The sequence below is a fragment of the Carassius auratus genome, chromosome 1, assembly GCF_003368295.1.
Source record: "Carassius auratus strain Wakin chromosome 1, ASM336829v1, whole genome shotgun sequence".
In the NCBI taxonomy this organism is placed as follows: Eukaryota; Metazoa; Chordata; class Actinopteri; order Cypriniformes; family Cyprinidae; genus Carassius; species Carassius auratus.
In genome coordinates, this window is record NC_039243.1 from 22,630,155 (window position 1) to 22,682,657 (window position 52,503).

Here is a 52,503-nt window from a genome sequence, read left to right on the forward strand (position 1 = left end):
AGGAAGTGCAGTTTTTTTCTGTCTTTCTCTCAGGCCATGCATAATTCAAGATAGCCTTTCCATTCCACTTCCTCCTGCCATGCCTGCAAAAATAGACCCGTGGAGGTCCATGCCATTCCTGCTTTGTTATTATATCATGCATACTCCTGTACTCCACAATGTAGCCAATCGCATCAGAGCTATATGTCAACTTCAGAACAGATGTGTTTTTTTGTAAATGTGTGATGATAAGGTGTCTGGTGAGCTGTGGCTGCTAAATTGTTACACGGAGAAACTGATGTCCGTCTGTTTCCATGGTTCACGTTTAGTCTGTATTTTGCAGAAAGACATTAATCCATCTCAAGATAAAGCTTGATTGAATAGATACAGTATGTAGCCTAAGCAATACAACATCTATTTGGGAAGGAGCTTTCAAGGCTTTTATTTTCACCGTTATGAAAAGTGATTTTGGCAAGCTGAATGTTTCGGGATCTTTTCTGTTCTAGAGCAACACATTAAATAAACATATACTCAATCCCAGTCACAAGCAGGAACTACTCTTAAAACTGAAAGGAACTAAGAAATTAGGAATATTATTAAAGATAAACCATATCTATGAACGTAACCCTAAAATCTGATTAGTTAAAAAAATATATGTTATTCTTGGACTAAAAAACTGTTGATACAAAACCATGTTCTACTTGGCAAAAGTGTCCAAAAACACAGTAGGCAACTCTCTGAAAAAAAAAAAAATACTGTGATTTTATCATGGTACAGTGATACATTATTTTGCATTTCAAATACTATGGTACTGGAATGATACAATGGTATATGTCCAAATCACCATGATAATATCTGATTAACATATTTAATGTATAGCCTTTACCATGGTATTTACTTGGTGTTTTACTTAGCAACTCTAGTGGTTAATTGAAAAAGCTGCATGCATCTTACGAAAGAACGTTACAAAACTACTTATCTCTGTGTACGTTTATGGCGTGACACGCACGAGCGAATGATGTGTGTATCGCAAAATTAGTCCCGACAGTTACAAATGTAAATTATTTTAAATGATTTATCAAAGTATATTGGGTAAAGAAATGGCTTTGAAGATTTGATATTTTGCATTTCCTCGATAACATTTAATTATTTTTATATAGGCTAAATAAAAATATGGCATTTCCACAGTCCTCATCTGTAAAACCATAGTAGCTGCATGGTACAATGTCACTTAAATAAAAGCTAATATTTAGTTTTTTTGAACATGTAACATGTAACATGAACATGATATATTCTTGTAAGTACTTTAGTATTTAGTACATAGTATCCTAGGCTATATACCATAGTACTACAGTGTATTAGCCTATTATGATATTGCCACAGTATTTATTGCTTTTTCCTGTCTGTCATTGACTGTACTTTTTTTTTAAATATAAGTACAGTATACAAACATGTATGTACACAATAAGAGCACTGTATCAAATTATTATTTTAAATGTAAGTAGGTAAAGACACAACATAAAGTGGGTCCAAATTAAAAAAAAAAATAAAAAAAAAATTAAATACTCCTAAATATTGAATATCAGTCTTGATTTTGTTGACTACAAAGGTTTCTATTTAGGTTTCTTGTTTGCTCCGCCCAGGGGAGGGAAGGTACATAATTTCTCCTGAGCAAAATGATTCGCAGTGAATCTTTCAGAGGCACTATCATGGTCTAAAAACACCCTGATCTGGTAACTCCCATTACTTTCCTGCAGAGACCTATACTTGTGAGCTTTTGTTGTCCCTCAAGGTCAATAACTCAATATGTCTGTGTGTGTGTGTGTGTGTGTGTGTGTGTGTGTGTGTGTGTGTGTGTGTGTGTGTGTGTGTGTGTGTGTGTGTGTGTGTGCGCGCATCTGCATGTGCACATTTGTGAGATATTAGAGTGCATGGAATGGCAAGTCAAAATTGTCAATCACTGAATCTGGGAACGCTCGTTTAATGCTTCAATGCGAGAGATTGCATTTACTGTATTTTGTGGAAAAACAAGTAACCTTGATTTATTATTATATATTGGATGAGTTTATCACGTCTCATGGGATCCTACACACCAGCTGTTACAGCTCAGGGTCACCCCCACTCACACACACACACACAAATAGAGCATGGTCCATGTCACACTAAAAGCACAAGGGTTTATGGTTAGTGTCAGCAAAGCGCTACTGAACAGATAAAACAGCTGAAATAGGTTTCTAAGGGACCCTGAAAATACTGCCTCATTGAACAGAGGAGGTGGGCCTGGCGTTCACACAGCCAGCAATCAAGGCCTGTGTGATTGTACAGCGAGAGCGCTTCTAGCACCCACATCAGCACACTCTTTCATGCAGCAAACACAAGCTTCTCTCCCAGTGGTGGATGTGCACTCTTTACAGTGGAAAGTGCTAATTAGCATCTATTTTCATTCATCTTGTTGACTGGCATATTGTTAGACTGACTGAAATCTTACATCATTGTGCATTTCTGTGTAGTGGCTAATAAAGTGGCTTTGAGGTCTCTCTCAGTGAGATTCAGAGGTTAATAAACATTTCAGATGGACATTTGAAAGTCTGTGAAAATCTTTTGGCAGGAGACCCACTCAGGAAACCAAGTGGGTGGTCTGCCATCTGCTGTTCACAAATGGCCATGCATGCATCACATTGAGAGATATAGTATGAATTTATTTATTTTAATTATTTATTTATATTTAAATAATTTTAGACTGAAACAATAAGGTTCATTATGCACGGTTTCGATTTCTTTTTAGCATGGCTACTGTAAATAGTATGTAATTCTAGTTCATTGTGCAAGATGATTCCAAAGATTCATAAAAAGGAAACAAGTTACAATTATATCTCATAAATCATAATGCAGATACAAGTACCATTTTGGATGCATTTTATATTCAAATAGTGAACTATTGATTTATTAAGAATATTGTTTGAACTCACAGAAAACATAAACATGTCACTGGTCACTGTGAACAGTGGAAACTTAAAAAGAGCCATGTGATTAAACAAGATTCACTGAAGAAAAAAAAAAAAAAAAAAAAAAAAAGATTTATTTTTAAAAGTTTTCTTTTCTTTTAAATCTAATTTTGCATTTGCCATGACTGGGTTAAGACCGTTTGTTAATAACAATAAAATAAATACATAAAATAAAATAAAAAAACTTACATGGGGGAAAAATAAAAGGAATGGAATTTTTATATGGTTTGACAACTTGGTTTGACTAATCTGAATACACAGTCATTTCATCAAAACAAGACCAAAATCAGCAATAACCCATCTGATTATGGAATCAAGACTCTGAGGCATTTTCCGTGAGATAAACAGCTTTATAACATCAGCTGAGCTGAATCAATAAAAAATAAAATAATAATAAAAAAAGAGAAAAACCAAAATATGGAGCTCTGAAAGCTGTTATCCAATCAACAATCACCTGTTTCAGAGCACGTGAATGGTGCAAAATTAAAGTGGTACAGAAAGTCAAAAGCAGCAGCTTTCTAGTAATGAACATCAGCAGAAAGCCAGAACTTAAGTGGGATCTCTGTCTGAAGCCTCTGGTCTTTAGAAAGGCAGAGTACATTTTAAAGGAACAGTTGACTTAGAGATGGAAAATTAATTTACTCCCCCTCAAATCCACACGTCTATGGCAGCCTTCAACCTTTGGTACATTCAGCACAAATACGGTGTCAGCATGGCACTGCAAATACCTTAATAAAAAAAAAGAACGAAGATCTATCTGGTATGTATTAATGATCTAGCCAGCTATAATCAAATTCTTCTGTTGCTATTCCAAAATTTGATGGTCCTTATAAAGCCCCATGGCAGTTTTAACGACACCAGTTTTCACTGGAAGCAATATTCATTTCTTACACAAAATTTAAGTTACAAAACATTCAGAACTAGAGTACAATCCAGCATCCCGCAGCCACGGCAGTGTTTTATAAAAGGCTGGGTTGAGTTAACGCAAATGGAAAAGTCTGGAATGTCTTGATATGCTTTTGTGGGTTTGATATTCAAGTTTCACATTATACAAGAAAACACTGTCAGACTCAAGAGAAGAGAGTAAAAAATGAGAAGGTAAGGGGATTGGAGGAGAAAAAAATATAAGCAAACATTAATGTCACAATAAAGCTATATAAGGATATGGAAGACAACATGAAATGGCAACAAAAGCCATCTTACTTCATGTTATTAAATGTGATCATATCATAATGAGGCATATTCATAACACAAATCAGATCAGTTTTAATTTCATGTTGACTTTGTTTCTATCAATAGCTTTATTTACTAGGTACAGTATGTGACCATTCTCTTTCAAAATGTCATCAGAAATAAAATTAGGTTATACGAGGACAAAAGAAAGGCCAAGGTTGGGCTACAAAGTAAAAAAAAAATCATCTGTTTTTCTTTTCTTTTTTTTATCATTTGCACATAGTGGTCACATTCATGATGTTGTAGTAGGTCTGCGAGTGCACTTCAGTGTAACAAGCCCTTTGAAAACACTGCGTGTGGGAGTATATAAACAACCAAATTCATTCAAAAGTGTCCCAAATCTGACATGACGGCTCCTTGGATAGCATATGGTGTCAAAACAAACATGACATGGACTAATATATGAATATGATGAAAAGAAGAGAGAACATATACGGTACATTTCATTTCAATACAGAGGGCAGCGCTGTCATGTGATGTGTGTGATAGTGTTCGAGGGGATCTGAGACATCTGAAAAAGATTTCACAACACAACATTTGTTCTTTCACGTTGCATTTCGATGCTATGTAGAAAAGTTGTTTTTAAAGATAAAAGAGTATGAGAATATCAAAGTCCTTTGGTTTTGTTTGGTTCTTCAGTGAAAGTAACTCATCCTTTCATTTGGCTGGTCACATCCTCCTCGATTCAATCAGAGCCGATCAAGGCGGCGTCATCAATGTTTACGCCTGACAAACATTCAGTGAACATCCACACAGTTCAACTCACACGTGTGTGACTGACTGTTTCTGTTTGATTCTTTCCAAGAGAGTATATTTAAGTGATCCGGTGTACAAAATATACAACTAAGTGCTTCTGGTGTCTGTTTAGATGGATACTTTCTTTGCTCTTCTAGACAGGTGGTGGAAATGTATATATATATATATATATATATATATATGCTCAGCTCAAAGTGCAAAGGTCAGCATTCACTCCAAACCGAAAGTGCTGGTCTCCTCCACTGCTGTCAGCATCTTCTCATACAGCATGGAGAACGAGGGGTACGGGGGGAGGTCCAGACGATTGAAACACGTGTGAGCTCTACAACGGCAAAGAAACACAAGTTAAGTATGACTCTCATTTTCTGATCGCATACATTTCCCGCCATACAATTTTTCAAGGACTGTTTTATGAATTGCCAGATTGTGCCATCTTGTGGATCACATAAGCAATGAGATCTGTGGGGGGGGGGAAGGTTTATTTGAGACAAATGTGCCATTATTGGACTTCATACATTAAACATGAACTGTGATTTTTCTTTTTTAGATTGTTTGTACAATCTTAACACAAACGTTCTCATGTAAGATGGATTTAACAAGTGATTTACATCAGAAATCATTTTCATCAATGAGACTTAATAGATAAATGTGTGCCATTTTTATGTAACACTGGATACATCAGGCATTAAATTGTTTAAAAGTGACATTAAAGACATTCATAATGTGATTTTTATTTCACGTGAAAATGCATTTTGAACTTTTCTATGCATCAGTTTTCACAAAAATATCAAGCTGCACAACTGTTTTCAACATTGATAATAATTAGAAATAATAAGAAGAAATGTTTCTTGAGCAGCAAATCAGCATAATATAATGATTTTTTAAAGATGATGCAACAACGGAAGACTGGAGCTGAAAACTCACTTATAACGTCACATTTTATAATATTTGAAAATAGAAAATCACTTTCAATTGTAATAATATTTCACAACATTACTGTTTTTACTGTATTTTTGATCAAATAAACGCAGCCTTGGTGAGCAGAAGTGACATTTTTCAAAGGCATTAAAAAAAAACTTACAGACCCCATTATGTTTATAGTCATTTATATGTATATAAATGTATATTTTATATATTTTTAGATTCCTATAAATACGTTTTAGTCAAATGCTATTAGATTTTTTTGTAGCTGGCATGATACATGATGAAATGCATTACACGATGATTGAAATAAAACGTGGACGTTAAATATAAATGAATGCTTGCAGACTTCATGGGATCATAAAGGGCTCTGACATCTATTTAAAACTTTTATAAAACGGATCTTGAATTGAGAAGTAGATTACCTGGGCAGAGATGTAATTTTTCCCCATTTCTCTACACAGAAGCGTCGTGGACCATTGCTGCCCCTTAGGGAGGCGAAGCCCTCGTACGGGATACTGGACGTCCCCGTCACAAACTGAGACAACACAGACATTTCAGCCACAGGTCAAGTGTACAGACTATACTCTAGCTAATAAAAAGAGCTTGCGTTTCTCTTTCATCACTCACTTGGAGCAATCTGAGTCTCTGCTCATTGTTGAACCGCTCCACTGCTGCCCAGAACCAGCGAATCACGATGTGGTTGTCATGGTAACCTGGAGGGAAAACCAATAAACTTGTTCCAATAAACTCCAAATGTGACCTGTACGGCTAGCAGAGGCTGTAAAATCCCACGGTCTATCTGCTGGATAATATTTCGGCCATAAATCATTTGCTTCACATCGTGAGACCATGGTTGTACCACAGTTTTGGACACCATGATGGTAATATCATAAATACGGTAATCATTTGGTCCATTATTAGTGCTGTAGTGAAGCTGTCAGCCTGTACCTCCTCTGTACTCGGTGTTGTTCCTCCAGTCTGCCAGATCGATCTCCGCTGTTCCAGCGATCACCAGCTCCAGCTCCCGTGCATCAAACACAGACACCAGCCGCGCATCTACAACCTGCAGCCATAAACACAGCCATAAAACATCAGCTTCCACAAATATGATGAAATATGATGTGAAATTCTTGGTTTTATTAGATAATTAGTAACTTGTATTCCTGATGGGCAAGACTATAGTAAACGTATCATTGCATAGTTATACCCTAAAGACAATTAAAACAAATCAGAAATAAAACTCATCAAACATACATTAAACCGTCCATGTTGTATTAATTATTGAATCTTTCTCATTTCATTCAAGGTTACTCTAAATCATTTAGGATTTAAAAAATGCACTTCATTCCTCATTGGCTGACGTGATCTTTTGTCAGAGATGCTAATTAAAGGTAATGTGAAACAGCGACAGAAGCACTGCTGAAATTTAAAGACAGACATTTTTCAGAATTACGTCATGTTCCACACACACACAGAAAAAGAAAGTGCATAAGAGTGAAAAATGTTTTTCATGTTTTTGAAGGACGTCTTTTACCCTTACCAAAGCTGCATTTATTTGGTAAAAATATGCTAAAAACATCAATATCCCAACAGACTAAAGGCTGTCGTGTTGTCAAAAGACCCGGTACTTCGGTACTAAGTTGTTACAAAAAAATTTAAATGTACCGGTACCAGGTTTCTTTAAGTACCGGTGGTACGATTTCCGCGAAGCAGAAAACACAGACTCAAAATCCAGTCATGAAAATGAAACTTACATTTCAATAAGGAACAGTCACAGGTTAGCATAAATTAATCAAATCTCCATATGGACCAGTATCTGTAAATATTCAGCCGCAAAAGTTGGTTGAAATCTGAATCGTGCGCGTCTCTGTGTGAATGAATGAATGGCAGAGACATGCGGGTTTTTTCTACTACATAGACTGAAGCGCGTGAAGCTTGCAGTAATTTCAGCATCTGCCGTCTCAATGAGGACAAATACATAAACAACATCACCAGAACTGTTCTGAGTTTCTATTTCATTTGAGGAAAACCAGTGTCAATTTAAAGGTTTTCACATCAACCCTTCAAAATAAAAAGTTCATTTTTACATAAAGGCATTGTGCTAGAAATATTACTTTTATTTAGTAGAATGTATGTGATACTGCTATTACTGTTGAACAAAAAAATATATAAAACTTCTTAAATCAATCACACAATATTTACTTTTTTATGTTATGCTGGTGTTGTATCTTTTTGGATGTTATAGTCAATACAGCTGGATAAAACAAAAACAATATATTCTATACCCACTGTATTTGTGTAGTTATGTCTTTACTGTCACTTTAAATTGCTGAATAAAAATAATAATTTCTTTAAAATTAATTCTTACTTATCCCAAGTTTTTAAATGACTTAAAGTCTTAAAGTATTAAAGCAAACAAAACATCTGAAACCAAAATTGTACATTGACCCAAATCTATCAAACAGAACTCCAATAATAATAATAAAAATAAGAGATGTCTCATGGCAACTCTACATGGCAGAAGTGGCATGTTTTTATGTGACTGAAAGCTTCCGGAGTGTTGATTTGATTTCAGTACCTCGTAAAAGCCTCGCACCAGACTCTCCGTCTGTTGGACGACACCGCGCTCTATACGCCACTTCACCATGCACTCGATGTACTCTTTCTTATTCGTCTCTGACACTGGGATATTTGCACCGTCAGGCTTTAGCTCGCGCTCTGTGATCTTACATACACACACACATACACACACAATTCTGTGAGCCAATGGAGAGAGGTTGTGCAAGCTTAAACACTGTTTGTGTACACACTGACCTGTCCAAACACTTCCTCATTGACCGTGAAGGTCAGGTCCAGCATGTCCTCTATGTCATTGTCCTTCATCCACTGAAGACTCTGATGAAACTCCTCATCAAGATACTCCAGATCACTCAGATCACACGGACTACACACACAGGTTACACACATACAAACATGAAATAATGCTCGTGATCTAGGTAATCACACAGAAAGTGTAAAGTCTATTTCAAGCACCCGCACATGTCAAGTTCACATTAGTATCGTTTAAATACACACACAAAAAGCTGGGGTTGCCAGAATTTTACTGTGAAAAATACGGTAGCAACATTTGAGGTTTTAAAGTTTTAACTTACATTTAGAGTTAAATACCATAATTTCCTTAACTGATATAATGTTAATACATCAGCCTACTGAAGTACTGAAATCTGTTTTGTACCTTTGTAATACACTGAAAACCACCAAAAGCAGGTGGTGATGAGAAAGTCACATGATGAACCAAAGCCCATCACAAGCAGCTTTTAAAATAATAACATACATAGAAGGTGCACAGTGTTATTCACACAAACACTAAAAACCATCATGGTAACACACGAAACCGAAATAAACTGCAATAAAAATTATTTTTAACAACATTATGAAGTGAAGTGAAGTGAAGTGACCCATACTCAGAATTTGTGCTCTGCATTTAACCCATCCGAAATGCACACACACAGAGCAGTGAACACACACACACTGTGAGCACACACCCGGAGCAGTGGGCAGCCATTTATGCTGCGGCACCCGGGGAGCAGTTGGGGGTTCGATGCCTTGCTCAAGGGCACCTAAGTCATGGTATTGAAGGTGTACTATGTTAATATACAACCCTAATGTACAAAACTGATAAGAAAAAACTAAGAAGAAACATAGTTATTTCGACAACAACAACAAAAAAACATCAAATTTGAAAAGTAATGAAGGAATTCTGGGAATGTCAATTTACAGTTATTCACTGTCAATTATACATTATTTTTCACTTCCAAAAATGGTACACTACCGTAAAATTACATATAATATCCAATACAGTTTTTTTACCGTATATATTAGGGGAATTTACAGTTAACCATTTAACAGGTTTGTACTGTAGCATTTTTACAGTCTTTTACCGTTAAATTCACGGTCATTTTTTACTTTTTTGAATATTCTTAATATTAATATAGTTAGAGATTCATTCTTTTAATATTTTCTATGTTATTTCACACAGTATTTTATCTTAAGCACTGCAAGCCATGCTCATTTTATTTTGTCATAATTGTATATTTGTTTACAAAAAATACAATATATACTTATAAAAATAGTTTTAAGGCACAAATCTTGACACCTGAACAGAACACTTGATACTAAATAGAGTTGTGCTACCAAATGGCTACCAAATGTCTACCAAATTGGCATCAGACAATGTCTACAAGTGAAACATCGCAACGGACAATGACATCATGGGAATGGGGGAAATTAGTTAGCTAGATGGCCAAGTGGCAAAAAACTGAAAACAATTACATCATTAAAATGTAATTCTCATTTATTTTCATTGATGATGGATAATGGCATCATCTGTCGGTCCAACCCTAATGCTAAAGGTTTAATGCTAATGCTTTCAACTTTATGTAACTCTATATAACTTTTTTTTTTTGCTCAAATTATAAGAAAAAAAAAATTCATAACTGTCTATTTAAAAAAAAAATAGACAAAAAAGGGACATAAATGCTTAACTTACATTCGAAGTAGGCCTTTGTAAAAAGGTTGTGTGAAGAAGGCATCCAGTAGGTATTGATGGATAAGAGCGAGACCCAGAATACGGCCACTAAACCGAAACCTGACAACAGAACATGTTGAAAAAAAACATTGGATACATTTCGGCTAGTTTGGTCTATTAAAAGATTTTGTAGGCACAGATCGAGCCAAGCCCCTTTTAAACCTTACCTTCAAAATATCGGATGTGCATTGATCAAATCAAATCAAGCTTCACATGCGGCAAAAAACTGTAAAAACTGTACTTAAAAGCAACTGTGCACTCACCACTCATGATGGTTGTCAACGAAGGCAGACATGGGGCTGATCTGGACGGTGTAAGTGTCATTTGCTGAATACTCAAACAGACCATAGTATGGGTTAAAAAGCTCCCGAGACACCAGAAAGAAAAACTCTCTTGAGGGGCCACTGTAGTCCAGTCTGAACGAGAGCAAAATTGCATATGTTTAGAATCAAAAATAAATAAATCAACTCAGTAAATATTTTATTTTTAATTATTTAATTAATAATAATTTTAAATGAAGATAATTACACAATTAGTTTAATTTATTTCTGACAATTTATCTTTCTTTATTTAACTGTTATAGAGTGCAAAGTCTGATTATGTTTTAACATTGTGGAAACACTGACCCTTCTTCTCCAACAAAGCTGACATAGAGTTTACTCCTCTGTAGATCTTTGCGAGAGTAGCACATGATCTGATTGAACGCATCCTCCAGGAGATGATCTCTGCGGATCATCAACCTAAAACAAGCACAACAAGTCAGCGGGAGTTTGACAATGTGTTATAAAACAAGACCTCAGGCTACCTGTACAGATGCTTACTTCACTTTGCCTGGACCCTGTCCGTAGCCTTTAGTCTCCAGTTTGCGACAGAAATTCCGAAGTTTGGCTTCAAAGTCCCGTTTGTATGGTGCAGGGGCCCGTGCGTTGGCTCGCTGTGTACCTAAAAGGAAGAGATAAAAGTTACAATACAGTACAGCTAAAAAAAATGAAAATCTTGTAATCAAACATAAATAAATGTGCAGAAAATGTATAGATAATGCAGAACAATTACGGCTTTATTTGTCAAATTTGATGACAAATGAGTTCTCTTTTATATATCAGTCATTTTTCTTAGACTCAGACTATTTCAATTAAACATAAAAAAAAACTGAAATTTCCATTATATCTCCTCATATATATATATATATATATATATATATACATATATATATATATATATATATATATATATATATATATATATATATATATATATACACACACACATATATATATTTCGTTTTTTTTTTTTTTTTATGTTTTTTTTGCAGGGATAAGTAAAACAAACAAAAATAAAGAAAGCTTTAAAAATGTAGACAATATGTAAACAACAACAATAATTTATTATTATTATTATTACTATTAGTAGTAGTAGTCGTATTGTTGTTGTTTAAACTGGATATGGTCCAAAATTATGCTATTCCTAAGTATAAAGTCCAGCAGAATTGTATAAGAATGCTTTCTATTCAACCAAAAAAGGAGTGTAGAATTCACAAAACCCGCTATAACCAGCGGACCCTGTAATCCCAGAGTGTCAGCGGTGACTAAAGTCAGATCATGGTGAATTAGACCATGATTCCCTCTGGCAACGTGATGTCTGCCACTCTCCAAACAGACTTGTGAAAATCTGAGTGTCAGTGTAACGGTTAAAAACCAGCGTGTAGAGATTAGCCAAAAACCCTGGACTCCAACAACACATCAAATCCCACTCAGCGGATTTGATGCTTTGGCAGCTAACTCAAAAAATACCCAGGAAATCTGGTGGGCTGCATGTCAAGCTCTACGACCAAACTAAAGCAATGCTGTGGAAAGATGAGCAGCACCAGAGAATCAGAGACTCTTCTTATATTTGCCATTATGAAATGTAAGGTATGAAATCGTTTTGCAATACTATTCATAAATGTTTCTTGAATTTTTTCCAACGTGACTGAGAGGAACGGACCAGGAGAGCTCTGAGGGGAGGAGACTGGAGACCCTCGTGGTGATTGACACAAGCTAGGGTGCAGTAAGGCATGAGGTGGCACATACGACATCACTTCCTCTTCAAACAAGCTACAGCAAGAAAAAGAGGCAAAGATTATTAGTGTTTGGAGGCAAACACATGTATCCAGGAAAAGACAAAAAAGATAAATTTACCCGAGATGCCAAAATATAATAATTATACCAGATGTATTATATTTGCTAAATGAAATACAATACGTTTTGTTTTGTTTTTTTTACTAATTTTGGAGTGCTGATTCCAAAAATAGTGCATGTTTTGCTAGATGCTAGACACTTGCTCATGAAATATTTGTATTTTGTAGCATTTTTGCTTTTGAAAACCATCTGTAGGGTGAAGACATCTTGTTTTTCCCTCAATCACAAGAAAAACTGGCACAAAGGCATGATTTGTATCTTTCTCTAAACGACATTTCGACTATTTGTTCAATTCTCAGCACATTTTCGAATATGAATGATCTTGCAAACAATATTTTATGGCGAATCCTGATTTTAAGGATAGAATTAAGGCCAGTGACAGGAGAAAAAGCCAACATGGCCCAGATGTTTTCCACTACATCGATGGGTGAATCACTAAATCCAAAAAGACATTTCCAAGTTTTTTTTTTTTTTCATTAAATTGACCATTTGAAAATTATTTTCCACTCCTTTGCAGATTTTAAGTAAAATTATAATTTTTTTAAATATTAATTTTTTTGTCATTAAAACAAACTTTTAACATGACTGCTTTTTTTATTGACACTGTAAATGCATTAAAGCTGAAAAATATATGCTTTGAAAAATCTTAATTCTTTTGTTACAAAAAAAAAAACAGGTGAAAAACATATAGGTGATGTAAAATGTTTTTTTTTTTTTTTTTTTTTTTTTAACAATATTATTTTGCCAATATTAAACCTTACAAAAATGTGATATTCCTAACAGACATTTTTTGCAGGGTAAAAAAAATCATTGAAGTCACTGGAAAAGTACCTGAGCAAAATCACCAAGTCTGCATCGCTGGAGAGGCGAGTTAAACCAGACACTCCTTCATTACGAATAAACTGCACCTTCTCCCTGTGGATTAGAAAATTCAACATTTCATAATCAATAGCTCAGGACTGAGGTTTGTTTTGTACGAATTCTCTGAGTCTCACCTGAGTGAGTGATTCCTCATGAGCTCAGACTGCCTCTCCTGAAGGATCTCAAATATGTTCGGCTGCCGCAAAAATGCCACTATTTTATCATTATAGGCTATAAAGAGAGGAACAAACCAATTAGTCAAATGTCAAATGAAGACTCTACAAAAAAAGTTATAACTTTTGTGGCACCGCATTTTTATAAAACAGTGCATTATGATGGATTTAACAAGACGAACAAATCAAACTCCGTCTAAAAACTTGCTGATGAAGCCTGGCTTGAAATGGCTCACCAACAGGAACTATATCTTGACACTGGTTGCGACTGGCTGTTATAGTGTTTGAGGGGCGTGGCAGTACAGGGGGTCCAGCATGCCGAGGGTCATCGCCCACCTGAAGCACAGAAACAGAACAGGAAGTGACCACTATGTACTTCACATCCACATCAAGTCACACAAGAATACTGCAGTCATACTGCAGAAACACTGTATGAGTATCACATAACTAAAAATGCCTTTCCATTTAATATGTATATTGACATGTATATAAAATAAAATAGTCAACTGAAATGTTTAACGATGTTTAACGAATACATGTAAACAAATAAAAAAATTATAACGTATCAAGATACAGATTATGAGGCTTTTGTATAATTCGCTGTGTATTTGCTCCCTACATTTATTCACTTAGCTGACGCTTTTTTTTTTTTTCAAAGCGACTTACAATTGCTATATATGTCAGAGGTCGCACGCCTCTAGAGCAACTAGGGGTGAAGTGTCTTGCTCAGGGACACATTGGTGTCTCACAGTGGATTCGAACCCGGGTCTCTCACACCAAAGGCATGTGTCTTATCCACTGTGCTAACACCATCCCTAGTGAGTGTACTGTAAAGATGAAAGCTTCATTAAGGGCCCCTCTGACTAAAGATCTGACAGTGCTTCTGCAAAAGCTAAGTGGATTGTAAAACTTAAGAAGTGGGACTTTTTTAATTAAGTGGGTTAATTTGCATTTTTTATGTAATAAGAACAGAGAATTTTAAGATTAATGGAAAAATATTTAGGCACAATATGCTTACATGCATCCACATATGGCCCACTTGCTGTTAATAGTGTTCATCGTCTGTTTGACTGTCTTTTATTAATTTTTCCAAAAATGTCTGCCATATGCACATAAACTGACAGTCACCACTGATAAGCTACTAACGTAATTTTCTCGGAAAGTTGCTTTGCAATCATTTGTATTGAATAAAGCACTATACAAATAAACTTGAAATTAATTGAATTGAACTGGCAAACATTTACACAGGGGACTTTGGATGGACTGATGTGAAAATTATACAGTGCATGCTGGTGCACAGCGAAAGTCGACGCTATGAAATTAATCAGTGCATCTAAAGAGCCCTGAGAGGGCGATATGTTCTCCACACAACGTGACAGAAGATCAGATTCCCTTTGCATTCAAACCAGGCGTCGTGTGCTCACCTCCCCTGCGCTGTGGCTGCGCTGGCGGCTGAGGTGCTGGCGGTGGGCGAGGATGCTGCTGGGACGGGCGCTCTGCAGCGGCAGTCGTGGGTCTATGAAGGTGGTCGCCCTGCAGTTATGGTCCACAAAGAAAGGCTGAGGAGAAGACACAATCATGTCGAGCAAGTGGGTCGAAGGATTTAAAAGCACAAACGTAATCCTCACATTCATGTTAAAGCACTTACAAGAATGCGTCAGTAAAACACTAGCACATGAAATATTTACATGAAGTGTTAAGGATGTACGTATTTTAAACATTTATCTGGAATACCGCCTGCTTTCCTGATAAGTGTCCATTATAAGTGTATAACTGTAAAGCTCTTCCCGATAGAAAATAATGAATGTCTAGAAAATTAAATAATAGTGTATAACAATCGAATATTAAATTATAACATTTTATATTTTAATTATATTGTTTGTTTCTAAGTTTATAGCAAACTGTTTTTTATATTTCATATATATATATACTGTAAAATATAAGGTACTAAATTTAAAATGAATCAGACTTAGTAGAGAAAGACAGACAATGAATGGCATATAAAAATCATATAAAAGCATATTTTATTTAGAAAATTTTAAATTAAAAGCAAGGGGAGGAAAGATGGCTGTTTCCAGACCTTTCCCATGTGGTCGTGTTTCATTTCCCAGCCTCGCGGGAGATCTAGCTGTTTGTTGGCGAACATGTTGAGGAAGGCAACCAGGTCTCGATTGTGCTGGTAGCGCTCAAAGTGGTGCGAATCCCGCCGCACTTTACTGACCATGTGTTTTAGACATGTGTTACTTGTAAACATGCGATAGGCACTCTGAGAAAGAAGGAAAAAAACAGACAAGAGTGTTTCTTAGTCTTTAAGTAATGCTTGTGGCCTTTTAAAAAGTACAAATTCAACAAAAATTAACAACAAATTCAACAAAAACTTCAACAGTCAATAACAATGATTTATTATGTAACAATATATCACATTAAAGAAACGTTTCAACAAAATTAATGACAGAAGTGAGAATCAGTTGTTTTTATGGCATGATTTACCACATATTTATTTCAAGGGTCTGAAAATCAGCTTGGGGTAAAAAAATAAATAAATGTGTGAATAATTAATGTGTTGAGAGACTAACAGGGTTGGAATGCAGTACGGTAAAGAAATCCGGGCTGGTGAGAAATTTGGCGCAGGGGGACTGAAGCAGCAGAGACAAGCGGGAGCGAGAGCTAGAAGGCCCAACCACACCGTCCCGACGGTACTCTGAAAGAGAATACAACTATAGTGTGATAATGATGTTGGGTTAAATCAAAAGATCTTTTTTCTCTATTCCATATTTACATTAATCTAGAGGAACCAGGCTCCTCTAAATGCAGTGCATGTACGTGGTGTGTGTATTTCTGTTGTGAGAGAGTACCAGGTATGGAGAGAAGCAGCAGGTCAGTTTCGTCTGTAGGCATCTCTGCGGCCTGTTCGTCTGTCCTCTCATTGGTTATTGTCCTCCGAATACTCTGATACCTGAACAAAACAAAAAGGTACTTAAATTAATTTGCCTTTCTCAAGTAATAATCTTTTCACAAGGATAATTGTGTTTTATCTTCTGTAATGTATATGTTATTGCTAAATCAGTTATTGCTATCTTGGCTGGCAGAAAAAAAAAAAAAAACACAGACACAAAAATGTGAATAATAAATATATTATTAAATTATATTATTATTATTACAACAGCACAACTGTAATATATACATTTTATTATAAGACATACTTATTGAGCACCAAAACACATTACAATGATTTCTTCAAGGAAATTCGAATTAATTATAAATGTATGAATGTAATTTAATGTAATTTCATTCAATTTCATTTAAATAGTATAAACATAATATTTGCAAATTAAATCAAATGAATGATGCTAAATTAAATTTAATTAAATTAAAAACCTGTGAATTAAAAAAATGTATGTGCCACAAATAATTCCTGCCAGGCATGAGTCATGCCCCTGGTCTGTTTCGTGCTGTGTTTTCCTTCCTCACATGCTCGTTACCAGATTTCTTCTGTGTTTCCTAGACATATATGGGTTTCCTGTTCCTGGTCTCGTTTTGTCTAATTAGTTATTATGTGCACCTGTGTTCCTCCAAATGTTCTTTGTTATTCCCTCGTTAAGTCATGTATTTAGTTCCAGTCTGTGTGTTCCTCCTTTGTCTGGTCTACCAGTTGTGTACGTGTTCTTTCTTCCCTTCCTCGGATTTGCCCTATGTGCTGGATTTAATAAATGACAATTTAATTTATCCACGTCTCCTTCGCTCCTTCCGGCAGCGTACCATGACAGTGTATTTTGGATTATTTTCAGCTGTGAAGGCAATATTGCCACATACATTCTCAAGGGCTCAAAGAAAAAGAAAAAACTACATTTAAAAAGACTGATTTGACAATTTTTGCTGACTTTTTTTTGCTTGGCGAACTGTTCATTTTGGATGCTGTTCAAAGCTATGCCACAATTACTTTTGCAAGTGAAATGCATGCTAATCAAGTACAATGAACTGAAATCGAGTTAAGGGAGAGAACGCAGATGAGAGAGAGCATGTGAGAGATGTTTTGATAGAGCATGATAATGGCAGAAGAGATTAGGTTGCTGTGGTGACTGCTGGGTGACATTTTTAAAGAGCTGTTTTTCCATACAAGTGAAGATTAACAAATGGCATTTTGGACTCGGATAAATCCCAAGATAAGGTCACCGTGCACTCAAAACACTCCTTCTGTCAGAATTCACTCTAATCAATGCTGATTTCATTCCATCTTGATAGATACTTGCTGAAGTAAACACAATGATGTGTGAATATTGTCTTCACGTGTGACTGACCTCCGGTTGAGCTGCTCCATCTGTTGAATGGAGTTGGATCTCTGTAGGACCTGAGGTGCAGGTGGAGCAGTGGGCCGCTGCCAGGTGGTGGTCCTATTTACATGATCCACATAGAAAATCCTGCCGTGGCTGTCAATACGAGCCTCCCAGTCTTCAACATACACATTTAAAGTCCACTTATAATGTTAAAATATTAAATATAAAAATACAAATGTTAATAAAATATAATTACGTAAATACCCTGATTCAAAAGAGCAAAAAATAAATATAATTTTCGACGATTATGTCCCGTTTAGGACAGGTTAAGGAAATAATACAAAGACAAAAATATTCCCTCACTTGGTGGAAGAGGCTCGTCCACTCTCTGATAGCGGCTGATATCATGACGCACTGAAGGAACAGATCGTATCAGCTGATGGCCATTCACTTGAGCACTGGCTCCTTCAGAAAGGCAAACAGAATAGAATTAATAATATTTGAATAATAGTGTATATATATATAATATAACATTATTTCTATATATTATTACAATATTTTCTATATTTATACATATTACTTTTACAATTATTATTCATGTCCTTAATATGTATATAATATATTTAAATAATTAATAATTATTTTATTCTTTATTGCGATGTTTATTTTTGATGTATTATTATCATAATTATTTTTTATTATTCATATTTAAAGATAGATAGAACAAATAATATTTAAAACAATATTTATTATAATTAAAAATATAAATGTCAAAGTAATGATGAGACAGAGAGGTTCGGATCCATGCGCAGAACATTTTAATGAGAATGGTCAGACAGGCAATGATCAGCAACGGCGTCAGGTATATAGGGATAACCAGAATCGAAAACAGGAACAAGCAGATGTCGGGGGCAGGCAGCAGATAATCAGAGTCGGTATAAACAATCCAAAGGTCAGGTACAGAGAGATCAACACAAGGAAAACGCTCAGAAATAACAGACACAGCAAATCAAGACTTCGCAGAGAGTGAGAGTGAGAGTGCTGCTTATGTGTGTCTGTAAAAGAGGTGCAGGTGTGGCAAGGAGATTGACTGAGGAATGATGTGCAGGTGTGGCAGGGTGATTGTGATGCAGAGACTCATGGGACATGTAGTTAGGGTGTGGTGCAACAGATAAGAGGTGCTAGAGTCCGGGTGACATCTGGTGGTTAATGTGGAATTGTCGTGATTGGAGTGCCCTCTACAAAAGTTCATGGGCACTCCATGTAATGATCGTGACAGTCAAGTATTGTATCAGATTTGTTGTTGGTGATGATGAGGATGATAATAATAAATGAAAAAGATATTACAATAAATAAAATAAATTATCCTTATTAAAATACATATACATATACATATATATATATATATATATATATATATATATATATATACATATACATATATATAGACATTGTAATACTATCAACATATTTTATATTATCATCATCTTCAACAACAACAAATTATATATATATATATATATATATAAAATAATTTTTTTTTATTAAAAGTATTATTATTATTTATGTTCTTAATAGTTAATATTTAAATGTGTTACATAATACAATTAAAATAAATGTTTAATATTATTATTTATAATATTACTATTTTTTATTATCTTTTTAATTTATTTATTTTATTATTTTATATTCAATATGCAGAAAAGTAAAAACTGTTGGGAAAAGCTGATGAAAGTTTGATGACAACTCATAATATTCTCCAGATTTACAAAATAAATGAGGTAGCATCACACAGGAAGTTACCTGTCTCTCCTTCTGTTACTGCGGCAACCTGTGCTGCATCAGCTGACCTCCTCACTTCATTGGTTAATTCCATCCCTTCAGCCTGTGATGAGTTCCCTGATGCTTGCAGACTCTGCCTCCTGTGCCAGATTTTGGCATCTTCCTCCCCCTCATTGGCTGCCTCACTGGAGTTCCCCTGCTCCGGCTGCTTAACTGCTGTGGCTCCGCCCTCTTCACCAGCTGCACTGTTGACAGACGCTGAGGACTCGGGGGTAGCGACCTCTGATGATCCTTCTTCCCCAGTGATCGCCTTGGGAGCAACTCCTTCCTCATCCTGTAAGAAAAGTATTAGGTGAAATGATGCAAAGGAAGAACTACATAACAATATAAATTGGGAAAATGATGACGACGATGATGATCATCACAAGAAACTGCTCGAGTGATTTAACACGCATGAGGTGTGCTATAAAATGTAAAATAAATTATGAGTTTGTCAAAAAATATATATAAAAAAAATTGGGGGGAATTTTTTTTTTGTAAATAAATAACCATTAACAATATAAAACCTGAATGAAAACATATTTACATAACATGTCATAAAATGGGTTTTAAAAATCCATAAAAATTTATTACAGATTATAATTGTATTACAATTTTATTTTTACTACACACGCCCACCCACACACACATATATATGGGTTTTGTTTTTTGGGGGGTTTTTCACACACCTGTTCCCCAGTTAATACTCTGGTATTAATAAGTATTTTTAATCTTCAGAGAAATTTCATGTATCAAATTAATATAAATAAGGTTTAAAATAAACTTATCCATATAAAAATGTACATTATATATAGATAGAAAACTGCATGGAAAATAGGCTGATAAAACGTATTCCCATAACAGGTAAAAAAATATATATATATATATGGTGTGAAGCCAGGCCCTACAGACCAGTATTTTGGGAGCTGATTGCTGAGTGCTGCCGGTGCTCTTGGGCGAGTCTCCAGAGGCAGCAGCTCCATCCTGACCATCCTCAGCACCTCCATTTTGGCTCTTTGTGGTGCCACTGCTCGATCCTAATGCCTTGGCCAACGTATCTGTGGCGCTGCTCGCTGCTTCTGCCTCAAGCATCTCTTTCACGGGACACTCCCCTTTGTCCTGTTCAGAGGAGGTGTGTCCATCAGGCCGATGAGCGCCATTGGTCAATGTCATCTCCCTGGAGGCGTGTCCTTCCTCATCTTCATCAGAATCTATATGTAACATAGCATTGAGCCGCGTGTCCGTGGGGAAACTTGAGCGTAGTTTAGGTGAGCCGGCCCCAAGCGGTCTGTCTCCAAGGCCTTTAGGAGCTTCAATAGCATCCAGGTAGTCGTTAAGCGAGGCCTGCCGATGACTGTGGCCCGGGGTTCCTTCGATAGACTCTGGAGCTCCATCTCTCAAGAGCTGACCCTCATCAGGGCCCATCATGCACTCGTCAGTCCTAAAGGCATCACCTTGCAGGGACCCTTCAGAGCCGGTGGGCGAGGGACCCCTGGCAATGCAGGATGAAGGATGCAAAACATCCTCATCGTCCGATGGGCTCTCAGGATCTCCGTTCATAGAGGAGGCTCCCAGCAGAGATCCCATGGCATCTACAAAAGCATAATAATTTTATTCAGCAAGGATACATTAAATTGATCAACACAGACAGTGAAGACATTTAAAATGTTACAAAATATATCTGTTTTTGACATTTCTGTTCACCAAAGAACTCTGAAAAATGCTATTTTGAGGCATGGCTTGAAGGGGACCCATTAAAATCCCTTAAATTAATAAATATATATTTCGACCAAGTAATATACTTTATTAGGCTGGTTATAAGTTACAAGAATTACATTAATGGTAGTATTTTAGAACAATTCTGAACATGGCTCATTTATTGTAAAAATAAGAATACTGTACGTTTTACTGTAAGAATACTGTAATCCGTACCTTCATGTCCGTTGGAGGTGATCTCCGCCCTGAAGAGAAGTTGTCCGCTCACATGTTCTGTCGGTAGACAATGTGAAAGGGTATGGCTCACATGTTGATCCCTTTTTTCATAAAATAAATATTGTTTTGTCAATGAAAATATGACCACATACAGTATGTACCTCTAAATGTAACATCTTGGGAAGCAAAAAAGTTATGTTTCGATAAACCTCTGTAGACAGAAATGAACAGCAGGTGTTACTGATGATACTGACAGGTGATACTGACCCGGCTGTATGTCTCTCCAGCAGTCTCTGCACCGGGATTGTCAGCTGACCTAAAAAGCGTTTGATGATTGGCCGACTTTTTGCAAATTTGTCCTTCACCTCAATTTCCAAAACATCTGTCATCAGAGCAACAAAAGTGTACTTCTGTAGGGGAAAAAAGAAAAGAAGTATGAAAATGAAGGTTTACAGTTATGTTTCTGTGCAGTGGAGGTAACATAATATTCAATCCTACAATACCCAGTCTCATGTATGGTTACAGAACTTTACTCTTATTTACTTTAAATACAACATTTATAAATGTACCATTTATATATATAAAAAGAAGAAAAAACATTTAGGAAATGTTACCAACTTAATTTAACCAACAGTAATTTCTGAAGAAATCTGAAGCCTTGCTCAAGGGAACAATGCATTTACTGAAAACTTCTGGTTTCAGAGTCACCCCTGTTTGGTTATATCCCATTAACTTCTCAGCTCCTCACAGTGGACTGACAGCAGGGACGTCACCCTGCAGCATCCGAGGTTAAGCGCTGAAGAAGTGAACGCAAACAGCACACATCATTAACTGGCCCAGTCTGGGATCACATATGAATAGAAAGTACCTCTCCGTGCCACACAGGGTTAGTCGTGTTTGATATGATGGAGGTCCGCCTCTCCTGGCCGTGGTGGGTGAATGTAGGGAAGCCGTGCCTCTTCCCAGGGTGAATGCTCATCTTCAGATAGGGGTCCGGATTAAAAAACATGCCCTTCTTCAGACCCTGAGCCCTGATGTCTGCAATATAAACACACACAACGTGATCTATCTATCTATCTATCTATCTATCTATCTATCTATCTATCTATCTATCTATCTATCTATCTATCTATCTATCTATCTATCTATGTGCACTAGCTGTTCATAGCCATTAGAGGGCAGATATATAGAAGAGCTTTAATTAAAAAGACAACACATTGCTTTATATGTGAGATTTAAGGTAGGATAAGACACATTTTAAATCATTGTAAATTAGTCTGTAATATTGAATACATTGAGCCAAATTAACTATATTACTTGGTGCATGAATTGTTTATTGTTAGTTAAAAAAGGTTATTATTTATTGACCATTAGTGTTGTTATAATGTATCCATTGTTGGTGTTTTTTTAACAGCAAAGATATCATGCAATATCAGTATAAAGATCAACATATCAATATAAAGATATCAGTGCATTGCAATGATTTTTACCATGGTTAAGGATGGATTGGGTGGGAAAATCATAGTGCTGCCTCTCGATTTATGTATACGTAAATCAGTTTCATTAAGAAAACTTCAGTCTCTTTAATTAAAGTGAGAGTAGGTGTCGTAAATACCAAGCATTGTTACCTGACAGAGTAAAGCTGACCAATTTCCTGCAGTGTTCTGTGACAGACTGTCCATCCATCTGCCCCTCCGCCCCGACCTGTACAGCACACAATAACACACTATTACACAACATCACACAGAGAAATACAGCAGTCTTATTTCAGGATCACTGAGAAACTGTATACTATCACAGCTTTTATTCCTAGTTTAAATTAGATTTTTTTTTAGCTTTTTTTTTTCTTCATTTTATTGTTGTTTTTGTCAGTTTTATTTTTTTTTATTATGTTGCTTTATCAAATATATATATATATATATATATATATATATATATATATATATATATATCAATAATTGTATTTACGTTAATGTCTATTTCATTTTAACCTGTTAATTGTCACCCCGTCCCGTATACGGGACGCCTACGTTGACTATACTATATTACAATCAAATCTAATCTAATCTTGAAGTTGAAAACATAAAACCTCAAAATTTATCCTTCAAAACCCATTTTAAAATCAGACATTGCATTACCATGTAAATGGTACATCAAAATCATGTTACAAAATGTTTTCAGTCATGAATTATAAAAATGTGGGGACTTCCGGGTTGATGATGGAGTAAGAACGTGGATTTTGTAGCTCCGCTAATTTTCATTTAAATTTCATTAAAACAAGGCAACATAAAGCTTGTAAGTGCTCTCCAATCATTTATAGAGTTGCATACGCTTAACATAAATTGCAATTTACGTATTTATAAATGCCGTCGAAGAAACCAGGAAAGAAAGATGTCGCTGAGGGAGAAAGTTCGGCCGAGACCGCGGGCTCGCTGGGAGAGGCCAGCACAGCGGCAAGTAACGACCCGGTACTGCTTGCAATTGAATCTCTCCGAGTGGAGCTGGGCAAGGTTAAAACTGATATTAAAGAAAGTTTGAAAGGAGAAATGGCGATGCTGGAAAAGAAAATTGACGCGAAGTTTGATGCAATTCAGCTAACCATAAACGACCATCGTTCAACTCTCGAGCATCTTGAACAAAATGCCATGGCCTCAACAGAAGCGGTTACGAAATTACAAGCTCAAGTTAAAAGTCTGTCCGAGCAGGTGTCAGAATTAACGGAAAAATGCATCGATCTGGAAGGCCGTTCCAAGAGGCAAAATATAAGAATCGCGGGAATCCGAGAAGGAATGGAAAACGGTCAAGGTGCTAGAGAGTTTGTGGCTAAACTGCTCATGGAGGTGCTTGGATTGGACGAGCTGCCTGTTCTGGATCGTGCGCACCGAGCTCTTCGTTCCCGGCCTGAGGACACTGACCCGCCGAGGCAAATCATTGCTCGGATACACCATGGCCATACCATGGAAAACATCATGCGCAAAGTGTCGTCACAGAGAAAGCTAACCTTTAACGGTCGCTCCATTCAGATCTTCAGAGATTATCCTTCGACTGTGGTCAAACGTCGGGCAGCCTTTTCCAGAGTAAGACAAATCCTGCGGGATAAACCCGGTGTTAAGTTTGGCATTCTGTATCCAGCAAAGCTCCGGGTGACATACAGCGAGGGAGAGAAGCTTTTCACCGACGCGAACGATGCATGGAAATTTGCAATCGAACAGTTTGGCACAGATAAGTAAATGCCGGATTTATAATTCAGAGACGTCAAGCCTGTTGTTTTGTTTAAGTTTCTGTTATTTAGCGGACTCACTGTTGGACTTTTGGGAAGTCTCTGCAAAGTAAAATGCGGAGGTCGGCTTTTCTTTTCTATTTGTTTTTTATTATACCTTTTCATTGCCTTCTACTTCGTGGTAAGTTGTGCTGTACATTTGTTCCTGTAACAGCTGAACATGTTCTGTTATCAAACGTTTTGTTGGGTGGGTGGGTCAGTGCTAAAGGTTTCCATGGTAACATCTACCGGTGTGTAGGTAACTTGTCAGAACAGATTTTTATTTTCTGTAATAACAGTTCATGCTTAATAAGGTAAATGCAAAAGGGGTGTCTCTAAATTTCTCTACTTGGAATGTAAAAGGTCTGAATGAACCAGTTAAAAGGGGTAAAATATTGTCTCATCTAAAATCACTGTTTTCAGATATCATATTTCTACAAGAGACCCATTTAAATCGTACTGCCCAGGTTAGACTGAGATGCAAGTGGATTGGACAAATGTATCATTCCAATTTCTCTGCTAAATCTAGAGGAACAGCTATCCTTATCCGTAAAGGAGTTCCATTTAAACATAATTTGACCATTTCAGATAAAGATGGGCGATATGTAATTGTTGTTGGAGAAGTATTTTCTGTGCCATTGACATTAGTCAATGTTTATGGACCAAATTATGATAACCCTGAGTTTTTCAAAAAAGTGTTTGATCTAATTCCAAACATTTCAGATACAAATCTCATAATCGGGGGTGATTTTAACTGTGTACTAGACCCGTACTTAGATAAATCCTACTCCACAAAAATAGTTAGTTCCAACTCCAGTAAATTTTTGAATTCATATATAACTAACTCAAATATGTTTGATGTGTGGAGAATTCTCTATCCAACGGCTAGGGAATACTCTTTTCATTCTCTAGCTCATAATCTATATACACGAATAGATTATTTCATTCTGGATGGTAAACTCATGCCTCAGGTTTGTACTGCTAAATATCATAATATTATTATATCCGATCACAGTCCGGTGACCTTTTCTATTAAAATAGATAATATGGAGAAACCACAAAGAAATTGGAGGCTTAACTCTCATTTACTTACAAACAGAGTGTTTATTAATCACTTAAAACAAGACATAAAAACCTTTTTTGAAATTAACGACAAGCCCGACATTTCTATGGGAGTGTTATGGGACACATTTAAAGCATACATCAGGGGTTGTATTATATCTTATCAAGCATTTCAGAGAAAGAGAAATAGGGCTGAATTAGAGGCATTGGAAATTCAAATTCACGAATTAGATATGGAAAATGCTAAACATCCATGTATTGAAAAATATAAAAAAATTGTGCATTTAAATATAAATTGAATCAAATTCTCTGTTCTAAAATTTCTAAATCCTTTCAGTATGTAAAACAAAAATACTTTGAATTTGGTGATAAACCTCAAAAACTGTTAGCTCGACAACTTCGTAAATTAGCATCTGAACGAACAATATACAAAATTAAATCAGACACAGGAGAATTTCTTACTGCCTCTAAGGATATAAATAGTAGGTTTCAATCATTTTATGAAGCACTGTATTCATCGAAAGGAACTATAGATCCTACAGTTATTGCTCAGTTTCTAGACCAACAAAATCTACCCTCATTAAATCAAGAGCAAATGGAGGGGTTAGGTGCAGAAATTACTATTGAAGAAATATCAGGTACGATAAAATCTCTTAAAGGATGTAAAACACCCGGTCCAGATGGATTTTGTAATGAATTTTATAAAGCCTGCAGTGAATTACTTTTGCCTTATTTATATAGGGTTTATAAACAGGCATTTATAGACCAGTCTCTGCCGTCCTCACTAAACGAGGCAATTATTACTGTAGTGCCAAAAAAAGGAAGGAACCCAGAGGAACTGGGTTCTTATAGACCTATTTCACTCTTAAACACAGATCAAAAAATTCTAGCAAAAACTTTAGCATGCAGACTAAACACAGTAATTAGAAATTTGGTTCATCCAGATCAAAAGGGCTTCATACCAAAACGTAACTCTTCCTCTAATCTTAGGCGTCTTTTTAACATTATTTATTCTTCAAGAGGCTTGCAGCAAGATCTAGCCATTTTGTCATTGGATGCAGAGAAGGCATTCGATCAAATTGAATGGCCTTACCTATTTGCCGTATTGAAGAAATTTAATCTCGGATATAATTTCATTTCATGGATTAAATTGTTGTACTCTAGTCCGTGTGCAAGAATTCTCACAAATCAAACAATGTCTTCTCGTTTTGAATTACACAGAGGTACAAGACAGGGATGTTCACTGTCACCACTTTTGTTTGCATTAGCGATTGAGCCTTTAGCTGAGGCTATTAGAACACATACTGGAATTAAAGGCTATAAAACCAGAAGTACTGATAATAAAGTGGCGTTATACGCAGATGATGTAATTTTATTTATTTCGGAGCCCAATAGCAGCATTCCAAATATCCTTAATCTGATAAATTACTATGGTACATTTGCAGGATATAAAATTAATTGGGACAAGAGTGTGTTGATGCCAGTTACTATCAAAGATTCTTCTTGGCTTCAGCATTTACCCTTTAAAATTTCTTTAGAACAGTTTACATATCTAGGAATTCAGGTGACAAAAAAGTTTTCCAGCTTATTTGAGGCCAATTTTCAACCCCTGTTATCTAAACTTAAATCCATGATCAATTTCTGGAGAACACTTCCTATTTCTCTTGTGGGTAGGGTAAACGCAATTAAGATGATATTTCTCCCACAATTTTTGTATATAGTGCAGAACATTCCTGTATTTCTGCCCAAATCATTTTTCAAAAAACTGGACACTATCCTGGTTCCCTTTGTCTGGAACTATAAAGCCCATAGGATTTCTAAGCACCACTTGTGTAAACCCAAAATACAGGGAGGGCTTGCCCTACCTAATTTTCTTTATTATTATTGGGCTGCAAACCTGAGGGCCTTGACGTCATGGATAGATTTTACTCCAGTGGAGGAGAACTGGTTGTTGTTGGAACAGGAGGAATGTCTCCCATATTCTATTAATGCAATACTTTTATCACCCAAAGGTATAGCTAGTTCACTTTATAATCATAACCCGGTCATTCATAACTCTGTTCGTATTTGGAAACAGTTAAAGACACATTTTAAGTTCACCCAAATGTCATTTTTACTCGCTATCTCAGCCAACCCCTCTTTTTGCCCTTCAATGTTAGATAGAGCATTTGAGTTTTGGAAAAATGTAGGGTTAAGAAACATAGGGGACTTATATATAAATGGAAAATTTGCTTCCTTTCAGCAGCTGTGTGAGAAATACAGTATTCCTTCTAATCACTTCTTTAGGTACCTTCAAATAAGAGACTTTGTGAAGTGTAATATTGCTAATTATGTAACCGCGACACCCATGTACCTGGACACATTTCTGGAAAGATGTCTAAGAGATGGAAGTAACATCTCCCTGCTATATAAGGGCTTAGAACAGCTGAAGAGTCCATCTATGGAGAACATTAAATCTGCCTGGGAAGAAGAACTTGCAGTAGAAATTCCTAATGAAATCTGGGAACAAAGTCTTGAACTGGTCCATAGATGTTCCATTAATGCAAGACATTGTCTCATTCAGTTTAAAGTGCTTCATAGGCTTCATTACTCCAAGTGTAAACTCCATAAAATATTTCCAGAAGTGTCTCCACTGTGTGACAAATGTCAATTTTTAGATGCCAGCCTGTCTCATAGCTTTGTCTTGTGTCCAAAATTACAGAATTTCTGGAACAAAATATTCCAAGTTTTTTCAGATACAATGCACATTTCTATTGAACCAGATCCTATATTAATTATATTTGGAATTTCCGAAGAATTTTTGAGACTTACACGGGTACAACAACAGTTTGTTTCATATGGGTTGATCTCTGCCAAAAAACTTATTCTTTTGTTTTGGAAGAAAAAAGAGGTTCCAACTCTTAAATTGTGGCTGACAGAGTTGACGAGTACACTACATTTGGAAAGAATCAGGTACACCCTAATAGACAAGATTGTGTTATTTGAAAAAATGTGGTCCCCTTTTATTGCCTTTTTAAATACTTGTGATTAATATGTTTATTATGCCTTCAGTACCTACTTTTACCACTGGATAGCACTTAAGGGTCTGTTTTTTTTTGTTTGTTTTTTTTTTTTTTTTTTTTTTTTTTTTTTTGGGTGGGATGGGGGGTGGATGTTTATTTGTTAAAATGTAAGTTGTATATGTTTGTATTTAAAAAAGTGTAATTACAAGTGACTATCTGTTAATATTTCTAATAATAAAAATATTTACGTAAAATGAATTATAAAAATGTTTGTATCATGCACATTCATGTCTATCTTCAAAAACGTGAGTGACAGTTAACAGGTTAAAATAGTTTTTATGGTTTTATTTTTTTTGTTTGTGGTTTACAATGCCCAGAGAATCCCAGACCTGTATTAATATTTGAAATCATATCAAATAGTTTCTGCAATAGTGATTACAATAAAACTGTGTTAATCTGGCATTAACCCCTATTTCAATGCAAAACAATAAATAAATAAATAAATCTTCTTGAAGGAGATCTCATGTATTTAATAGTGATTTCGCATATTTATTCAATGTAATACATTACAGCTGCATTTTGGTTGAAACTATGTAATATATTAGCAAGAGAGGGGTTCAGGATCGTTGTCATGAATATTCCAATAGCATTATAATGTTCCTGCTCATTGATGTGGCAGTGTGTTGATTTATGATTAGAGACTCTTGTTCAGCTGCAGAGCCCCAACTTGATGGCTTCTGAATGACGGTGAGACTGAGCTATTATAATTTCCATATGATAACCATTGCACATGAAACTCTCACTTAAGTCAGTAGTTTGGGGTGTGTATTCTCTCAAAACGTGTTCTGCATCGATCCAAACCATACAAAGTAGCAACATTAATTTGACCTAAACATACATTTTCAAAATACAAGTCAAAAAATCAGATCATAGAAAATATCTCCATCTCATGAACTCATAAGTTAATCTACTCTATTTGCTCGAGGAGTCACAGATCCGCATTTCAGCACGCCTCAGATCACATGATCTGACATATTCAATCACTTCCATAGGACAAAAACAAGGGGTTTAAATTCAGGCTCATGTCACAGAGGGTGGAACGTGCCCTTTACACTAGTTCTGTGGCTTTGTCGGCAGCCAGGCACTCAGCATATCAAAGAGCGCTCTCTACTTCCTGTGCATTCCCTGCATGCCTGCGAACATGATATGTCTCTGTGGAGTTTAGTCAACTCCAGCGCCTGATAAAGCACATAAAGCAAACCTCAGCTTGCAGACACGCAGGCAGAGAAAGACTAAGAAAGATGTATCTGCAGCACTTGTGCACCATTTCGAAGCATTATAAAATAACCAACATCAACAAACATCCTAATACTTTTAAGTCAAATACGTAACACAGACACACACACTTACTGTAACTCCAGGGTTCTTGACAGTAATGCAGGGTGTTATGGCCCTCAACGCTCCACTCACTCCATGGTAATATTTGAAACAGATTTTGGTCTCCGCTGTGAAATATAAACACAAGTACATGTTTCTAAGAGCTCATATGGCTGATCCACAATCCACACAAAAATGGCAACGCTTTCTCAAAAGGACAAGCTGAAATCTGTTTGGCTGGCTTCATGTAATTCTCAGGAATCAATATGCACAGGATTTATCAGTCTGCTGAGAAATAAAGTGGTGTATTCAAGTTCCAAGGCTGCTACACTGAAAAATTGGAAACTATTTTGACTCCGTTTTGAGGTTGAATTGAACATACAATCGTAAAGTAGAAAATGTGAAATAGTGTTTTCTTGTCAAACTTGTTTACAACTTACAACAAAATATTTTTTTACAGTGTCCACTGAGCATTTCAAACAAGAAATAATCATGATTTAGAAGTTCATGAGATTCAAGGCATCGGATCCTTAATATATTCAAAAGTTTTTAAACACATTTAGTAATAAGAGCATTCTTATCTGTGATCACAACTATTTTGCTTAAATTTGCATCTAACTTCAGCTTTACTTGTTCTTGAACAATACAAAAAATACAACACAATACAATATATAAAATACAGAAATATATATTGCAGAGTAGTACAGGACACGTTTGTCTGACCAACATGTAAAGCATTCTAGCATTGTTTGTTATGTTTTTACATACTGTAAATAGGCAGATTAATCTCACATAAAGAGAACTAACAGATTTGCATGAAAAAATTATATAAGACTTCACATAATATGTTCTTTTACTGTTGAAGTTTTTAAGTATCTACACAACTGTTCAAAAGTTTAGGGTGTTTTTGAAAGAAGTCTCTTATTCTCATCAAGGCTGCATTTATTTGATTAAAAAAAATATATAATTTATATATATATATATATATATATATATATATATATATATATAATAAAAGCAGGAATACTGTAGTATTACTATTTAAAACAACTGTTTTACAAATACAATTTATCCCTGTGATGAAAATGCTAAATTTTCACCATCATTACTCCAGTATTCAGTGTCACATGATGCTTCAGAAATCATTTTTAATATGCCGAATATTATATCTGTTACTGTCTTCAATCTTTCGAATGGTAGTGTACCAAACATTTGACACCAATAACCTTGCAAACTTCGTCAAACCCATTCTTCAACAAAACCCAGATCCTTGAAAAGGGAAGTGCATATGACCTTTCAAAACTCTTGCTTACGTTCCATAAAGTACAGTCCGGGCTCCAACCTCCAGACGATCTGTCCCCTCTGAGTGCCGTTCACCCCACGGTTCTTCGAATCCCAAACGTTAGCGAGACACGTCTCATCTGGGTCAGGAAATATCATGTAAATATTTGACATTCATAAATATGACGAAGAAGAAAGGCCTCCACCAGGAGACAATAGATCTCATAATAAACGCACAGCTGTGAAAAAACATAGGGTGGCTGATCGATAGTGCCACACCTCAAGCCTGTTCTCTCAAGGGCTTAAAGTCTTTTCTAAGGGTCTTGAGAACAAACAAATGGTAAAGGGTTTGTCTTGAAGGTAATGGACCTTAGTTGTTTAAGTGCTCAACTCAACATGCCCCTGATCATACAAACAACCAGCTTCCATCTGATTGGGTCTTTAAAAAATCCTACTTCATACAGAAAACAGAAATATAGCTCAGTACAGTCGTGCATGCATAATATAGAATAGTCAAACATAAATGAACCATTAAATAACCAGTATTGGTAATGTTATGCATGATGTGGCATATAAATGTTACATTTATATAAAGCCAGTAAAATTAAGATATGAAAAATTTAAGCGAGTTAGCACTTTAATCGACAATTTACGAGGTACAAACTAGCTCAAGCTGTGATGCTCTTTCTGCTAGCCAGTTTTCTGTTATCATACAGAAGTACAGTACTGGTCAAAAGTTGGAAACATTACTATTTTAATGTTTTAAACATTGCATATCTTTCATCTTTGATGAATAACGAGTTAAAAAAGAACAGCATTTATTGAAAATAGGAATCTTTTTTAACAATAAACTACCATCCAAAAGTGTGGGGTCAGTATTTTTTTTCTTTTTTTTTTTTTAATAAATCAATACTTTTATTCAACAAGGATGTGTAAAATTAATTTAAAAAGTAATAGTAAAGACTTATATTGTTAGAAAAGATTTCTATTTTGAATAAACACTGTTCACAAGTTTTCATTCATCCATAAATCCTGAAAAAAGCATGTGAGCTATGGCTGAACAATTAATAAAAACTTTTAAACGCAATTAAAATTAAGGATGCCACCATTACGTAATCGTTCAAAACGGCAATTAATCATTCAAAGTCCACTTATGTTATTTTGTGTGCTTAAGATGTGTTTTTCTTTCTACATGTTATCTTAAGGATTTTCCCCATTATTTTAATTTAAGTTTTAGTATAACATTATAATACCATTCATATTTTTACTTTTTTATGATTTAAAGAAGAAACCAATCCGATGTATAGTTGACATTTGTGGCTCAATACTTTAGAAAAGCACAAAATGTTTTTCTGTTAGAGTGATTTCAGCTTGTTTATTCCATATAAAAATACAGCATGCACTTGCATCAAACAATGATATAAACATCATTCAATGTAAATTGTGATAATCAGAATTAAAGCTCCAGTATGAAATTTTTGTAATTGACCACAAGAGGGCGCATTTCCAACAATAACAAAGGCAAAGCTTGATGACGCTATGAAGCAGGTGATGATGGGAGATGTCCTTTTTAATGCGTTTTCACCATAGCAATGTATCTAAATTGGATAAACGAATCATGATCACGGATGAGGTAATTTATTCGTTTTTGTATTACCTGTATATCTGATCGTATTATTTTATGTCATCATAATTAATGAACTGCAAGGAACGTGAAATGATATACTATATGTAACCCCTCTCTCCCGGGTCCTCTCTGACGCTGAAAGAGCAATATAACAGTCCATTTGCCACGTTATGTTATTTTCTCACAGGTAACGTTAGTGATAAAAAAATGCTACAGTGACAGAATGTACAGGCATGTGGTGTAATTCATATCTATAAAAATCAACTTTACTGTAACTATTACGTTACTCGTACAATAACAAAATAAATAATTTATTTGCTTACCTGTCTATCAATACACTCGCGAGAGCAGAGTCTCTGTCAAGTCCAAGATTTTCGCGCAGCTCTCTCCATCTCGTAAACGCCTGGCCGATATTTATCCTGGTTTTATTCCTCGGTTTGTCACACAGTCTGCATGTATCCGAATATGGACGCTTACGTTTTACTGGCACTTCAATACTCGCCAAAGAGTAATCGTGATCCATAACAACGACAACCAAACCATACGCGCAGCTATAACATAACCACCACTTCCGCATTTGACCATATGATATTCCGGTGTGGTGGAACATCACATGGTCTACACCGGTAAAAAAGTATAGAGCGGACATTGCGTCACTGAGAGGCGACATTTCTTTTCTGGGACGGCCAGTTATTTAAAATCGGAATTTCTCTGAAATAAAAAATCTTTGGAGACTCTTGAGATATTGTAAGTACACAACTGGAGGAAATATATCACACTGTGCAAGTTATTTTCGGAAATTTTATTACAAAATTCCTACATATTGGAGCTTTAATAATAGCAATTATAATTTCAAGAAATAGTGCTGAGTAAACAGATTCAACCATCAGTGCAAGTGCGGAGGAGAAGACAAGATAAAATGTAGCTAATAACACCGTGCAATTCACCCAGTGCATAACAGAGACAGCAATCCATTTGTTTTAATTTGCTCATTCACTTGCTTCATCAACTTAATAAACCCACACAGTGGGTAGTATGACAGTATTTACTGTGCAAGGCAGAAATGTATGGTTTCTGTTATATTATTTGTAATGTAGGGGTGTACTGGTAAAAATATTTGTCTCAAACCATCCCAGTACAGATGTCACGGTTCGGTTCATGTAGTCAGACAACAAATTAATTTACGGGGAATGCACGCTAATGCACCGCTAACCATCACAACAGGAAAGAAATTCGAATTACGTATAAAAACACTATAACAAAATGATATAAACAATGAATAACTTTACAAGGAAAATAAAAGTATACAAAGCATAAATCTTTCTTCAGATTTCAGAATGAGCACTTTGTCATTTGTTATATACATGTTGAGGTTGTGTCTGTCTGATGTTTAACATGTTCATGATGTTTGCTACTGTAATGAATGTTTTAACGCTGGCTTTGTAATGTGATGTTTTCTCATAAAAAAATACAATTTCCTATTAATTCAATAGAATGTTTACACACACTAAGGATTACCAATATGGTGCGCAGTGGCTTCACTTTCATGAGGTCATTATAGATCAGTGGTTTTTACCCATTTGAAAACAATTTTACATTGGTTTGAGTCCAATCAAATGACAAAGCACCATTCATTTGTTAAAATATTTAATTAGCTTAAATATCAATAAATAAGCGTTTGTGTGTGTGTGTGGTTCAGGTTTAAACTTAGGGGAACAAATTGTCCCCACAAAGATAGCAATATTGGGGTAGGGAAATAGAAAATAGTTTGTACAGTAGAAAAACCATTATGGCTATGGAATGTCCCCATTAAACATGGATGTTTATATATTATTTTATATTATATTATAATATACCATTACCAGAACCACTCATGCAATGACTCATGCAATTAGTCATAAAAAAACCTCTGGGTCAGAGAATGTCTGTATTCAAATCAATGGAGCAGCAAAAGAGAATAATATTTTTACAGCATTCATCCTCCTTTTCACCCCAGAATTTTTTTTCTCTAACTCTAATTTTGAGAACCTGTTCATATATCTTTCAAAACGTAATTTAAACATTTACTCAATTAACTTTAACCAGATAAAAATGAACCCCAGATAAAAATTTAACAAAACATTCTAAACTGCTCAACAATGATAGGTTACATTCTTTGCATGAAAAATTACTATTTTTAGACAACAAACCTTTACCTCCAAACGTAATTGCAATTTGCCTGCTTGAGTATCCTTAATTAACAACATTAGATCAAACAAAGCTAAGTCTTGACCAGACTGGGGGAGTGTTTATTATTTTCTGTAATTCTGTTAGCTCCACAGAAATCATGCATTGGAGCATTATAAAAGTCCTGCAAGTAGTGTTTCCATAACAAAAGTAAAAGAGCCAGTGATAAAAATGAATGCAAAGTAATTCACAATAAATAAATATAAGTCTACCTTCCATAAAAAGGAATTACTTTCAACAGAGTTTACCCAGACCCCAAAGCCTCTTACCAATGTGGTACAGCCCAATCCAGTCAGTGGCATCCACCTCCTCCTTGATATCCCAAGAGATGACCAGGTTTTGCCCTCGCCCAAGCGTAAACTGGTATGTAGAGGCAGTTAAGGAGGAACGGCTATCCGATGTCACCAGGTCAGTGTCACTGTTGGCCCGCTGCAGGCCCATCGGTTCAGAAACTCCTTCTCTAGAGTTCACCCCATTCCCAGAGCCACCCTGTGCCGAAAGGCTGCGAAGGTTTTCTGGGCACAGTGTGTAACGCATGTGCGGGCTGCGCCTCCGCACCACCAGGAGATGTTCACGGGCGGTGGTGGTAGTACCTGTGGCCATGGTGACTTGATTGGAGGGGTGGGAAGTGTGGTGCTGGGAAGGTTTAGGGTGATGAGGAGGAGGAGGGTGGGGGCAGGAACGGTGAGGGAGGACTGCCGTGGCAAGTGAGGGGCGAATGGTGAAGGTCGGGATGAGATGAAGGTAAGAAATAGGTGCCAAATGGCCAAAAAAGAAGAGAAAGGGGTCGGGATATGGGTTCACGGCCAAGAGGCACCAACAGCACTAGTTGACAGAAATGTTCTCCTTCCTTAAGTTCTCTGAAAGTGTTGGTGTCATCTAAAACGATGAGTAAACTTGATTTCCAAAACCCTTAACAATCTAGGGTTTATGGTATCTTAAACACAACTAATCCAGAAGATTGAAGGATTGATCAGATCAGTCAGTCAGATCTCTCAAAGGTTCACATTCAAAGTCTTTGAGGAATGATCGAAGTATATCAGGGCTTGTTTCTTATTAGCCTTATTAATTGGCCTTATTAGCCCTGTAGTTGCCTTACAAAGTGCCAACATGCCCTTATTGGCAGAAGTATTTTTCCTTCCTTAAAAAAAACAAACAAAAAAAAACATCTAAAATGAAGAGTATCCAATGCAAGTCAGATCTCTCAAAAGTTAATTTACAAAGTCTTTGAGAAATGGTGGAAGACATGCAGAGGTTGTTTCTATGTGCCAATGGGCTTTAACTCAAGGTTGAGATTTGGATTGACACGATTTTCTTTTTTTTTTCAAGTTCTGTGGAATTGGGCTTTTGCAACTAAAAAGACAATTATATACCCACTTCCGAAATACCCAATATCCTTGTGTTTATGCCACTGAAGTATCACATAAGCATCCAATCCAGAAATGAAAAAGAAAACAAACGCTGCTGGACACCAGTCAGGACCCACAACGGTCCATATTCACAGTCTCCGAGGGATTAAAGCATTGAAAGACACAAATGAATTGATTATAGAAACTTTCTCAGTATCATAATAGTTTCTGTCTGAATGGCCTGCTATGGACATCACTACTTCCTTTCGTTTAATGCAGGCTGGATTGTTCCTGTCCATTTGTAGAAGCTAAATGTGGAATAAGATTAAGATAAGATTAGGATGTTAAAAATCTGATCTCCGCTTTGCCTTCAGGTCCAAGATATGGGTTGAGACATGGTGGGATTCCATGCTGGAGTTTGGTCAATGGGCCAGGTAGCAGCAGACATAGTGGGAGGATGAGTGATGTCTAAAAGAAAAGGGAAAAATGAATATATTGAAAAGGTAGAAACACACACACACAAAATATCTTAAAATACTGCCCAGAAGCATCACTGGGTAATCCTTCTGTAACGCTCTTTCTTATTTGAATGATGACACTACCATTTTTCCCCCCCTTTCTCTCTCTCTCTCTCTCTCTCTCTCTCTCTCTCTCTCTCTCAGTCAGCCCTGCTTTCTAAAAGCATAGAGGCTCCTAAATTAGCTGTTTCTGGTCGAGTTGTCAGTGCAGATTTCCAAAAGGGTGTGAAACACAGAGTGATGTGGCCTGCCCAACTTACCTCAGGACATCCTGGCCAACAACCAAACGCAAGAGCCTTATACAACTGCCAAAATCATCCACGAGCTGTCTCACTGTGTCTATAGACCAGTTATAGATATTGCCCAATCCCAATATGATGTTTTGAAGTAAACACTACAGTGCATGATTGTGATGATTAATCAGTACCATTTTTCTTTTATGCCAAAAATCATTAAGATATTAAGTAAAGATCATGTTCCCTGAAGATACAGTATTTTGTACATTTCCTACACTACATATATCAAATATATCAAAATGTATTTTTTGATTAGTAACATGCATCGTTAAGAATTCATTTGGACAACTTTAAAGGTGATTTAGATTTTTTTGCACCCTCAAATTCCAGATTTTTAAATAGTTGTATCTCGGCCAAATATTGTCCTATCTTAGTAAACCATACATCAATGGAAAGCTTATTTAGCTTTCAGATGATGTACTTTATAAATCTCAATTTCAAAAACTTGACACTTAAGACACATATGGTATATAAAAACAATTGCATCTAATACCATAATACAACACTGCATTTTTTTGAACAGGGACTTTATCAGTTAGATGCTGCCTATAAAAAGAACAAATTCAGTTCTGCTTATCTCCAAGAAATTTACAATGTTTAATTTCTTCATTTTATGTTTTCAAATACACCACAAGTAGTTTGCTTTTGACAGAGTGAAGCCATTGTAACAAATCACAGTGCTCTGGTTTAATATGGATCCAATTACCCAGATATAGAGAAGTGGAGAGAAAAACAGAGAAAGAGCAAATAAGAAACAGAAGAGAAAGCAATGAAAGTCTGGAGAGAAAATGTGATCAAGATCAGACGTTGCAGGGGAAGTTACATAACTACAGAGGAGACAGAGCAAATGATAGAGACAAAATGAAAACCATTTATCAGATATGACATATGAACACAGCCAAGGCATAAGATCATAAACATAATACTTTAATGACTTCTGTAGCCATATACTGTTTACATTTTTAGATGTACTCTGATTGGTGCAGAGATCTTTAAAAAATAGTTTACCCAAAAATGGCATTATTTACACATCCTTTACTCAAACCTGTATGTCAGTATTTCTTCTGTGAAAGACAAAAGGAATTTTGAACATTCTGGATAAAATCCAAGTGCATGAGGACTGGTGCTGTTAAACTTCATACAGAGAAAAATTGTCTGTCATTATTCACTGAAAGTTTTGACACACGCCTTTGTTCTCTTTTGTGCATTCATGATGACATTTTTCACTCTACATTTTCACCCAAACTTTTGAACGGAAGTATACTAACATTTCTGATGGCAGTTTAGTTAACCATGTGAATACGCTGTTGTGAATGTGGCTTAAGATAAAAATAAATAAATGGGCAAGTAAGGCTGTCGAGTTGAGAAGGTCCCACTGGGCGGTCTGGTTCTTATGTAACTACCATGGTGTTCACTCACTCTCCCACACATCTCTGTTGCATTGTTTAAAAGTGTGGCAGTGATGAACTTTCCTGGGAAATGTCATTTTCAATGAAAACGGGAAGAAGGGCGGTTGAAGTATGTTTACCTTTCCGTGAAGCATGCTTTTGTAATGTTACTCTCAAGAGCGCAGGATTGCTCATACTGTCAAACAGAACATGCAAGCCAGTATAAATGTGCTGCATTACACATGTGCTGGATGTGGTGACATTCAAACGATGGTAAAAGACCAAAAAAAAAAAAATATCTCTTTTATTTAAATTATGTTTTCATAATGATAATTTGCTGAATTCACCTATTCATTGTCATTACTCTATTAGTTTCTTTGTCCTGCTGAACACAAAAGAAGATGTTTTGAAGAATTTTGATAACCAAACAGTTGACAGTAGCCTTGGACTTCCACTATATATATATATATATATATATATATATATATATATATATATATAATTATTATTATGTATTTATTTATTTTTTTGCTACAGAAGTTAATAACTACAATCAACTGTTTGGTTACCAACATACTTCTAAATATCTTCTTTTGTGTTCAACAATTGAAAGGTTTGGAACAACATTATGGTGTGTAAATGATGACAGAATAATCTTTTTTAATATAGATACAGATTACGCTCACCACAGTTTTTCAGACGTCACACTAACACTTGAGAAGCGCTGTGCTCACCGACACCATCAGACATTTCAAGGATTTTTTTCTGTCTTCACATTTTTTAAAGCTAAAATTAGCCCTCGTCACAGTTATGCAAAGCTTCAAATGAAACTTTTCATCATTACTTCACCTGCGTACTGCATCTGTACGTCACTCTCAGAAAATCCTCAGAGGAGCAGCTGCTCTATTTAACAACAGCAACAGCAGACAGTGAAAAGCATTGTGAGATGTAGCTTGTGCTCTTTCCAATGGCATGTTAAAGATAAATGAATCAAATTAGCTGGGTGTTGGTTAGTTAAGCTTTTAGGAAACCAAATATTAGAACTTCATGGTTGTGGAAAGCACACAGTGTCTAAAAGTTTGTCTAAAAGTCTTTACTGACTAACTGGCCCCCATCTTCTCCCATGTTCCCCGCTGCTTTAAAAGCTCCACTATAATTCCGGTCCCCAAAAAACCCAAATCACTGGACTTGATAACAATGATTAATGATTACAGACCTGTCTTTTTCAGGTCTGTGGTCATGAAATAATTAGAAAAACTGGTCTTAGCCTTCCCCGAAGAATGTCACTGGACCCTTGCTGGATCCTCTATAGTTTACCTACAGACCATCAATGGACTGCATTACATCCTGCAACACCTCGACAGACCTGGGAATTATGCATGGATCTTATTTGTGGACTTCATCTCGGTCATATCAATATTATCATGCCTTATCTTCTCTCAGCCAAACTGACCCAGCGAATGGTCAGAGCTGCTGAGAGGATTATTGGTGCCCTCCTGCCTAACCTCCAAGAACTTTACAGCTCTAGAGTGAGGAAAAGGGCTTGTAAAATTATATAGGCATTCACTATAAATAACATTTATTTTAAACGTCAGCCATATAAGTGGAACTAGCAAACTGTATGAAATGCGCTAGGCTAGAAGTGTCTGTCTCTATCATCCTGCACCGATGCAAACGTGTTTAGTTTGCTTTGAAATTATGTTTTTTTTTTTGTATGCGAGGGTCAGCGTACAGTGAGCATGATGCAAATTAAATCACCATAATAGTACGCCGTAATCACATAATTTATAACGAGTCGTTCCCTGCTAGGATTGGGTTTTTTATGATACCGGTGCCATTTCGATACTTTTAAAATGGTACCGGTGCCTAAATGGTGCCTGAAATGATACTTTAAAAAAAGAGTCACAAAAAACTATGGATAACATTAAAGAACATTACAAATATTTAAAATAAATCCATAGCTTTACACATTCCTTGGATGCTCTCATTTCCCAAGTTGTGCTTCCCTTACTCTAAAGCTAATAAATTTATTTCACGATCTGGGTAATTTTTTTATACAAAACCAAACATAATGTTTCACAAAGGACACAGGAAAATTTTACCATTTGTTTTAACGTATTTGTGCGAATCAGGATTTTCTGTTCTGACATTCATCAAGAACAAATATCGTTCACGTCTTCAAGTGGAGGATGACCTTCATCTGTTTCTGACGTCACTGCAACCACGAATTAGTCTGCACAGCAAGGAATCAAATGCATACCGCTCATTAAGGTAGGGATATAATTATGCAAGCATATTAATCAGTAGTAGAGATGTTTAAATTTTGACCTTGTTTAAAGTTCTTTCCACACTCTCTGTTACAGGTCATCTGACTGTTTTGACTGGGGTGGACAGTTCTTGGAATTGTAAATTGCTAAAAAAAAAAAAAAATATCCATCATTGTTTTTGTTTCATTATTCTTAGTTTTAAAAACGTTATATTAACCTACGGTACTTGTTATTACTCTAAAAATAACTGCAAAAATAATAATAAAAGTGAGTAAACAGTCTGACATTGTTCTGTGTGTTGTATCTTTGTGTTTGTGTGTGTGTTGGGGGGGGGGGGCGCCATTGGGTAAGTTGTGTCAAAAGGGAGGCCCTCTGTCTTAGACTTTGAAAACCCCTGGTTTAGAGGGAACTGTCGGGCCGTGTTCCTCCTCATAAACACCTTCACGCAATCAACGGCCGCGTGACGACGACCAGCGTAGTGCAAATCTAGGGTTCGGTTCGATAAAAAAAATAACTAAGGTTCGGCCGAAACCGAACCCCGTCAAAAAGCCCAGTAATTTGGCCGAATCCAAATCCGAATCCTGGATTCAGTGCATCCCTAGTTTTAAGCCAGTTATTTATATATTTTGCTGTAGTGTGTTAGTAGGAAATCAGTTTACATTTCCAAACATTCATTTTGCCATTAATTTTAATATCAATCAACTTGAGAATTTAATCAGGTCTCAGGATTAGTGAGATCAGGTCTCCATGTGAAGCACCGGCTGTTGTCAGAATGCTTGTGCATTCACAAATCTCACTAGATTATTATTCAATTTAATGGCAAAATGAATGTTTGGAAATGTAAACTGATATTTTCGACTGCCACACCACAGCAAAATATATAAATAACTGGCCAAACACCTTTCTTTGGGGTGAAAATACTAACGTGCGTAAGACTTTTGCACAGTAGTGTATATATAAAGTAATTATAATTGAATTAAGTATATTTAAATAAGTATAATTAAAGTATCTGCTCATATGTGTTAAGGGCTAAATTTTCGCTGGAGGAAACAGCTGTGATGAGCGGTGAACAGAGCAAAAACTTTACAGTAGATGGGAAACCGATTGCTCTCCTGTTACCTTTGTAAACTGCATTTATGACAATGAACTGCACAGATGCAGATATTCTAACAATCTATCGATAAACAAACACCTTGCCTCTGTTTGTGTTTGAGTCCGCTTGCGCTGCTTCGCCGCAGTCTGCGGATTGATGAGCATGCTGAAAGACGGGGAGGAGACTGGTCTGCCTCCGTTTTCATATGAAATTTAAGGGGACAGACTCTGAGGCAATCGCAAATTTGTTAAAGCGCCGCTAAAAAAGCCCAGCAACATGAAAATAAAGGTATTGGCTTTGGTAACGACGAGTACCAAAAATTAAAGTATCGGTGCATCCCTAATCTTTTCTGTCAAATTCATACATTTAATCAATAAATGTAAAAGATAAGACACTATAGGGCTACCAATTAAAATAATTTTTTATCCACAAAATTTTTGTTTGCAATACAGAGATGGCACAAGAATCTGCATCTGAGGTGGCATTTATATATACATTTATACCGACTGTTTAATGCAGGAAACAAATGCATTAAACCTGCAGTTACAAAAGCAATAAGTAATGTTTTGATGAGAAAATATACTTCAACCCTTATCAGTGGTTCGCTCAGTAGTAACCTACATCTCACAGTACAAGCGTAAAGTGGAGATTTCGGGCTCCATGCAGGAGAAAACATCAATTAGTCTCAGATTCCTTTGAGAGCATCACAGTAGGTGTTGGTAGCAGGTGAAACTAAATAGGGTGGAGAGGAGTTTCACACTACCAGAGGAGCTGACAGGGAGTGTTAGATAACTAATTTTTTATTATTCTCCTCTGATGTGAGTTCTTTATGTGATGGTCAGCAGGATATTTTCACACCAGAGCACCCCACGCTGAGATGATTGGGATATAATCAGAAGGGTAAAGTATAAAGAAAAACTAGGTCAGTAATGTTCTTGATGTCCCACACACAGCAGAACTACACAGAGCAGGACTTTGAATCTATTTAAAAACATACCACATTAATGAAGTACTTGGATTTGCAAACAACAATGCACCTCTTAATTTTATATTTTTCCCCTTTTTTACATCCCACCCACAAGAACACACACACACACACACAAAATGAACAGTGAACATTGAAAATGACAACATCAAATTGTTAATCAGTAATTTTACTCATGATAAAAAAAAGTGCACTTAATTTGCTTGGAAAATACTTGTGAATACAGCAGCCATAAAAAAATACAGTAGCCCTGCCAAATAATAATTTGTCTATATTTAAAGTTGTGCTCTTAACAGACCTGTGTGTTTTGTATCACTAGTGCAGTGTCTGTCTATGAGCATATAAGCCCTGCCCGCGTGAGGCACACAGCTCCCGGCTTGCACTCTTCTGTAGTTTATTAAAAGTTGATCAATTCTGAATGTGTCGTGTGTCAATATTGCACCAAAATGCGACACTGCACTCCCTTGGGTCTGCAGCAGCACACCTACCATGCGTGAAGTCAATTGTTTGAACAGTTCTGACATAATATAAATGCAAACAGACAGACAGACACACAGAGATTTCAGCCTTTATTAGAGAGAAGAATATGTTCATTTCCTCCCTCCGAAGCTTCGAATATATGGTGTTGATTACTACCAAAGCTTCAAAGGTCAAAGTGGTATTTGGACCAGCCCTAGTATTTAATATGTTTCCACAAATGTCCTGAAGCCCGCAGCTTCCACTCTCTGCACAAACGATTGAATATGCGCCTAATAGTGCACATTTATATAGGTTAAATTTCAATGTTAACACTGTGATATGCTTTAAAGGAACACTCCACCGTTTTTTGAAATAGGGCTTATTCACATTATTTCCTACATTTAGATAGGTGGGCAAATGCATTTTTGTGTCAGTGCATGCATTGTTTTAGTTTGACTGGGTCGGCGTTAGCTTAGCTTAGCACAATGAATGGAATCCTTTGTTGCCAGCTAGCATGGCCTGAGTAAAAGTGATCAAAAAAATAGAAAAAAACCACCTAATTACTTCTTGTGGCCTGCGTATTCACAACGAGTACAAATAGCGATCCAGATTAACACTAGGCGATTTCCTAGGCAGATATTGACTTGGGACTATATTGTGGGGAAGCACAGAAGAAAGCACTGCTACTTCGGCGCAGAGATATCACGCAACACATGAAAACATCAACTCTATGTGAATACAGGTATAATATGGGTCGATCTATACATGCGTCATGATTAAAATAATCACTTACTCTGTGGACAGCTGTCCATTTGGTCCATTCGGCGTGGGGCGTTTTTTCCAGTTCACTTTGTCACACCGGAAAAAAAAATCGAGTACTGCAGAATGGATCAGCGCCGTGAAATCCTCTGTAGATGTGACACAACTTCGGGCACGCTCATCTTGATCTGACGTGTTGAGCCTGGTCATCAATGGCAAAAACATGTCCCACTCTCTACAGCAAAGACACTCTATTTCCGTCGGCATAGATTGGCATATTCCCCCACATTCACACCACCAGTTCATGTTGGCTCTCATCCTCACGTCCTCAGGCTGTTGAGCGATCGCAACTAATACACGCGCATATAAATTTCACTCGCGGCTGGCTTGACGGTGTTTTTCTGAAGTGCGGCTGGCTTGACCGCAGTCTCCTACTGTCGTTCTATTTCCAAAGCACGCAGCTCGTCTTCTGTAAACTCTGGTTCAAATAGGTATGGTTCTGGTTCTTGACTGTCTGAGAAGTCACCCTCTTCGTCTCTCTCAAAATCAGCCATGTTCATCGCCATTCGTGTACTGTAAGGAAAATAGCCAGGCAGGCAGCTACTATTCACGTCGGTATGTTGACGGAAGTCGTGGGATTTCATGTGTTGCGTGATTCTCTGCCCCGAAGTAGCAGTGCTTCGCCTAAGCAGCAGTGCTTCGCCTGTGCTTCCCCATAATATAGTCCCAAGCCAATATCTGCCTAGGAAATCGCCTAGTGTTAATCTGGATCGCTATTCGTACTCGTTGTGAATACGCAGTCCACAAGAAGTAATTAGGTGGGTTTTTTTTATTTTTTTGATCACTTTTACTCAGGCCATGCTAGCTGGCAACAAAGGATTCCATTCATTGTGCTAAGCTAAGCTAACGCCGACCCAGTCAAACTAAAACAATGCATGCACTGACACAAAAATGCATTTGCCCACCTATCTAAATGTAGGAAATAATGTGAATAAGCCCTATTTCAAAAAACGGTGGAGTGTTCCTTTAAGTATTTTATATCTATAGATTTTATTTTCAACTAGTTGTAATTACAACATCGTATGACATTGTCTCATATGATGCTCATAAGTTTCTTCATATTGTTAGCATTTAATATCACCTTAAATAGATTCTTTATGCTATAGAAATATAGGGGGACCTTGTCTTTTACCCCTTGATAGGCTAAAAGGATTTTGATCATACTTTGTTTGTGATTACAGATGCTTTAGGGGAAAAGTATAATAACTTAATCAGTGAAAGAAGCATTTTGCCGTATCTTGTACATGCCACTTTTAGCTAGTTTTATTGTCCTGTATTTTCTGGACTATAAGCCGCACTTATTTCCATAGTTTGGCTGGTCCTGCGACTTATAGTCAGGTGCGACTTATTTATCAAAATTAATTTGACATGAACCAAGAGAAATGAACTAACAGAAAACATTACCGTCTACAGCCACGAGAGGGCGCTCTATGCTGCTCAGTGCTCCTGTAGTCTACACTGAAGACATAGAGCGCCCTCTCGCGGCTGTAGACGGTAATGTTTTCTGTTGGTTCTTGGTTCTAAATAAATGCGACTTATAGTCCGGTGCAACTTATAGTCCGAAAAATATGGTAAATGGAAAAATAATAATTTCATCAAATTTGAATCAATATAGACACTACATTAGGGCTGGATGATTAATCGAAAAGTAATCGAAACCGAAATTCAGAACCTCTAACCGACTTTATTTTCCCATGTCGGTTATTCCCGTTTTTTAATCCTGTTAATACTTCCCTCTAAAAACCATACTACCGCGTGTGTAGTCACATGACTCCGCTCTCCAATCAGTGGCATAAAAGCAAAACACGGAGGTGAACGCCTGTTCAACACATAGTGATAGCACGCGAGCTAATTCACACACGCAATCACTCGTACTGGTACTGTGCTAATTTATCTTTATCTGATCTTTATTTATCTCTTACACTGAGCAATAATCTATAAGAAATGATACAAACATAGATAAAATAACTGCTGATAGTGAGCTATGATGTCAGATCGCGCTTTCAATAGGAAAAAATATCCCCTTTACTAGTCAATCTCAACCGTCTGGCTGAGGCCAGTCTAAAAAGATGCTCAGGACAGTTGACAGAACGTTGCTGCGTGTCGTCATGAAAGCGTATCATTTTCACATGTTATTAAGCCTGGCCACTTGCAAATGTAACCATTCAAAAGACTTTAAAGCATTCAAACACAAGACACGGAAAAGCTGAACTGAGCAGCTGGTTACTCGCGCTATGTTCGGTGCGCACGAGAGAGAGAGCCGCGTCTCACAGACAGTAACACTGAACTGAGCTCTCCTTCACCGAATTGCTAAGGCCTTTTCACACTGAACACAATTAATCATTGCTTGGTAATTGGCCAACAAAGTATTGACTCTTGTATGAAGTTTTGTTTGATAGAAAGATATGTAATGGATAACAATCAAAGTTATCTGAAATTATCAAGATGAATTTGTTCTGACAGTTTAACTCTGAGTTCTTGTCATATTTTATTACCATTTTCTAAACTCTAACAAATAAACTGATAATGTGAGAAAAGTTGAAGGTGTCTGAATAAATTTTGGTTTGACTTTATGTTTAATTTTTACAGTGCTATTTTACATTTAATTATTCGGTCTCTGTAACTGGACACTTACAAACTTGAAAAAACTTAAACACTGTGTAAATAGCACAAACAAATAAACAGAACGAACATACAAATTAAACACTTTCAAACAGGGCCCACTGGTACAACCTTCACCGGGGCCCTGCTATCCCCAGCTATGGACCTGCTTACAGTACAAACCTTGTCAGTGGACTATGAGGGCAAAAAAAACAAAACAGAAACAAAATAATCATTCATTAATCGTAATCGAGGTAAAATGTTCAATTAATCGAGGTTTTGAATTTAGCCATAATCGTCCAGCCCTTCACTACGTGCCACATATTTATGCAATGGGCTTAAATGAAGGTTCAGAATTTCTAATTCATAACAACATTGTCAAGATAATGCACATTCAATTCATAAATGCAATTTTTCTGACTTGAATTGAATGCTCCATTAAAATTCACATTATTCCGTTGAGTATGATTTGACTAACTGAAAAAAAAGTTGACAAATGACAAAATCAAAGTACAAAATGACTAAATTATAGTTATAAATTGTATAAAAGGTGAACTGGCAACCGAATTTAGCTGTACAGTGTATGTTGCCTTTATGATATTCATGAAACTTGATGATCATATAAATATATGGATCCCTCCATTAATGTAATTTATGTTATTCGCAAAGTCAAAGTCCATTGTTTTGTCGTCTGTCAGTTTAGACTTGAATGTATCATTAGTATTCACATTCTTCTGCCGATTATGTTTTGGGAATACAAGCCCACAATGCATAGTATAAACCATAAAACGTAGAAATAAAACCTTTCGAAGGCTAAACAAGCAAAGAAACAATTGAACATGCAACCATAAACCTTACCCCTCCATTCGTCCAGTTAGTACGGTCCATTCAACTTTAACTGCTGGTTACTGGACTATGCCAGCATGCCTAAAGTAATGGGGAAGGGCGATATCAGCTCTGCGCGCAGACTTCAGACGATCTGTTTGTTGTGCCGATGCCTGTGACTGTTACACTGCCAGGAATGGTCACCTCACCTAAGATGCATTAGCTAATGATCTTACATCCTGTCCAGTCCTAGGCGCACTTCCTTTCGAAGCCATTCAGGCAGCGGATGACTGACTCAGCGCTCCAGGTCTGAGGCAGCATGGCTAAATCCTGTCTAATGCCTCCACTGACAGACCTTACCCTTCTCAGACCACTCAGGCTAAACGATGGCCTGATGGGACGACACATGCCATCAAGCGAATGGGCACACAAACTCGGTAACCATACACTGTCAACCAAATCATCATAGATAATTTGTCAATGTTATTATAAATTACATTTAAAAAAATAATAAAAGTAAAAAAAAAAAAATGTAATTAAATTTTTTAAACAACTGAATTAAAAAAAAAAGTATTTAAACTATTACAAAAACCAGGGAAACACAATTAGAAAAATACGTGCGGCATATTGTATTGAATGTGCACTTGTAAAGCACATTAAAAAATAAAAAATAAATGTACTTGCAGATAATATAATATTAATACATTTAAAGGCCAACAATTTCATAGCGCATCACATAACTGACACACTGTGACTCGCAGCCTGTGAGGAAAAAAAATTGTTAGGCTACTCCTCAATGAAAATGTTTTAAAAATGTATTTTAAAACAGGTTTATTATAGCCTATAATGAATTATAGGCCTATAGTCTAAATAAAATTGTTACACTTCAGTAATAATTTCTTACATTTATATAGCACTCTTCTAGGCACTCAAAGCGCTTTACATTGTCAGGGGTAGGGCTGGGCAATATTTTGATAGATCTCGACATACAATATATATCTCAATATCTTTATAGGAAAATATTACAGTTATTGTGCGCTCTTGAAGAGAGTTTCATTGCTTCGACTGTAGTATACGAACGTGGCATGCAGTTTGATTGCTGAATGAAGGATGACAGACATCCGCAGCGGAGAGAAGAGTTTATGTGAACTGAATTAAATGACTTCAATATTAATCTGTAACTCACATTGAACTATGGAATAGCTTCAGAACACTTGAAATGTGCTTTATAATGTTTTTGTGCCTTTCATGAAGCTCAACAATAACACAGAATAGTATACACATGATCGGATTTGGATCGGTCTCGTCTGCCCGATACCCGATCCGTAGAAAATGCCTGGATTGGAGCCGATACCGATCCCGAGTATCGGATCAATGCAGCCCTAAAATCCCTTTTTTATGCATCCCTTTTTTTTATTATGGTAATGTTCTCTTTATAATATTATGTTTATGACATTCCCGATTATAGTTATTAATGTTGTGCATTGCTGTTGTGCACAAGCTGTGTGTGCTGAAGTTGAAGAGCTGAATGAACACCAGTAAACTGAAGTGCTGCCAGCTTATTTGACGGGGAAACGTATCATATATTCAGATATTTATACAACATAAATATAATATTACAACTTATATACATACAAAAAGACCAAATCCACACGTTAACTCGAACTAAGTTACGTGCTAATCAGAATGTTTAACTTCTGTTGTGGATGCGCTCTTGGCTCTTCCCGCAACAACGCACTGAAACAAGGAAAACAAACCTAACTATTTTCACTTTCGAAGTGTTTTCAATGATATTTTAAGCAATTAAAAACCATCACGGTGAACAGTATGCATCTGAAGTGTCTCTGCAGGAAATAATGCATAATTTATCATCTCTAAGATATTGGCCAAATTCACTTATCGGTTCGATACTTAGACACTCACACACATATCACGAAATAATCTTTTTCCAACATCAAAGTTTTTAACTGGAACATAAAATGTGACCTCACCTCCACAACAGGCCATAAGAACATCATATTACTCCATCAATACAAATCATGTTTTCAACTCTAAAGGACCATAAGGACTCAACTCAAAAACCCTACAAAAGCCACTGTTGTTTTGGAGGTTTCTTTACTGAACCTCGGAATTGCTGAAGTAGCTACAAATATGTATGCATATTTTATAAAATACAGATGTAGATTTAACGTATAAAAACAATTGCTCAATCAAAACCCTAAACAAACAAACACTTGTTATTACACATTTGCATTTTCCTTTTTTTTTTTTTTTTTAAATCCCTATGCAACACTGCCAATCAATTCTGGCAATTAACACAAACAAAATCTGCATAAATACTGTCAAATGAATCTGGTTGTGTGAGGCAGTGATTTACTCTGTGCAAGAAAAAATAACCAACTTTCAACCTAGTGTGTCACTAGTTGGTTCAAGCATATGCACACATGAAACCCTGAACCATTTGGGGTCCAAATTCTCCCAACAATGAATTGAATTCTATGCACATACGGTTTCTGTTGAGTTCATCCATAAACCAACTGTAAAACACCCAGAACCTGTAGCATTTGTGAGGGCCAAATTATCCGACAATCAGTTCATGGCACAGTTAAAGTCTAAAATATATAGTAAAATGTAAATATTTCCTGGTGCATATTAATGCATATATTAATTTAGCAATAAATCTAAATGAAACCCGTATGGAGATGTAAATGTTGTAACTTACACTCAAATAAAGGTGATGGTGAATTGAGAGCTCAAATAAGCACGCAGTTGATGTGCGCAGCTGATGGCCTCTGTGCGGGTTCAGCGCGCTTCTTCCTTCTCTTCTTCCTAAACCATCCGCCTCAACAGCTCCACAACCCGACCCAACCTCCCCAAACCCAGTCCAGCTGATATTTACTGCGCAGTGTCGATCTGCGTCCGTGCGCGCGGTCTGCCAGCCTGGATACAGCCGCGTTCATCTCTTATTCATTTACAAAGAGCCTCATACTCGCTCAATGCCACCTTACATCCACCGAAAACACTCGCTCATGACCGGGCGTACAGCTTCATCTGAACGCGTAATAAATGCGTTGTGGTAAACGTTGCTTTTCATTAGTGTTTGATTATTTCCACCAGCTTTGCATCTGCTTTTTGTTTTGAGAATCCGTGCAGTTTACGAAAGGGAGGCGTTCACTCACACTGTTGTGACGTTCAATTCGCCAAAGAGTCATGCTGGTGAACCGGTTCTTTTGAATGATTCGATCTAAACGATTCGAATGGGTTGTGTTATGGGCTGTTCACACAAATTTTATATAAATGTAGATACCGATTTTATATACAGACAGCCGAGTCTGCTTTTCGTCCCTTTGCAAAATGCCTGCTAAATAAAATAATAAAATAAAACCAGACTTAAGCTGGTCATCCAGATCAGGTCAGCATGCTGGTTTTAGAGGGGTTTTGGCCACTTCTTTAGCTGATCAGGCTGGGAGACAAGCTGGACATCCAGCCTAAACCAGCTTGGTCAGACTGAAAAAAACAGCTTTTTGATTTTGGGAAGGTTACTTTTTTTTTTTTTTTTTAGCAGGGTGAAATTAAGCAAATTAAATAAAATAATAAATAGTAAAATGCATTTTTAAACTGTATCCACCATCTTAAAAATACATCCAAGATGAAATTAAGAGTTTGGTTCCAAAACGTGATAAAAGCCACTTTAAAAATAGTTGAGTCTACACCAAAATCAGTATTGTATCTAGTCAGTACTGAAAAACCCACTTTTAATTTTATGCAAAATGTGATACCCGAAGAGTTATTAGGTCAGGTTTTCTCCCTTTTTTCCCAACCACGACAAACACTGGTCTCCTTTCTCTGCAGGACGCAATATAACCGCTCAACCAATCACAGTGCACCATTCCACACACTCTAGACAGTAATGGCAGTGCTTTGAATACACCTGGCATCCTAGTTTTCCTCATCTACTTTATACTTTGTGATCAACAAACAAGGGCTGCATGATAAATTGTATGTGAAAATATACAATTTCATAATAAATCTTTGAAAATCTAGATCTGGATTTGAAATTGTTTATGTTCATATAACCTAAAGATGCTATGTAAAAGTTTGAAACGGAAAAGAATAGTTTTCATCTTGCCATTTTCTTGGTAAAGAAAAATATTTTTACTCAAATCAAAATAGATTTATAGTGTTTTGGGAAAAAAAAAAAACTCTTCAAATGCTTAAAACAGCAATAGCCAAAGACCTAAATGATAACTGCACAGACAGAATACAAGAAAAATCTAAAAGGCACCATGTGTCAAATAAGCTGTAAACAGCAGTATTCTACTATACATGTATTTTTCAACAAATTT

The 52,503-nt window shown here is 36.4% G+C and overlaps 1 protein-coding gene across 2 annotated transcripts; it reads right to left on the reverse strand.

Annotated features, from left to right (window-relative positions):
• Positions 1-3,199: 3,199 nt before the first annotated feature.
• Positions 3,200-51,340, reverse strand: LOC113102290 (E3 ubiquitin-protein ligase HECW2-like). Of its 2 annotated transcripts, XM_026265789.1 has the most exons (30): positions 50,880-51,340; positions 35,827-37,374; positions 31,737-31,844; positions 30,457-30,551; positions 23,352-23,427; positions 22,592-22,761; positions 21,991-22,133; positions 21,724-21,824; positions 20,704-21,383; positions 19,774-20,086; positions 18,334-18,435; positions 17,995-18,145; positions 16,552-16,652; positions 16,273-16,397; positions 15,777-15,962; positions 15,121-15,255; positions 13,933-14,032; positions 13,658-13,754; positions 13,494-13,577; positions 12,469-12,578; positions 11,307-11,427; positions 11,112-11,225; positions 10,749-10,901; positions 10,447-10,545; positions 8,712-8,841; positions 8,476-8,622; positions 6,846-6,960; positions 6,525-6,610; positions 6,320-6,432; positions 3,200-5,295 (listed from the first exon to the last, which is right to left on the reverse strand). In XM_026265789.1, the coding sequence occupies exons 2-30, from the start codon at positions 36,158-36,160 to the stop codon at positions 5,184-5,186; spliced, it is 4,401 nt and encodes a 1,466-aa protein (XP_026121574.1). In that variant the 5' UTR covers positions 36,161-37,374; positions 50,880-51,340; the 3' UTR covers positions 3,200-5,183. The 2 variants fall into 2 exon arrangements, with proteins under 2 accessions (XP_026121574.1, XP_026121587.1); XM_026265802.1 differs by lacking the exons at positions 3,200-5,295; positions 6,320-6,432; positions 6,525-6,610; positions 6,846-6,960 and having other exon boundaries at positions 8,480-8,615.
• Positions 51,341-52,503: the final 1,163 nt, after the last annotated feature.

Coding starts and splice junctions, on each gene's coding strand:
- LOC113102290 (XM_026265789.1), bottom strand. CDS start 36,160: ATGGCCACAGGTACTACCACCACCGCCCGTGAACATCTCCTGGTGGTG. Junction 15,256..15,776: donor AACACGACCACATGGGAAAG/GTCTGGAAACAG, acceptor TCTTCTCCTCAG/CCTTTCTTTGTGGACCATAA. Junction 12,579..13,493: donor GACTTGGTGATTTTGCTCAG/GTACTTTTCCAG, acceptor TTCTTGCTGTAG/CTTGTTTGAAGAGGAAGTGA.